At 44.3% G+C, this 71,718-nt stretch overlaps 5 protein-coding genes, 1 long non-coding RNA gene and 1 other non-coding gene across 11 annotated transcripts in view; 4 read left to right on the top strand and 3 right to left on the bottom strand.

The window, feature by feature from the left end:
• LOC111246706 (palmitoyltransferase ZDHHC3-like) overlaps positions 1–7,258 on the bottom strand; it is a 12,557-nt gene extending 5,299 nt beyond the window's left edge. The window contains exons 1-2 of one of the 3 annotated variants that reach the window (XM_022796749.2): positions 4,417–5,059; positions 3,040–3,869 (exon numbers count right to left, since the gene is read on the bottom strand). In XM_022796749.2, coding sequence (XP_022652484.1) covers positions 3,040–3,170 — 131 coding nt within the window. In that variant the 5' untranslated portion in view covers positions 3,171–3,869; positions 4,417–5,059. The other 2 variants (XM_086985505.1, XM_022796750.2) reach the window with 2 other exon arrangements.
• An 8,695-nt stretch (positions 7,259–15,953) lies between these two features.
• LOC111247773 (F-box/LRR-repeat protein 14-like) lies at positions 15,954–19,459 on the top strand. The gene has a single exon (XM_022799107.2). It carries the CDS (start codon positions 16,895–16,897, stop codon positions 18,410–18,412), a length of 1,518 nt encoding a protein of 505 aa, XP_022654842.2. The 5' UTR covers positions 15,954–16,894; the 3' UTR covers positions 18,413–19,459.
• Positions 19,460–33,173: 13,714 nt separating this feature from the next.
• On the top strand, positions 33,174–34,081 carry LOC147756837 (uncharacterized). The gene is made up of 2 exons (XM_086983450.1): positions 33,174–33,468; positions 33,949–34,081. Exons 1-2 carry the CDS (start codon positions 33,174–33,176, stop codon positions 33,975–33,977), a joined length of 324 nt encoding a protein of 107 aa, XP_086839576.1. The 3' UTR covers positions 33,978–34,081.
• LOC111247262 (uncharacterized) lies at positions 33,991–34,478 on the bottom strand. Its single transcript, XM_086983451.1, has 2 exons — positions 34,275–34,478; positions 33,991–34,121 (listed from the first exon to the last, which is right to left on the bottom strand). The coding sequence occupies exons 1-2, from the start codon at positions 34,476–34,478 to the stop codon at positions 34,008–34,010; spliced, it is 318 nt and encodes a 105-aa protein (XP_086839577.1). The 3' UTR covers positions 33,991–34,007.
• A 15,753-nt stretch (positions 34,479–50,231) lies between these two features.
• Positions 50,232–50,304, bottom strand: TRNAK-CUU (transfer RNA lysine (anticodon CUU)). The gene has a single exon. It is a non-coding gene; the product is annotated as a tRNA-Lys (tRNA).
• Positions 50,305–51,933: 1,629 nt separating this feature from the next.
• On the top strand, positions 51,934–68,032 carry LOC147756836 (uncharacterized). 3 transcript variants are annotated; one of them, XM_086983367.1, is made up of 2 exons: positions 51,934–52,680; positions 61,513–68,032. In XM_086983367.1, exons 1-2 carry the CDS (start codon positions 52,650–52,652, stop codon positions 61,818–61,820), a joined length of 339 nt encoding a protein of 112 aa, XP_086839493.1. In that variant the 5' UTR covers positions 51,934–52,649; the 3' UTR covers positions 61,821–68,032. The 3 variants fall into 3 exon arrangements, 1 of the variants encoding a protein (XP_086839493.1); XR_015323506.1 differs by lacking the exon at positions 51,934–52,680 and adding an exon at positions 56,869–57,794; XR_015323507.1 differs by lacking the exon at positions 51,934–52,680 and adding an exon at positions 57,867–60,828.
• A 537-nt stretch (positions 68,033–68,569) lies between these two features.
• LOC147756835 (uncharacterized) lies at positions 68,570–70,249 on the top strand. The gene is made up of 2 exons (XR_015323508.1): positions 68,570–68,871; positions 69,313–70,249. It is a non-coding gene; the product is annotated as an uncharacterized LOC147756835 (long non-coding RNA).
• The last annotated feature ends 1,469 nt before the right edge of the window (positions 70,250–71,718 follow it).

The following is a 71,718-nucleotide window of genomic DNA, read 5'->3' as shown; positions in this document are numbered from 1 at the left end:
AACACAATAGTCCTAATTTAAATCGTAGCGCGAAAACCGTAGCACATGGAATATGAAGAACATTTCAAAGTTAGCAGTTAACAGGCAAAAACTACGTGCTAAACTACCTTGATGCGGGCTCACGGAGATACCCAAAGGAGTGAGCAATGCTTATTGTTGTGTTGGACCTATCTCAATCAATTCAAAAACACTAGTTATGTTGTTCGAACTGATCCGTTTCTTTTCATTCATATTCCTGCTCAGTCGTCAGCTATGATGACGACGACGACTACCAGCGACTATATACGCCCAAGTGCTACGGTCAAACTTTAACACAGTGAGCAATCTCATGCACAATTCCAGAACTGAGCATAATACCAACTGCATCGTTAGAATAGAATATTATACTTTTATGACTAATAACATCTGCTTAGCTAGTTCGTCTACGGCGGCCGTGAGAACGACTGATTGGCTTGAGCAATGGTATCATACAATAAATAAAAACATGACTGCTGTTACTTTAAAGGACAAAGAAATCAACCCGAAAAATCTGCCCGCAAAACTGTTGACTGAAATCTAAATACGTTACGTGACGTAACGCTATACAGTACGTTTGTAACGAGAAAAACAAGTAGCTTGGACAAATGGAAAGCGTTGCTAAACCTTACGGATAGAGAATCGTTAAGAATTTTACCTGCTGCTTCATTCAAGAAACGAATCAGCGTATGCTTTACACTGTATTGCAAAATATAGTTGTATAATTTTCATTATCGTAATAGAACCGCATTTTGATGTTTGACGGATGATCGAGTGAATTTAACTGACCCGGGCTTATTCCTTCTAATGTAGCAAAGGGGTCATACCCAGGTATGACACACCTGACGAGATCGACATTTGCATTTAGAGCGCTACTTCCTCTCGACAGCGATTCCTGCTTGAAAAATATCAGTAGAAGGTAATTTACATCAGCAGCCTTTATGTGCTGTTTGTCAAAACTTGAGTTACCCAACTAATATTACCTTACCCTTACACCCAACACTACCCTTACGAAATTTTAAAGCACTTTGTGATCACAGGCGTACAGCAAATCGCGTGCTCGTTAAACTTGACAGACAGTTGCAACTTTCAACTTACAAATACTGATAGATACATAAATTAATTGCTAAATGCAAAATGCGGATAGGCTCAAGTAATATAAGAGTGAATCAACAGGCACAAGAATACTGAAATTGAGCATAAGAGTACTAAAGATAAACGTATCGAAACTAAAAGCCGTGCATTAGTTCCGTTTGAGAATTGTGTTAAAAGATGTTTTAACGGAATTGAGCCAAGAATCGCCCTAAGATTACACCTGAACAAAACGTTACACTGCAATATACTGCCAGCATCAACTTTTGAACTCGTAAAAACAAGTTTTAATCGTAAAAAACATAATAACAGCGGTTTTTCGAGTATATCGTTTCTAGCCTAACCAGATGGATTGGACGCGTCGCTCCGCTAGTACAGTCGACGGCTTCCTTAATTTTTATTCTGAAGCTGTATAATTTTCCTTGTAGTTAAAATTATAGAAACAATTAGGGTCAGTTGCATCATACCCGAGATCAGTAAGAAAGCGCACAAACAAACAGTTGGTGAAAATGTTTTTTTCCTGGTAAAAAGCGGTCTCATCTTCTAAACGGCTAGCTACAACCGAAACAACAATGGTTGCACTTCCACTAAGCCGTCTGTTTTCAGTCTGTTTTGAGAAACGGCTAAAGCCCATATATATATTTTATACAATAGATAAATTATTTTATACAGACAGCTTTCGGACGGCAAAACAGAAACTGAAAAACCTCCAAAACGTCACAGATGCTATGGAACTGTCACAATTCTTTTGCTATGCTAGTGAGTGAGAACGCTTTAGCCACATTTATAGTAGACGGTTGTGAGGTGAATGACTATTGCAGACTCGTAGCGATGGAATAGAATTACAGATTTAGCTGACGACTATCTCATGACGTTCACATCTTTGTCCCTCGTTTTTTTTTTTTACTAACGATCGTGTTGTATGATTCAGAACGAAGTTTCATCATTTCACCGACAAGAACCAATAGGGAATGCAACCTCATACGCTGTCGTAACCCCATAATAAGATAGGCAGAAACAAGAAAATATTAAGTTGAAAAATTTCCTCGACTTCCTATTATGACAAAATTCCTGTTGATTTAAGATGTTTTCAGTTGAATCAATAATATATCCGCCGCAAATAACGGCTATCAAGTTCACATTCACGATGGCCACTTGAGTTTATGGGCAACAAGACAAAGGTTACACAGTTACCAAAGTATATATACCCGACGGAAAAATGTTCGTAGGTATTTTTTGCACGGGGGCAAGAAGTTACATTTAATGGTTGAAATGCTTTATAATAGCTGGAATTGTTTAGTGAGTTGGACCCTTTATATGGACAAATGGTCCACCCTTCATTGAGAGCTACACCTTGGCCACCCCTCGCTGTTACCTAACTTATCGTGCCAACTGTCGAATGACCTCTGAGATTTGACCATGCTTGTAGGCGTCAAAGAGAGTTCTGAAATGACCAACGCACAAGTAGCAGCTGTTCGTTCGGTCCAACCGATTATTGGGGTTGCATAGTGCCGTGCTGTTCTAACTATTGTTACCAGCTTACTGCATTGACCTTCTAAGTACCCTCAGTGGGACTGTGCTCCTTTCACCGCATTTCGAGGAGGCACCTCAACGGAGAGAGGAAGGGAGAGAAAAAATCAGGTAGGATTAAAGAAGAAACAGAGAATCCAAGAGAATACATTTCGTACCCCTGCAAGCCAATGACTTGGTCATTTGTAAGCTCACATCATACAAACACAAGAAGAGTGTAACAATCGGTGTCCGTTTAATGTTTGTCGCTTATGAATTGCAAAGGATAGACGTTTTTTGTTGATTGAGGATCTAGCTTTGTTCACACTGTACCTGTATACAAATATATGGTTATCGATTTGTTGAGAGAATTAAACTCTACCGAGCAACTACATCGCATATGAGTCGCCTCGACTTGCTCACCTGTCAGCTAGAACCGGTAGAATCATCCAGTAGATTAGCGCGTACTCCGCATACGCCACGCACCCGTATATTACCACTAGACATGATACACCGCAGACGTCAAATTTCGACATGTTTACACTGCGTAACATCAACAGCAGCGACCCACAGCGACAGCAGCCGACAAGAACAACAACATCGACACGATGAGAACCAAGGGCAATTTTAATTATAATATTTCACTGGCCATTGGTGGCCAATTCGTACATCACCGGTTATCGCCCTGAGCTACTGTTAACATCCGCCTATACTGCCGTATCTGCAATTCGTGCCGGCAGTGAACGTCAGGCTCGTCTCTTTGTTTTTCGTCTGGTTTTGCACTCGTCTACTTCGTCGGCATTGTTCCACTGTTGTTTGTCGGTTGATGGACACCGCAGTCATCGACTGCGTCGGTGGGCTCCAGCCCGCTCTGCTCTGGTTTTCTGCAGTACTCCTCTTGCGTTGTCGCTGTTGTTGCGTACAATATTATTTTTACGCCGCGAAGCTTGTTGTGTCTACTAAGCAATGCTCCGATTATTACAAAATGGATACGGCTATTGACGGCGGCAGTGGTGTTGTGCCGTGCCACTGCTAACAGTGGTAATAACAGGATGAAGCAATATTTTCGACCGTAGTAGCGAAAGCCGCCACCGCAGCAGCAGCGCCGCTACCGCAGCAGCAGCGCCACCATCAGTCAACTCCCAGCTGTTCTGTCGACAGATAGTGTCTAGAGAAAGGAAACTTTTATGCTGTTGGCAGCAGTAGGAAGCAACAATAACCGTAGCAGGCCAGGTGCAGTGGCAATGGGACACCTGGAATAGGACAAAATGTCCAACGACAGATAGAATGTACGGAAGCTCTGCGTTACTTCGCTGTAAGTCAGGCAGACTGGTTTGGTAGGCAGACCAAGCCCTGAGGGCATCAACACGGAAAGGCACGACGGGAACCGAGAGGCACGTAATGAGCAGGCGCTGTATTAGTCGGCCTGTTTACTAACTTTTTGTTTTCCGCCTACACTGCCTTTCGTACGCGTTTACGTGACCAGCTCGCCAACCGCTCTCCGCTCTAAATAGTGTTAAAGAATGATAGCATGAAAGGGGCGAGCTATGTCTTCTGACTTGCCTTGTGGCTAAACAGACTATGGCAAGCTATACGATGGGAATGATAACGGCGGATGATCAGTTGACCGCCACTGTTAGGATGTGTAAACTGATCATCAGCGGCGATGTCAGTAGTACTATAGTACCTGATAGTACTAGTACAGTTACGATACGTAACACGTTAACAAAAAAACCTCAATCATAATCAATTTATGTATAAGACAAAAGTAGGGAGTACGTAAGCTTCTAGACTACGAACCTAATGAGGCGGTCGGTGAGTTCAGAGATGCGTTCTAACACATTGTCCAGTCTAATATTCGACACTGCTGTGCTGCTTGTAGACCGCTGACACGTTCTTTTCTTCGGTCAATTATTGCTACCAATCCATCGGTCCCAACCTGCTTGCGCATATTAACTCGACATGTTTCGCTTGCGTAGTTATTAGCGAGCTTGTCTAGGTTTTCGATAATCGCTGCTTCGACTACTCACTCCGTGACGACGGATTTTATATAATATCCAGACATCGAGACACACTCATTGTTCAAATAAGTCGGTGATAGGTGTGGCAAAAAGAATCCAAGCAATAGGCATCCTACCGACGGCTAACTGGGTGACAGCCAAGTGTAGTTCAGTATTTTCGTACTCGCCATACCCAAATCAGTTGAAGTATGAAGGCAAGTATATCTTACTTCTTTAAGTGCAATGTAAATCAACCTACAACGATTCTTCTTTCACCATTGACGATAACCCCATATGCAAACGGGCCAAATCCTATCCTATAACGGGCGAACAAACGATAGCACACAAAGGGCACATTTCATAGAACGAGCACAATTTGAATATCGTGCTAGGATCGAGAATGTTTTACCTAGTCAGAAGTGCCCGATAAGCCAGCTAGCCGAACTTACAATGTTTACGGATGCTGTTGATTTTTGCTTCAGCTTTTGGACTCTTTCCCACCGTTTTTCCTTTTTCGTCTATCCCGTTTCGCTTACCCAACGTCTAAACCGATACAATATTACGGACGACCGAAAAAAGATAGCGGAACGTGGATGGTACGGAGTCGACTGTGTACAGCGAAACGTACCGAAGCGCTCAACAATTAGAACATATTTCGGCGTAGCTAGAGGATCCGCAGAGAGGACACACAGCGTTTTAAATATAGGCATTGTAACTGTCCATCCCGACGGTAATATGCAGAATTTCGACCTACAAAAGTTTTGAATACGATCAAACGTACGTAGAGGACGTAATGAGAAGGAACAAGAATAATACGGTAAACCTGGGCAAAGGTGTCTTTTTTGCATGTTGATAATTTTATTTCACGAGAAACAGAGGCCGACAAAAGTTCGTCAACGGACGGAAAAAGGTAGCTAATAATTTTATGCATTTGTCGCAAAGGTACATTTTTCATGTCTGCTGTCACATTAGAACATAAAGAAAACGGACCTGCGATATATTTATTGAAAGTAAATCATACACTCTTATGCAACAATATGCAGACGCATTTTTTTAAATATTTAACTCCAATTACAACAGGATATTTATGCTATTTTTAGCCTACACATGATCTCATCGCTGGTATTTGGGTCATTTTTGAGAGGAACTGATGATTCATAGAGGCCAATAAACGGTAAAGCAAAGCGTTGTTTTAGTGTCTTTTCCTTGGAGCAAAATAGAACTATATCAAGACATACGAGTACGTTAGCTATTAAATATAAAACATTTAAAAAAAAGCCGAGTACACTAGCTACAGAACTGCAACTGCAGCTAGTGTACTCGGCAAAACCTCAGTAAATTGAAGAAAACATTTCCACGTACGGCTCTTTTTCACTAAAATGATTGAATTTTAATATTTTAATATAGATTGACAATTTGTAAAAGTTTTCTTATAACTTTTACACTTTTCACTGTGGTTGTTTATCCACTTTATAATAGTTAATTCGTTTAGGATAACAGACAGGTCTACTTGATGGATGTAGATTGTTACCCACGCCAACATGCACATATACAGTGTAGCCAGTTTGGATAGATACAATATTATTGCTTTCAGAATCGAGTCTGGGTTTGTAATTGTAGCTGATCTGTACCTCGCCATATGGGGCATCTTTCACGCAAACCTCTCGATTGTTTTCGTCCGTACCATAACACACGGTCACAGTTTGTCTTGAATTTATTGCGTGACCATCCATTTAAGTGTAAGTGACCATTTGTTCTTACAGGCACAAAAGCAAATAAAAATCTGTTCTATTTCAGTTTATCATACCTTAGCTAAGCATTGACCTCTAAATCTAGCTTAAGATGTACTAGCCTTCTATTGCTTAATTGGATACATCGTGAGAGTTATTTAGCTTAGTTGAGAGCTTGCGTACGAAGCTTAATCCTAACTTCCACATATGTGCTATTCCTAGGAGCTAACAAATTGGTTTTAGCGAGAGACGGAGGGTCTTCACTCTCCTCTGCTTTTATTAAGGTACAGTTTATGTTCACCCTTTTGTTGCACGTGTCGACCAGTCGTTGGGTTTTTACATCCTCTACCACAACTACTACTACTACTACTACTACTACTACTGCTGCTACTACAACTACTGTTACTACAAACATCAGACCTCGCAGAGCCAACAGAGCCCGCGCAACAGGGTCAAATAGCACATGATACAGAGACAAGTGCTGGCACGTCAACAGATACATGGACGCGACGAAGCAGCTATCGAACGGACATCAAAGAAGCCGATCATAAGCCCATTCCTCATGAGTCTTCAATCGTCGTCATGGTTTTCCTCCTCTTAGAAGTGCAACATTGTATTCGTAAGCCGCTGCCGAATCTAAAGACTAAAAGAGGAGGCCAAATGGTCCATATTAAGATAGGATAGAAACACAGCCATTATTTGTGAACTCGAACCGAGCTCATAATTCCCAAAACGTCCGCCTTACCGAGAGTCTGCCTTCGCCTGGCTCAACAGCTTCTCGAAGAACCACATCCGCTAAAAACCTTAGCAGGCATAGAATCACAGCGACACAGGTAGTCCAAACACAGCAGGCCTCCAGATGCGCACTGCAAAACCGAACTGAGCTAGCGGCGGCTGTAAAGGTTAGCTAGCAGGTCCAGCATTTCGATCCACACATGCACGCGTCCTATTTAAATCCATTCGCGCCTTCGCTGACGCTGCTGCAGTACAAGGGAAACATAAAGACAGTAACAGTGAAATTCGTTGTCACTGCCGCCCTATCATACAGTTACAGCTATATCGGCAAAAGATGCCGCAAGGGAGTCGCAAACGTAGCTTCAGCTTGTCGTTTCCGCGGCAGTGGCTTTCCACGAATCTGCGGCCTCAACTTTACGCCCTAAAATGAATGAAGACGATATATGCCGAGACAAACCGAACGATAGACCAAACGGCAACCACTGCTCGCATTTTCAAAGAGACGATTTGTTTGTTATCTGCTGACTAACAAACAGACTCCGACTCGCAAGAGAAGGCGGCATTGGCCGTTTTGGCTTGCCGATACGAATAAATTTTGAGGCCGTCAGATACAAGTTCTATAGATATGCATTACACTAGAAACACAGCATTTATACTTGTTAATTTGTTTATTTCACATGTGCAAGTGTTACATATCTGAAAACGGGAAATTATTATGTCAAGAGCGTGTACTCATGCAGCCCTCCTCTGCAGCCCTCCTACTCTTATTCAAACAAGTGAAGATAATGTTAACAAACAAAGTGACTGGCGACCTTAACTGCAACAAAAGCAGAAAGACGATATCGGTGAAACATGATTGCTACAAGCCGAGTTGAACTTGCTTGTTAATATTTCAGTTGACAGAAAGTGCGTTCGCATGAAATTCGTAAACTTTTATCAAGATGAACTTGGAAGAAGTCCATCCGTTCGTAAAGTTAGCCAAACGTCACGCGTATATATATACTACTATGAAAACTTGTTCCAGGTGATTTATGAAAAAAAAACCTTACACTTGTTAAGCTGACGCGAAGTTTCTAAGACGTTATCGCTTACTGGATTTAACGACAGATGAGGGTTTGTTGTGCTAGCCTAATATAGCTTGTTCTGATAGCCCTTCGAGATAAATGTGCGTCATCTCAATTCTAACTAGCTCTACTTTGTGAACTTACGAGTCGAATGCGTCTATTTTTAACCCATTTTTACATACTTATTACCTATTTAAGACAAAGACAGCAGTTTGTCAATGGGGTAATTTAAAGGTCAAATGATATCCTAAAACAGATTCGTATACAGCTCCAGGTTGAAAAGTTGTGTTATACGTCATTTTGACCTACTACGAAATGATATCGCCAACACTACTGGTAACAGCATTTTCTTGATTTTGATAAGAACGCCCTAGCATAAAAAACGATTATTTTTTCCATAGTTTAAGTCATTCCAGAAACTGATTCTGGAATGAGTTGAATTATGCTTAAGGCTCCCTTTAGCGTACTTTGAAAACATTGTCTGGCCAACGACAAAAAAAATTCGGCCAAACCTCAGCTGAGAGTGGCAGCGACAGGTAAAGTCCTGTCGATAACGATGACAGTGGATTCGTTCTAGGTTCGTTAGGGGGGGCATTATTGATGCCTACTTGTATTTTTTTTATCCAGCCTAAATATTACATTGAAAGCAGTATCGTATGTGGAAGATTTTCCACTTATTTTGTTAAGTTGTACACTTCGTGGCAACAGAGCATCTTCGATTTAAAACCAGTAACAGTAGCAGTACAGGCCATTCATGTGATAATATTACGCTATGACGACAGTTTCTAACCGGATCCTTCAGCTAATGTGTCGTATGCGGACGACGAACGTACTTAATTTAGAAGAAAAATGCATTTACGTTTTACGTTTTAAAATGCAAATTACGTCATTTTAATAATATATCGCAATGATCCAAACAACGAAAGATAATAATAATGCAAGAAAATAAGTCAAACAGCAATCTAAAAAAAATGACGATCTGGGAATTGAGAAGTGGTATTGTGTTTGACAGATGAGAAAGACTACCGTCAATGTCCTTTATATTAGGTTACAATAATATAGTTTTCGGTGTACGGCTGCAAGAACGTCAATGGCTAAGCCATCGAAGTTCGACAAGAAGTAATATGATTGCCAGTGTTTTGTGTAGACAGCATAAAGAACTGTCTGCCAGATGAAACATCTATTTAGAATAAAATTTACGAAGTAATTAACACACTTACGGATACCCTGTTAATCGGAGTATACTACGATTTCAGGTTACCGCTAGTGTTTTTTGTACTGATTAGTTGAGTCTGAGGCCGATGCCCACTTTACGTATGTAGCACCATGACAAAACTATTATTTTTCATCAAGTTGATTCACGGCTGACTAGGACAACTAGATGATACAGCAACGAGGCTGAAAAATGTCTAGTTTAAACGCTCTGGACGAACGTCTAATATGAGAATTTTTAGACATATCAACAGTTACGAAAACGATAGTGAATTGAAAAGTTAATTCTTACCCAAGAAGGTGGTATGAACTGTTACATAAATGCTAAAGCACCGATGTGAGAAAATCATTTGGCCTATTTCGATTTGAATGTACCAGCAAGAGCACAACGTATAGCCCAGAAGGTATTGAATCCGTGACGAGTTTTTTGTAGTTTAAGGGTTTAAAAGCGTACAAAAAGCCGTCAATATTTTTTCCTATCTACTTTATCCTATCCCCATGCTCCTGCGGTCGTCCAACTACGTTTAATGGACTCATAAGGACAATCACTACTATATATTTGTTCCTACATGTACACATTGCCCAAGTTAAACTTTTCAGACTGCAGTGCCATGGAGTACCTTGTCGTCGCACAAGCGTCTCATAGCGTTTTTCTATAATATTTTATAACTTACAAGCATACGGGCGGTTTGCCGACTACTCTTTTTTTGTCTCTCATTTAGTGCCCCTACCCAAAAGCTACTGGAAAAGCACTTTCGTTTGATGCCTTTCTTCTTATCGCTGGCTCCATTGTTAGCCTGCGCCGTTGTGAAAAGGATAAAGAATACAAGAGAGACCGGGACTATCGTTAAAAACATATCTCTCCATCTGATGGGTAAGCAGCCGCTGGTTGTTGGCTGCATCAAATTGCAACACGGTTCCAGTGGAATCGACAATTCAATTGCTGGTCATCCTCGTTCCGATATTATTTACTAGGCAAGAACCGCCGTAGGGTCTCGCCGCCTGGGTTTCGTATTGAGCTTTGAAAGCAGCAGCAGCAACAAAACCGAATGGGCAAAGTGGACAACGTCTTCATGGGGTGGAGGAGGTGGCGGCGAGTTTTGTTTATTGGAGGATCTAGAAGATGCGGCTGTTATGTTCTCCACCCAAATAGAACGGGACCGTGATTGGCTTTTCTAGCAGAGTTTGCTAGCATCTCCTCTTAAGAAAAGACTCTCAAGGTCCCGTTGCCGCGGATCGAATCTTTCCAGCTCGGATCTCGTCATCTTCAGCATGCCTCTATCAGAAGTTAACTACAGACGGTGGCTTGAAAATCAGGCAGAATAGTGGACCCGACTGTTGGACACAGTTTGTGCTCGTTTTAGGCCTGCGTCCGGCGGCATCTTCAAGACGTCATCACCGAAAACCTAAAGAACTCGACGCATCCTAGTACCATGTACCAAAAACCAGGATAACAGTCGTTGATTCTACACATATCCCCCTACCACCGTTACTGCAGCTTCGACAAGACGAGCAGCGGGAACTCTACGAGAGATAGAACGTCGTAGACAGACTAACTGGGCTAGCACAGGCGGTATCGGGTGCAATAAAACTGCGAGTTCAGCGAAGTCTACGATGACGAAGCCAACGACAATAAGGAAAGCGAGCGGTTTGAACTTAATGAGGAGTGCATCTTCGTTTTCTTCTTTTTATTATTATCAAATGGAACCAAACGAAAAAGCAGGCTGAAACAAGAAAAGAGCGGGGAGTGCGGTACGGGTCGAAGAGACAGGCAGCGAGCGAAGTTGTGCATACGAAGCTGCACGCCGAAGGCGAGCAGAGTGCCAGGAACAAAGAATAGTTCTTTTGAGAGCTGCCGCTTCGGCCTTCCCACTAGCGAAGGGCAAAGGGTGCCGAACAAAGAGTAAAGTCGTATTGAAAATGCAGCCGGAAAGATGGCGACAGATTGAGCACCGTCGGGGCTGGTTTGCCGCGGCGTTTCGCGGTTCGCCGTAACCATCGTTGTCTGCCGCGGCTTTCGTTTTTCGTGCATTTCACCAACGGACTACCAGGAGACCGCAGAGCCAAAAAGGGACGAGCCGCCTCGTTGCAGTCATCTTCGTCGATAGTGCATGAGCGTTCGTTCGACCTTGCTACGACTCCAACGATGACGACAGTGCCGATAACAATAATAATAATAATAATAAATATAGTAAGGATAATACAGAGAAAATAATATAGAACTAGTTCTGAATACGAGTATTGACAGTTTTGTGCGGGTGGCATACAGATATGGTTCAATCTTGTCCGGTTTTACTTCCCGGAAGCGACTTCACTATACCTCTAAGTAGAATGCTTCATTAGGGGCAACGGTACCTTAAGCTATGTATGTTGTGGTTGTTCTCGCAAGCGGCAACTGATTGGTGCAGTACCGCATTATCCTGTGTGATACAGTCGCCTGTGATGAAGTCAGAATAGAAATGTGTATTGGCAAAAAGTCTTTAATATATATGCTATAATTCAAAGTGCCATATAATCCTAATAAGGTTACGTTCTCTAGTAAGCTGTAGTCTGCTGACCATTTTGAGACAATAGACGCTCCTTGATTATAGACACTGAACAGGTTTGAAGTACGCGATACGTTTCATTACCAATGATACTTACTGGTTTGCTGTGTCGAGAAAAAAAATATTACTAACTAAAGTTTTTGAGGCCTGCCCCTAGTACAGTCATTAAGTATTTTTTCAAACGCTGCTCACTTCTAGACATAGAGAAAAGAGTGACTGTGCCCGGTTCTGAATTTAGAAGCCAGAAAATCTGCATGAACGTCATCGTTTCGTCTGCGCCCCTTGAAAAGACAGTAATTACGTGGCCCGTAAATAAAGTGACTGTTGTTTTGTTTCGTACTTATCATTACGTATTTATAAGTGAAATATTATTCTATAGTAAAGCCTGATTCGAATGGAAGCGTCATAAAGGAGCCAGTTTCAATGTTGGTGTTGGCAGCGAGAAAAACTGACATTTTTCAGCTCGATCCATACACTGGGAGGCTATATTGACTTGTGTTCCTGCATGAACAGCTCGTGTGCTGAATGAGAATTGTCCGTGTGACCCTGAAAGGAGCGCTCATGCAGGGTAGTACAAATAAATATATATATATATATTGAATGGTGATCCACATCTGCATAATGATCAAACTCAGATTCGGATGGAAACAAGAGGTTTATTTATCGCGGGTGGAAACGTTAAGGGCAAAACTTTTCTTTTTATCGGCAGGATTTGACCAGTCGGAGTAACATCTAATTAGTTGCCAATAAAATATCGGTGCCGATTGACACTTGGCATGCTTCCTGCTTAGCTATCCAGCTTCCTACTGTGGTATTATTTGGTAATAGGTTGCAGTACATAGATGCGAGCTGGCTAGACTGTAATGACTAAGGACGTCAGGAGCTTTTCCCAATATACTTTAATACTCTCAAGATGACGATGTTTCCCCTGGCATAAACTTAGATTACATAGAATATGGTAGACGATCATAATGTGAATAGTTCTATAGTTTGAATGGCGACATCTTCAGCAAGATGTGATTTTTATAAGACATATATTTTCCAGCATAGCGTCTTGCTATCAGCTCCAACCAACTAGAGAGAATGATAGAAATCATAAAAGTCTCTTTGAAATTCTCCGCACACATATCGTGACATGCAAACATACTGAGTTCGCTCCGGGTAATGAGATACGTTTAAATTACGGGCTGAATGGTTTGTTACTGTCATCGTAGAGAACGCGGCATAGTTCCTCTAGCATTTAACTTGCGGTAGGTACATCGACAGTATAACTTTCTTTCTATAGGCGATAAGCTGCCAGAAGAAACATGTGCGTCAAGGTAAAATTTTTTTGTCTTTTTCTTTTTGCCGTAGTTGTCTGAGTCGCTAATTGGTCGATTGATATTTCCTGCTTCGATGAAAAGCTCAACTTGTTCTTGGATCGTTCTAATCCGCCAGTAGTAATTTTTTGAAATCGCAGTTACGGAGTATAACCAAATCTCGAAACCAGGACTGACTATGTCTGTATATAAACTGCGTCACAAAGGGAAAAAAGCCACAGAAATACGAGACATTCTGTATTTTGGTTGTAGTCTTGATTTTCGTCAGGCCAATTAGAAAGAGCCTTATAGAGATTTTGTTCCAATGACCGTATCGATTTCGGATTTCACTGTAGAGCACACACTTTGTACGTTAACGTTAACGTTAACGTTAACGGTTTAAAGAGAATAGACAGCAAAATGGTGGCATGTCGAGAAAGCAACCTGTATTTTAGCAGCTGTAGTTGTTGTTGTTTGATTCTGTTTTGAGTGGGATCTTTAGGCGTTTTTTACTATTTTATTAAGTAGTTTATTTACTTATGCTTAATTGTTGTTGAACGATAGTGAGATGGGCAATCCTAAATTTGGAAATATTAATCTGAACTGAGCTGTTCTACCTCAAAAATATATTCTTTTCAAAGAAGAACCACCTCGAATCAAACATTCCGAACATAGCGAATCCTTTTTCCATTTAGGGATTATAAAAAATGTTCAAAACAATATTTATCTAGTAGGATATCGAGATCCAAACAGGTAATAGCACTATTACAATTAATCAATCCTGCGTTTTCGGATAACCCATAACGACATCTGGCACGGATACGGTTATTGTGGGCGCTTTTTTGTTCCAAGAAGTGCTCGATACGTCCCTGGTGGTCAGCCAAACTGAGTACGCTGCTGACCGTCTGATTGAAGGCCAGTTAGAATCCCAAACATATTCACGTATGTGGGGCGTTTCGAGTACAAACTATTCATTGGCTCGGTCAATTCAGCATATTTGGTTCATCCCTTTTGCCAGTGGCGCACATACATTGTTCTTTAAAGAAGCGGTTAAGCTAAATATCCTCCGGAAACTTTTGCTAATGCTTGAATGCATCGAGGGTTCACTGTAGGGGTCGTATAGCAAAATATTATATACATAATGGATAAAATATACATAAAACTGGTGAAATAGACCACTATATGAAAACTACTATACAAATTATATTTCTAAAAGTCAAAGGACGAACGTTTATCACAGGATTTTCCATGTGATCGTTATGCGCATAACCCGATTCTACGAACAAGCTGGAACTATACAAACACACCAGTGAATCGACAAAATTTGATAAATAAAAATGGCGACTTACAGTGAACAGCAGACCTGAGACATTTGAAGCGTCAGGAAAAATCTTTTTGTTTAAAAAAGTCTTCGATTGAACTGTGTAAATACAATAGTTATAAAAGTGAAATAAAGTGGAACAAAGATCACTCTAATGGATGCTATCCGTCATCAGATATATAACGAGCTTTATTCTAACGTTAAAGTTACTTAAATAAGTAAAGCTGAGGAAGTGGGTATATCCGTTGAGCGGAGAATGGCAAAGGGATATTGAAACAGATGTATGACGTACAAAATCCTAAACCTGTTAATTGTGTGACAAGTACTGAAATCCCTATAGGTCGAAAGACTACACTTTTTACAAAGTGGATCTTATTATCGTAGGCGGATAATACATTTTTTATTATCAAGACGGTAGCTTAAACGACCAATCCTGTAGTTGTTAAGCGCCAAAGGCCGCTGCTTCGAGTCCTATCAATGACTCAAAAAAAAAAAGTGGTTTGGATGAATAAAGAAAACTGTATTTCTATATTATTTTATACTGAAAATTCACTGAAGTATCTAAAGTTAGTTAGGCTGATGCCGCAAATTGACTAACTAAATAAACACCATAAGTATTTGACAGAACCGATAATTGGCTAGCTGTAGCGAAATCCATAGATCATACATGGGCTTCTAGCCGTTTCGATGTTTACGTTAATTTCCTGCTTGCATATGTCATAGAGACTAAACTATGAACTAAGTCGTTTCTATTTTCTTGTTTTTTTGGTAAAAATTGATCAATTATGTGAAAACTCTATTTGTTCGAATAAACAAACAAAAGGCAAACTGCTTATAACTCAAATATACTTTTGTATGGATACAACCCAGAACTGGGGCAAATCGTTTCTTAGCTCTTATAATCGCCTGGAAAACGTACAGCACAAAGGCACTCCCCAACCACGATTACTTCCACAACTACAGTTTCTTGGTACTGGTCTACCACTACGGCCCTGCTATCCTTCCACCAACCACCACTGCTACTAGAAGCAGCAGCAGCAGCTGTTGGACGGCTACGCGCGAACTCCCTTTGGTATTCTCTCCTTTCTCGTCGATGGTGCATTTCAAAGGCGGTAAAGCGATCTCCGCTAGGCTACCCACTCGACTATTAAGAGATAGTGCACATTATTAAGGGATAGGAAAATATGTTCGGAAAAATCCTTTAGTTTTCCTATTTGCAAGTTTACAGACAGTGCAATATCGGCAAACTTTTCGGTAAAGTTTGTTCAGACAACTTTCTGTTGCAGCGGTTCGCCGCACTCTTCCTGGGCTGAAATACTTGCAGGAATGTGCCACCGATGGAGCTACTGTTGCGAGCTGACCAATGAGCGACCGACAGGAAAGGGCAATTCGGAAAGGGAGAGTCGTTTTGAAGACGCTTACAGGTCGGGCTGGTGAGCAGATTGTAGAGCAAGCCGCTAGAGTGTGATGACGTTGGTCCTGCGACGCGGCACTCATGCCCGCTAAAGGCTCAGCCACCGAACTCGCAGTCACCTCAGTACAGAAAAGCAGTTGCAACAGAGGCGGCCGCTGGTATTAGAGAGGTACAAGCTACTGATAGGCAACAAAGAAACAGTGGAAGCAGGGAGCCTCCATAAACAAACCGTTCAACTCGATTTAGGTGTGTTTTATTAAAAACGGACTTCTATTTGTGTGCCTCGATAGTGTATATACGACTATACGTTTGTGTGTAGTACCTTCCTATACTGCTCGTATGTGTAGATGTGAACAAATCGTACTGCGCTCAACCGCTTCCTGTTCCGGCCACTCCACACTGCGCACCGATCGAACAACTGTTCTAAAAGCACTGAAATTGTTCGCGCCGCTTTATGTCTTTAATACTATAATTTCATGCACAGTTCTACATGAACGGCGTTTCATAAGGCGTCCGGATCAGCCTAGAAGTTTTGTGTAGAAGAAGATCTATGCCTAGGAGCCTAAACGCAACTCGGTGCTGTGCTACAAGTGGTGATAGCGAAGTTCTTTACAACTCCTAAAAGCATTTGTACTAACGACATATTTATCTGCACATGTAGAACACATTGAGCACGTCACAAAAACATCTTTTACAACGGTATCACTGCATACTGCCTACACATATTACTCCTGTCATTTCGCCTTACCAGTATCGTCGATTAATTAATGTGAGCTGTGTGTAAATATCAACGCAACAGGGCGTTGTTTTTTTGCTGTTGTGAGGCGAGTGTGATAGAGCGTAAGAACACCAAACTCGCCGTGTCTTCACTGCATTATACCGTTAGTTGTGAGAGAATTCCATATCGATCTACAGTAACAATATTATCCTACCTGTGAACTGGAGTACCGAGAATAGTATGCCAATGGTGTTACAGGCCAACTCGCTTGCCTGGGATAGACGGGCTTTGGCCAGCCAGCTGTTCGCTCAGCAGCACCTTCAGCAGCTACAGCAGCAGCAGCAGCAGCAGCAACAACCGCCACCTCAAACTCAAGATGCCTTCGGAATGCAGCTGCTCCAGGTGGCGGGCGGAGGTGTCGGGGGTGGTCCGGATCCTATAAAAGTGGATCCGTGGCCGTTGACGACGCAGCTGCCCGCGCCAGCCGCGATCTTCCACCCGCTTCATTTGAGCACCCCCACGCTCGAGGTACGGTCACGGCTACAGGCCCCTGCCCTACAACCGAGTCAAACCCACGTGTCAGCACTGTACCCAGAAATTTTGGCAATGATCTTTAGCTACCTAGACGTACGTGACAAAGGCCGAGCCGCGCAGGTGTGTACAGCGTGGCGAGATGCCGCTTATCACAAATCGGTGTGGAAGGGGGTCGAGGCTAAATTGCATTTGCGGCGTGCCAATCCATCCCTGTTTCCATCGCTCGTACGGCGTGGGATCAAGCGCGTACAGGTTCTTAGCCTACGGCGATCGCTACGTGATGTCGTACAGGGGGTGCCTAACCTCGAGTCGCTTAACATGATTGGCTGCTATAATTTAACGGACAACTGGGTGAACCAGGCCTTTCCGAGCGATGTCAGCGCTTTGACTACGCTGACTTCACTCAACCTATCGATGTGCAAGCAGATTACAGATTCATCGCTTGGCAAAATCGCTCAACAGCTGCACAATCTTGAGGCACTCGAGCTTGGCGGATGTTCGAACATCACCAACATGGGACTGTTGCTGGTTGCTTGGGGCCTCAAAAAGCTCAAGAACCTGAATCTACGCTCGTGTCGCAATATATCCGACGATGGTCTTGGACATCTAGCTGGCTCGTCAAAAGAACAAACCAATGGTGTCACCTCACTCGAAGTTTTATCGTTGCAGGACTGCCAGAAGCTAACCGACGATGCGCTAGCGCATATCGCTGCCGGATTAACCAATCTCCGCTCGATAAACCTCTCATTTTGCGCCTCGGTGACCGACTCCGGTATGAAGCAGTTGGCGAAGATGCCGCATTTGCGCGAGCTCAACCTCCGTTCATGTGACAATATTTCAGATATGGGTATGGCCTATTTGGCAGAAGGCGGTTCTCAGGTATCCACATTGGACGTGAGCTTCTGTGATAAGATCGGCGATCAAGGCCTCGTACACGTCTCGCACGGCTTGTGCCACCTGCGTAGCCTAAGTTTAAACGCGTGTCCGGTTAGTGACGAGGGTTTGCGTCGGCTGTCCAAGGCGTTAGTGCACCTGCACACGCTCAATATTGGTCAGTGTGTTCGTGTTACTGATGTGGGATTGGCAGCTATCGCTGAAGGCCTTCAGAAACTCGAGTGCATCGATCTGTATGGCTGTACGAAGATCTCTACAGGCGGCCTTCAGAAAGTGATGCAGCTGAAGGGATTGCGCGTTCTCAACTTGGGTCTCTGGCAAAAACGGTGACATGAGGAGGGGGTGGAGAGGTCCACCCCCGCCCCGATCGCCCCAATGGCGCCCATTGCCAAGAGAAGGCGTACACTTGTCGACTCGATCAAGTCTTCCAGGCCCATTGTGCACCATCAGAGTACTGCTACCACAAACTATCTCCTAAGCTAGACTTGAAACTGGTCAGCTTTACCGGATATCTGTTACAGAAAAATACAGTACTGTGTAGAACAATAAGGCGCTCGCATCAAACTTGAACAAAATGACGAAAGAAGAAAATTTAACTGAAAATTTAATATGAGAAGAACAACAATAGCTGAAGGTGCACTGTGCAATACTACCTCCCGGCTGTCACGAGGATTTCCAGTAACTCTTCTGATTAAGACGAAACGATCACAACGCTCCCATTGAAGACGCAGAAAATAGAGGATTAAGGTTAATCAGCGGCAGGACAAGATATGTAAGGAGAGACTACGTATTTGATCGCCTCGATGATAAATGGAAATGGCGTCGGTGGACCGCTACACAGAGTTGCTTAGAGCAGGGTTCAATATTATTTTCTGTACAGAGATCCCCCTGTATATTGTACAGTACTATATGCTTCTATAGGAACATCTTCATTGAACGGCAGGGAGACGGAGAAAATGACACAGAAAGACAATGAAGAAAAACAATAGATTCTACTAGTATAAATTAGGGGGTGCTGCTGGTTCCATAACAGCCTCTAACTAACCGGCATCTAGCCTGCTGAAGGATAGATGGTGGGTCCGGTATGTCTTCGTGGTTAATTGAATAATATTAGGAATCTGTGTGAGAAAAACAACAACGAGCTGAAGGAATGCAGCAGGTGATTTCCAGGAAGCAGCAGGAAATACGGAAACAAGCACACTAAACAAGCTAAGGGCATGTAGCTCATATTCGTTGGTCTTGGTCGCTAGTCAGGACAACAACAAGGGCATTCATTGTAAGTCCTTTTCTGGGAGTAGTGTTTTGGGACTGATTAGAGTTGTAGTGGTTCCCAACAGTCGGGTTGAAACTCTGCGGAAAAGGTATTTTTGCGTGGATTGAGGGCTGGTTTGGTGGGTGGGAATGAATGGGGCACGAGTAGCGTTAGGGCTCCGTAGGCCGCCTCCACTACCTACTTATGGAGTCAGGAGGCCACGGAATCCTGACTATTGTAATCAAGTGAGGTTAATACTGGACTGACTGCGGCATCAGAAATGGTCTGGATGCGAGCATCAGTAGGTACCCTCATCTGAAAACAAGATCTCAATTGTGCAAAGTGTGTAAATATGTTTAAATGTTGAATGAATAACAAATAAATGGAGGATTTTGTTACCCCGATGTAAAAAAACTTGGACGTTGTCATGATTTTCGTAGGTTCCTTAGCTTGGTTAAATTATCACAGATGCGGCGGATTGCTGATAGAATCGAAGGCTACCAAAAATGGTTTGATTTTGCTTAATGTTCGAAAATGGGCCAGTGTCGATGTTTGTTTAATCGGATTTTTCTTAAGATTATCAACGTTATAAGTACATATATAAGATACATAAAGATGGCGTATTCAGTAATAGTCATCTGAACCAAAGCAGAGACACCAGTAACAGTCGCAATGATACGAACTGCAATTTAGCATAATTTATTTAAACAATAGACCGATAGTATAGACGTGTTTCCATCGCGCAGATATATAGGTGTGTCAGTGAACGCTGGTCGAGCATGTGCGAAGCAGGTGGCGATCGGCAACAGGTTCTCGCTACGGGGGCACGCTCGATATGTGCCTATTCGAATAAATGAGGCAACTGCATGGGTCGACAACACAGCAGTTATTTGGAACAGTAGCATCTAATAGGATTTGGATCGGATGCGACATCAGCCACCACGATAGTTGGACATCGTAGCAAGCAGCACTGCCACAATAGACAGGGCTTTACCTGCCGCTTGTTTTAGCAGCGCCAGAGACCAAGGAGTCAACGACTTCAACGAGCTACTAGAAGACGTCAAACGATAAACTCACGATCGACCGAAAGAAAGACTACGGGTGCGCTGAGGTCACAGGTTGCTGACGATGTAGCAGTCGCAGCTGGCAATGGCCTGCCGGATCGATGCCGCCGTCGCGGCGGTAGGCACCATAGTGTTGCAAAACGGTGTTGCTGCTGATGGCGGCTAGGCGGCTTTTTTTGTCCTTAACCCTAAGGACATTCTGATGGGGATGTGTGAAACGAAGCGGCGACAACAGCAGCGTTAGTAACAGTGACCGCCGTATGCGAAATAACGCGAGAGCGCCGAAATAGGCGCATATATATATCGAAAGGAGAGAGCTGATGGATAAGGCATATCTCTACAAGGCGGCCGTGCTGAGTGCAGTCGGAGACAACAGAAATAATAGCTTGTCGGCCATAGCACTGGCCAGCGAGTGATCGGCCACGGAGGATTTGCTGTTGCTACTGCCTAAGCCGTTCCAGCTATTCCTGCTACGACGGAATCCTAACGTGTGTAGTAGAATGAAATACCATAGATAACAGTATAGTTAGACGAAGTTGTACGTTAGGGATAAGTCGCAGAATATACCCTATGATGTAATACAAGTATTGATTTTGATACCTTTTGAGGAAGCGGTAATACCGAGAACAACAAGTGGATAGTCACATAGATATGAATGAGGAGGGTGCGTGTACGACGAACAAGACGACGACCTGTTATAGTATGCCGTTTATAGAAAGCGCAAGCACTTTATGCAGGATTTCTGAGATAATCTTTTACGAAGAATTAACACGTACAAGGCGGAACGGGGAACGGTCATATAGGTGTATATAGTCGGTCGACTAATGGCCATTACCTTAATTCAGGTTTCACGAATTGCTTAGAGGTACGCTGGCTTTAAAAGTTATTATAAAGGACGTTTTTGAACTTACGATAGAGACGATCTCAGCAATGGATATCAACTTAGCTGGTTCCGCTAAATAATTGCGTAGCCCGTTGAACAGTTTATATATATATAGCAACATTTTGTTTTATTATAAAACGAAACACAAAGTTCTAAAATGTTAGGTAACCCTTGAACTAGTTTAGGATTAGAACATACGACACGTCGATACGAAATAATTAATCCAGAAATTAGGTTGATGCGGTTCATTAGTAGACTATTGGCACGGTTGGTCTACGCGATTAAAGACTGACTAGCTAGAAAGTTCAGAAAATGCCTGCCTATGCCCTAAATGAAAATTTGCAAAATTCTTGTTTGAGACTGTAAAAAAAAACGTTTGATTGACATTTAATATTCAACCACACTTTAGAATATTTCCAGCATAAAAAGTCACTTTGTTTATTGATTGACAGAAGCTGACAGGTTTATTGTACTTTTCTTCTTTCTACTTCACAGCCTAATTCTCTTAAAATATAAACTGTTCTTTATAATTATGTTTAATATATCCGAAGGCATTTATCTAGTAGTTGAAATAATCTGCAGTGTATGTTTTCAATTTATGTTAGAGATTCCGTTTTTCTGATCAAGTGCCTGCGAACGAATCTGCACAATCTGGTCGCATTCAATATTTGGTAATGTTACTTACATAAATTACTGCTAGTTACATCAGTAAGGCGTAGAAGTTAGTTTTTAAGTCGGGCTTTGCTCTTTTCGGATCGCTTACCGCCACAGGATAAACATACTTTTCAATACTAAGTTCCGCGACGACTGAAAAAAGATGTTCTCGCCTTTGACAGCTTTAACTTGCAATACGAACAAAGAAACGCTAGATGTCAATACGAAAACAATAATGTTTGCTGGGTCCAGTCGAAGGTAGTACCCGGGTCCGTAGTATGAGTCAGTTATAAAAACTGACCCAGCAAAATCGATACCATTTCAGGGCATTTTCTGTGTGTAGGATGTTATTCAGGTTTTCGTAACGTCAATTACGACAATTCGCTGAAATCAACATGTCGCTTTGTGCCGTATCCAGCAGCAAGCTTTAAACGTTAGCAAGTTCCTATGTAAGCATTTTATCCGAAGTTGCATGTACTTTTTTTTCTTTATACATTCAGTATGTTAATTACTTATCTAACTTAAAATGTCCAGACTAGGTTCGATTTGCTGATGCTACAAACCTAGATCCTTGCCTTATTAGAATGCCGACCAACACGAATCACGCTAGTAACTGCATGTGTGGGCAGATCATGCATCTCCGTTTCCTAACTTTAAAAGTTTTATTTAGGTGAAGTACTGCTCTAGCAGCTGGTGGAGTTAGAAGCCAAGCAGATTAAATTGTTGGCAAATCATGAAATACCCGTGCACTAGTTAGGCTGCTCGTACAGATCGGCTTATGCACCTGACATCGAGCTTTGCTTTCTCCGATCAGACGCAATCAGAGATCACAAAAATTGCTTCGGAGGTGATGGTAGTTGGCTCTAAACGCCTGCGAAAGCTCCTAGCTCTGTGTGTCGATGCTTGAGCCACCACAAAGAAGGGGCTGCTGAACGAAGCAGCCCAGATGAGACTTACGTAGTTCTCAGGTATCTGAGCGTTGATTCAATCAAGAACGGTCTAAACCGAGCGAAAATCAGCTTGCTATCATTGGAGTTACTACGGTAAGGTGAATTCGAGATGAACAAAGTGCTAGACCTTCCCGGTGCTAGTGCTGCCACTTTTTGGATAATCGGTCCCTTCCAGTTTAGTTATGGTACGATACGGACCCCTGATGTGGTCTGACTGCATGTGCCTATATAGCTGAGGTGATTGACACAACGCTGACGATAGTGATGCTGGACAGCGTCGGCAGCAGAAGCAACAGACTGGAGATGCGTGAGAACGGACGAACAACTCAACGCGGTGGCCATGAAAATCACGCTCAGAAGCCGCGGGGGTCCAAGCACAATATATACACTGCTAAGCTGGCCTTGTTGAATGTCTTACCGCGGCCTGTTTCGTTACGATTGATGGATGTTCAGCTTTATGGGGAAGAAGCACGGTACTTTGATTTTTGCCATGGGCGTAGGTATAGTTAAGAAATTTAACAGTGTCAACTGGCACATATGAACTTGATTCCCTCGATTAGCTCGATTTCACTCATAGGCGGAACAACGGAGACAGAAACACGTGTTGAACAATGACTCTATGATATTAATCCAGTGGAATCATATCCCTAATCAGTAAAATTTCTCCGCAACGAATGCTCCATATGCAGACACACTCGTCTCGATCTTCATTTTCATGAATCTGCTCTTAGAAGAGCAGCGCGACGTGCGACAAGCTACCCCATACGATGACTTGCGGATGTATATAAGCAAACAAAAACATGGAGGTCTAGCTGGAGGCAAAGCTCAGTTATGATGACGCACGCCCCCATTTACTTCTATTCGCTCTCAGCGTACGTGCTGGCCGCAACAACAGACATGACTCCGGCTTTGAACTCGTTCCGATTCTAGGTGGCAGACGAACGATTGGACGGGTACGGGGCAAAGTAACGCGACACTTGCTAACCACTTCCACATTGAATGGCGGCTGTCTACATTGCTGATAGCAAAAGATTGCCGATCGTCACTGTGGTCTTAGTCGGGAGACGACGGAGCAACAAGCTGGTTTGTCGCCTGCCGACTCAGGGAATGGTCGTACCTCGAATGCGGTCGTGTCGCGAACACACCGAGGGCCTTATGACGTCGAAGTTTCTTTGTAAAGCTGCATGCGCCCAGAATCTAAATGCAGTTTAATGCAGATTTTGCGATACTATTTCGATTCAGCGAACTTAGATGGTTTTAATAGCTCATGCGAATCGGAAAGAGAAGATGGCTGCTTGTTTATATAACAGTGACAGCCTGTCCCTTCTAAGACTACTGGGTAATCGGAAGTTACTAGATCGATAACTTGAAAGTTACGAACTGCTTTGACTGTAGTTTATGTGCCATTTGTCAACCAACATGTCTCAGGATATCGGGGGTAGCAGTAGTAACAATGTTAATTACGAACCAGAGATCCAAGCTCGTACGCTAACGATTCACATTTGGCTTAGAGCGAGTACTAAAAATTAGAATTATTGAAAACTTCGAACGACCTCGTTTTAATATCCTAAAAACGAATGCCGGATTCAGCGAATTTCCATACATGGTTCAGCTTGATAGTTTTCGAATCATCTTGAAATATGTAGCCATGTATGTGATAATACGCTCTATTCTTAGGTAAAAGACGAAATACGGTAAAGCAATGTGTTGACTATGTAGTAGTCACTGGTCGGAGATTCACCAGCAGCTTTATTCTGGTTCTGGGTCAGATGTGGATTCCGACTGATCAACCGATCGACGGTCGAATGAACAACGGGCAGGCCGGCTGATCCCCACCTGGAGACTCAGCTCGGAGCTAACTACGCCAAGAGTGAGGCACCAGCACTGCCAGCCACGACCCCTCGTCCGCCAAAAACGAAGCGGCCGATCAACCAGCCAGCAAGCAAGTAAGTGAACCAGGATTCATCGTTCGGCGCGGTAGCCTATTTCATAAGCGTCAGAGCACCGATCGCAAGCATTGATTGGTTTTCGTGACGACAACGGCGACAACAAACGGCGATATTCGACGAACTCGTCGCAAAATCCGAGCTTTCCAGCGGTACCGCCTACCCCACAAATAACGCGTGTTTTTAACTGCGAATCACCAACTATGCCATAAACATGTCCACCGTTCTACTTTGCCCTTTTTAAAAGCCTTGGCTTCGAGAATATGGAAATACCTTGTTTATGAAACGATTTTGTGGGTTATCATCGTTATCTTATGCAATCGCAGCGAAACGTGAACTTGCTATTGTTGGTTTCTTTCTCTAAGTATCCCTCAGAAGAATTGCATTGCGTTGCGTTATCTCGTTTCCTATATGCTATGGCTTGTTCTTACTAGCTGCTGCTCATTGCTGTACTTCCTGTCGACTAACCGTTTTTGTCTTGTCTTGCTTACAAGCCTACTGCAACACATATTGGGGGCTGGCGTTTTCAGTACTACGGTCCGACCTATCGCTCAACTATTTGGGGCGGAGCGGCCGGACCGTGTGGGCTACAACGCTGTCAAACTGGTTCTCTGCCATCGGCGTTTGCGCGCGACGAGGCGTGGAATACTTGGCGCAGAACCACTTCCTTCGGCAGCAAAGGTCCTCAGTCGCAGACGCGCAAGTAGTGGTAGCGGCAATAATGCTAGTAAGGGCGCTGCGGGCGCACTTTTTCTCTAATACTCCGTCGTTGCTGGTACAGCTGCTGTTGGTGGTAGCTCTGCTGCTGGTAGAGCTGCTTGGGCCTGGCGATACTGTGTGGATAGACCTGCAGGCGCCGGGCCTGAACAGCCGCTTAGCTGGCTTGCAAGCTAACCACCTATAGACCAGAGTCCAGGTAGGGTCGCTTGTTTCAAGGCGTCTGTCTGCAGAACCAGGAAAGTTGCGCTCACAAATTGCTCACAGCAGTAGGCTAGACTGCGTCGCAAAACAACCGCTAGCGGAGTTCAGCGGTGGCTATCATGGTATGGCCGTTCAGCAGTTGGTGCTCGCTTTTGTGCATAGACGCTGGTAGGAAAAAGATGCCGGCGGTAATATATATATATATATATATGTGTGTGTGTGTGTGTGTGTCAGCAGAATGCTCAGACAGAAGAACTAAACCACCCAATGAGGCGACGGCGCCGTCGCTACTATTGGCATGCTTTTGCTCTGCGGATAGTGGCTGTTATTGGTGGCCCTGCTTGTCTGCTAGTTCTGGGGTGTCGCCACAGGCCCAGCAGAATGTTCAGCCGTACTGGGTCGTCCCGGTAGGTTTCTCTATATTTTACTTGTCGGGCTATCTATCTATCTATCTCTACCTCTTACCTTCTCTCTCTTGTTCGCTTGGCCGGTGTCCCGGTGGCGCATCAATGGCCATTATTGTGCTGTTTGAGGCCTGGGCTGTAGGTTGGAGGTACCTAGAGAAGGCCTGTCTACATCGGAGAAGAGAGGCTTTCTAGGCTGGAGGAAGGGGAATGAGAGGAGACTGAAGGGGGTGTTGGAGGTGTGGGGGAGCTTGGGGTATAGCTTAGAGCCAGAAGAGACAGGTGGGGTGAAGGAGCGGGTGAGCACAGTCTAGTGTAGAGGAATTTGAAGGCAAAGGGACGATGTGAAACAAACACTTCAGTATAGAAGTCCAGTACAGTCTAGGAGTAAACGGCGCAAAGGAACTGGCTTCCCTGAACTGCCGGTTCTGTTTTTCAGAGTTTTATTTTCCCTTTCGTTGCCACTATAGAGGGAAAAGTCGTGCAAGTGAATTTTACTCTCATCGTTCAGTTCTTAGAAAACTTCAACGGAATTTTAAAGTCGATAATGATCCAGGGTTAATACAGGATTACTAAATAAAGAGTTTGTGAAACCTTTTTACTATCATTACATCACCTTTTAGTACTCTGATTTGTTTTATTTGCCGTTATTGTCTAAGCAAATTGCTTAAACAAAATTCAAAATGTAGAGTTAAGGGACTAATGCATCCGTGGAAGTTATTTTAACAAAATGGCGTTGGACTAAAACATTTTTAGTATTTCCCAAATGTACAGGTTACCTTACCTATGTACAGTGTCGATAAATATAAATTTGTTAAAAAATATATATATATATATATATCAGGAATGATGATAGCGGCTCGAATATGTGATGGTATAGCACGTAGCCATTGTGATCCGCTTTATCTACTAGAGTTATATACACAAAACTTTTTAGATATGCTTCCTATATAAATTTATCATTAAAATTCGCACCCACTCTCACAGAAACTCTCTACAATAATTTTACGCAGGCCATGGCCTCAGCGATAACAGCAGCTTTGGCCAATTACCGTATCGAGCGTTTGTCATCGATTTTGCCTGGAGATACAACAGGGAATATAGATTTCAACCTATTTATCAATACTTTGCCATAGACCTAATCTGGAGATCCGACGGCCTGGAAAGCTGGGCAACTCTGCGATGAAAGTTTTACAATCCTACAATCATAGGACGTTCAAAATCGTGCACTCTAGTGAGGGTAAATCTAAGGGTAAGTACGTAGTCACTTTTGTTATTTACTGCTGCCGCCTTGTCCCATCATTTGACATAGATTTTATCAGCGTATCTACCGTTATGTGATCGTTTACAGCTTCCCGCTGCTTTCGGACTTTTCCTTTATGTAGGAAGATCACCATTCTATCCTACTCATGGCGGTATTTCAACACCAGCAGCAGCAGCAGCAGTAGCCCCAGCATCATGAATTACCATTGTTGTTTCTATCTACAGTATCGAATCGGCTTAGTCATCCCGCTTGAAATTCCGTTTGTTGTCAGTTTCGTTCGGTTTAGTTCGTAGATGACGCGTTTTCTTGTCCTTCAGTCGTTGATATAGGCAGCCGTGAATGGAGACAGGGACGGCACTACCTCCACGTTCGGGTGTCGATCTCAAGACAGGAGCCCGAAAGAGGTGCCCCTCTGGGGCGCTTGGTTCGGGGAAACGCCCGCTTGTTCGACCGCCCGCCCGCTCGTCCGTTCGCCCGTCCGTCCATCCGTTGATCTGTCCATGGCTGAACCGAAATTCTCAATGTTGAACTCCGCGACTATGTCCGGTTTTTTCGTTGCTACTTTGAGTAGGTGACGATGGCGGCTCCGGCCAGTGCAGCCGACATGGGTACTTCGGCAACTATGTTCGTGCGATGCTATTGCTGCTGATACAGCACCGGTCACTAGCGCTGCTTTGGCAGTAGACAATTTTCATCGTCTTTTTTTCTTATGATTTTCGTTGTTGTTTTCTGTTCGACCGCTCCTACGGACTGTTTGCTTCTTACCTTTCTTGCTCCGCTCGGTGCCTGCGCCTAAGGCCGCTCCTGCTGTTGCTACTGCTACTGCTGCCCTCTCGTCGGCTGGTGAGCCTTACGCAGTTCTATCTGCCGGCTATGGCCGAGTGCAACGCACGGCTGACCGACAGAGGGAGGGGGCACAGGCCAAGAAAAAGAAGCAAACGCAGCGTTAACTGAACAATGAACGCCTCTGCCCCGTATTCGTGGTCCCGCCGCTTTCTCTCCTCTTATATTAATGCCAGCACAGGCGACAGCAGCAGCAGTGGCGGATTCAACTGAACCAAGCAGTGGCCATGGCATCATTGCCAGCACGGGACCAGCAACAGGATCTAGTGAGAAAAAATCCACAGCTACCAACGCGTGCGTCTGTGATGCTGTTTGTGACGTAAGCAAGACAGCAGCGGAAAGCAACTCCGCTACCTGGCTCGACTGCGTGCTTCGCCTGCCTGCCTGTTTCTCTCTCAGACGGCTATAAGTGTGTTCAGTATATATATATATATATACACATCTATATGTGTCTCTGGATGTGTGTATGAACCTCAACCTGAGGCAACGGCAAGAAAGGAGCGAATAAGCCGGCATCAACTGGCTCGGGTAAATCCAGAACCGGCTGAATCCAGAGCTGGATCCGACATCGTCCCAAACTTCGTCACTGTCGCTAGTGGTGAGCAGGCATAAAGGCAGCAGCCACGCAATCGGCAGGTAGACAGGCAGGCAGCCGCAACGCCCTAGCAACCCACAGTAACTACGACAGTATATTTATATACTACTACAGACAGACATTCAAGTCGAGCATAGCCAAACCACAGCTAGAGGCGGACCCGACGAAGAGGCGATCCGGCGAAGCCGTCGACCGACCGACCAACCGACCGTCGATCGGTGGAGCGACTCAGAGCAGCAGAGAAGAACCTACAAAGAAGCACGAAGACCGAGAAGCGACCAAAAGAAAAAGACCGGAATGGTCGGGTAGAAGAAGATCCCCGTGGATTCAGCAGCGAGTTTGGTTAGCGACAGCAGCGAATGAAAGACTGGGATGACGACGGGGACGAGGAAGAAAACGAAGGAGGACGAGCACGAAGACGGCTGCGTAGCAGAAGCAGAAGCAGCGGCTGCTGCCGCCGATGTTGCTGCTGCTTCTGCTTTAAAAGAGAACGAAAAAGAAAAATGGGGAAGGGGAAGTCGGAGAAAGAACGGCGAAACGCCGAGGGGCCGGGTGGTGTGGCTGTTCTTGCCGCTGTTCAATTTGAGGACTACAGCGGCAGCGATGGAGAACTCGAAAAGGAGCGAAAAATCATGAGAGCAGTCGAACGCGAGCGCACCCGTTGACGGGCCCGACTGCAGAAGCCGATGACTGAGACTGCTTAGGCCTAGAACTCGGGGGAGGGTTACTATTGATAGTAGAACGGTGGCGATCGACAATTACGACGAAGTCAGAAAACCCACTAGCCGATCGGATCGCCAAGGCGACATCAAGCAGCGAGCGGCAACGACATGGTGGCCAGCAGCGGCCGTTCCCGAGATCTGCTACTGCCTCGCCGATCATCCTATATGGGAAAGAAGCGTCCCCTGTGCAAAATGACACAAGGATGACAACGTACGACAGTATTCATGCGGCCAAAATGACGGAAGACTTTATAGCATGTTGTATAAAGAAGCGTAAGCGACGTCAAGAATTGCAGTCTAATTCTCGCGGACGACAGTGTAAAGGAGGTACTTCTTACGTTACATATATCGTTTAAGTTGCGCAATTCGTACACGTTAGAGGGCGCATTACTTGGTAGCCTACAGTATACTTCATGCGAAATTGAATCTGAATACAATTTTTCTTTTTCAGCGAATACGCGTATTCAAGTCCAACTTATTTTTAAAGTGTAACGGAAAAAGCGCTCAAATGCATTTCTGTTCAAACTAACGAGCACCTTTACTTTCTTCGTGGGGGTATCGACCCTCGAAAATTGGATACGTTTGATCGAGTTAATGGTGCATTGGCTTAGAAAATCGTCTGCTAAGCTCATGATTCTGAGACTCTCAACAACTGACATAACCCCTTCAAATTGCTAGTTAGTCAAGAAAGCTGTTTTAACTCTAAAAGGAGTGACTCAATTCCTTTGGCTTCTGGTTATTTCTAAAACGTTTTTCTTTTGACCGACGTGCTTTAAAAGATGGCTCAAAGTATTGTTAGAGTCTAGTAAAAACGGCATTGTAATTAGGCAAAAATGTGCACCTAAATACTATATTTGTATGTATATGCATGTATAATGATACGACGCATCGGTTAGCTGAACGCTTTTTGAACCTTGCCTAAAATGTATTGTTTTCATGAGTACTAGGGCCTCCTTTGATACGTTCCGTGGGTTTGAAGACCGCTGATATTCTGTTACATCTCTTCGTGTGAGAAAAACCCTCTATCACTGCTGAGATGTGAATCGCACATTGTGGAATATTTGGTGACATGTACCCAGTCGATCCATTTAGTTTGACTAAAAACAATCATAAAGCAATATATTGATTACTTATTTAAAACTTGCTCAAGCCAATTGTACCGCCTGTTCGTAAACAATCATATGATAATTAAGTGCGTTTTCAAAATGGCCAGAAGTGTGATACGTACGGGTAATTTAATTAGCTATTTGTTCGATGCACCTGTTTCATGACAACACCGGTGCACTCCATACGACACAAAAACTACAGCGACCTAGAATAACTAAGAAACGTACATTCTACTCATATATGCGTTAACCGATGTTGCATTTTCTACGGATCGTGTTATGACGCAATTTTCATCGTCAAGACCTAGCGTAGCAGCAAGAACCGTATCGGAATAACAGCGGTTATGCGTAATATAAGGTCTACCCCTAAACCCCCTGACTTAGTACTATTTCCTCTCCGGGGATTCACATCACGCCGTTGATCCATTTTAGCCTCACGCAAGGTTTAGTGATGATCCTACCAAGTGCACATATTTGAGTTCGGCTTTGTTGAAGAAGGCTGTGTTGTCATCAGTGGTGGACTATTTCCTTTTTTTATATCCTAACTACAAATTTCGGAACCTTCTTGCCCTGCCCTGCCAGCGCAGCCCTATTTGTAGCATCACTGAACTTTATGTGATACTTGTATATATAACCCGCTGGTGCAAGCACCGAAACAGTTAATGAGATTTTTAAAGTAAAAAGCGCTACGGGAACGTTTTCTGCTTTATGTGTAAGGCTTTGTTTGTAGCCGTTTGCTGTTCCCCCATCGTTTGCAATATTTCCCGTTGCTCATTCACACACAGTGTATGTATTATTACACGCAGCATTTAAATACATCGTGTTCTGCTGCTTCACAATCAGCAGCGTTACTGTGACCCAACCTTCGGACCTCGGCGCTCAGCCTGACTGAAGTATAACAGCGAGCGGTTTCTCTCTGTCCTTAACAGACGAATCAGTGGACAGACGGGAAGGCAAGTGTTCGCCAGTTTCTTTTGGCCAAACGTGCGGGGCACTAACAGAAAGAAGAAAAAAGACAGAAGGCCCTATACAATATTTATAGGGCTGACTGCCCTACGACCGTCTGCCGTCGCAGCAGCAGTTCTGAGCTACCGCTAACAGCAGTAGCATCACCGCAGACATCATCACTGCCGCCGCGTCTACCGCCGCCCTTACTGTCGCTGCTGCCGCTGCTGCTATAATATTAATGATATCATCATAACGGGGCTTGTAGTAACGGCGCAGTCGGAGGTTACCAAGTATGGAAACAGGAGTATCAACTACACAGAGCTACTACGGACATTGCGGCCACTGAAACGATACCAGCAGCCACTGTGATACAACGACAACTGCTACGATTAAGTCAGCCGTCGGTTGTACGTGGTATCGCCGCTGCTGCATTTCGGCGTCGGTCGGCCGGTCGGTCGCTTAGCCGTTACCGTCTGGTTCCCCAGGCCCCGTTTTTTCCGGCCTGCCTAGACATCTATGCTTGCTTGCTGCTGCTGCTGCTGCTGCTACTACTAGAACCGCCTAGCTTGATGAGTCATTGGGTACGAAAATTTTTATTGAATTTTTAATTAGATCTTATTCATCGTCGAAATATCCGCCCAACGGACTCGGACTCTATCTATCCCGCCCGACAGCTCGGCGGGGATGAGAATGAATATAAGAGATCGACACGCGGCGAGGGAGAGATAGAGAGAGAGCGCGCGAAGGAAATTGGTCAGAATGACGAAGTATAAAGAGCGAGAGAAAGTGTGCCGCTGAACAGCATTGTCCAGTTGTATATATTACTAATAACATGGTGATATTAAGCGAGGTACGTACACTGATTTTATGTGAAGTGCTGCAAGTAAGCTAGAAAACTTAATAGATTCACATCAAATACCGCGCCGAGCTCAATTAAGCTTACCGGCTTAACGTAACTTGCAAGTACTATCTTATGGCTGGCTCGCTGCAGGTTGCTGTTTGATAGAATAACGGAAGTTCTTTTTTTTTTTACAATGTGTCTATACCATTCCTGGTGATTCCATTTACATGTGGCTCATACAGTCCTTACCAGCTGTACATTAAATATAACGTTTAATCCTTTCGAAATGACATCGTTTCGCGCTGTTTTGAGCTACAGATTTTCCAATATACAATACAGAGAAAATCGACAATATGATGAGAAAAAATAAAGTAAACTTTATTTTTATCCATACGCTTATCGTGTGTTACTAGAGCGCAATAAGCTACGAACGCCGAGCAAACGCTGCAGCGTAGCAGTTCCCGCTGGCCAAGTGTTTGCCAGGCCATACGACGTGCCGCATCGCTTGGCAAACGACCATCCGTTCCAAAACAGCATCGCGGGCGAGCTGCCATCAGCAATACAGGTCGTCGACGTTAGCAACGCCTCGTCTTGCCTTGCGTGCCGGTGCATTCCTTTGTATAAGTAGGAGTAAAAAAAGAACAGCAGCAGTCGCTCGTCGCTGTAGTGACATCATTCCGTCCCGTTTGCAGGACCAAATGAGTACGACGGGATCATCACCTTTAACCCGCCCTGAGACGAAGGCTACGATGGAAGCGCCATCGACAGCCGCCGAGGCGGCTACACCAGCAACTGCGACGGCGTCGGCAACCCCGAGGTGGTCCATCAGTGCAAAACGCAGTGGTCCAATGCAGCTCGAAGCGTTGTGGAAAAAACAGGAGTCTCTGAAACTCCAACACGTGCGCGTAAAGTCACGAGGGAAAATCAAGCAGGATATCGCGTTCGTGACTCTTGGTTCGGATCGGGCCTTTTGCAGGTTTAAATGTATCCCTGGTAAGCATGTGGCACAGATAAAGCCCTTTTTGCCATAACATAAGACGGCAATAGATCCATATATGTTGAGATATAGTAGTTGATTACGTTTTTGGGGCTCTTCTAGTTTTGCATCATTCAATGTTCAGCGACGGTTTCGTACCCGATCAGGTGTACCCGACCCGCATAAGGATACAGGTTTCATAACCATGATGTAACTTATGTTTAGGGGATACAGAATGGTTTGAGATTTCTAGAAGCTAACGAATTTTGCTGCGAAGAAACATAACCTTTATATAAGCAGAACGGGTACGACAGATAACGACCCCCATCTAATTTAAAATTCGACTAGCGCGAACGCATTGAATTAGGCAGTGAAAAGTTCTCTAGTTTATGTTCGCATGTAGCTACAAGATATACTATTTGTTCATATTTATCTTCCGACCAAAAACACCCTTCATATGCACTACCCGTGTTCTCTGTCAATGGCTGCTGGCGTAGTTGTCACTAAAATCGATGCAGACCGGTAGCGAAGATAGGAGCCTCAACTGATCCCGTCACTATTTCGACAACGGTGACGTTGCGCAAATCGAACTCGAGTCCGTGTTGCCAGGAGCCGTAAGAACGACAGTTGCTGGATAGGAGCGCGGTTGGTAATCCGCGTGCTGCGATTTCTGAAGGAGCACGGACAAGACGGAAGCTAACGATGACAACGGTGAAGGATACAGAGGGAAATGACTCTGCGTATCAGTGTTATGAGATTTATAACAGATTCTCGAACATCGCTAATAATAATGATGCTACTACAATCCATATAGATTAATTACGTGTGATGAGGGGCAGTCGAACGTCGGGAGTCGAACGTGGCAAACGGGGTGCGTTGTAACCTCACAGTTCATTGGGTGCGGTGCCAGCGGTAACAGTGACGATTCGATATCGAATAATTCAGTTATTTGGAAGGAACCGCACGACGACGACGACGACGACGACGACGATGATGATGATGATGATGTGGCTAGCCAATAAACCATGTCCACTATTGAACACAATAGAGGACTCCCTCACAGTCCCTGATGTCCAACGCGAATACCACCTATAAAGTAGGTGGTGTGACTGAGGTCGAAGCAAATACGAGAATCATAACTAAACATAATAGCATTGTATTAATAGATATGTATAGGTTTTAAATAGATGCGAGCGTATTCGTTAGCGTAAAAAAAGTGGTCTGCGTAAGTTTATTACGAGTGAAACATTGCTATAGTTAGCAAATATCCAGAATCCTACACTGGTTCTTAAGATGCACTGGCTGGGAAGCTACGTGGGGCTTGATTCCGAAATCCGCTTTTTAGCCATGTAAGTTCGAATAGTATACAGCGTAGCTTGAGTTTTAGCCAGCTGAAAACGCACTGTTCAGTCCATAACACAATGTGCCTCACAAGGGTAAGTGTAGACTTGTCGTTATTTCAATTGTACGAAGATTCATTGCGCGTGTATAGCTGGACACGATATCTTCAGTTCACCTTATTTGCTATCGTGGCTGTCAGCCTTAACCGCACCGGATTTGTCCTGGGAGCTTTGGCTAACCACCCCTGGCCGGCCAGCACTAGTTATTAAACTCATCGTCATCCCCACACATAAATAAACAAACAGATACCGTCCATCACCGTGCTCTTACCGCAACCGCAACTAGTACAGTTTCTGAAAATCTAGTTCAAGAAAACAACAATAACAACGCACACGGATGGATATCTCCCCAAGTTGCTTTTTTTGCCACGGGAAGGTCCCTAGTGTAAAGACGTAATGGCATCTTAGATATGCGTATATGTAAGGCAAAAAAAATCATTAAATTCATTTTAACTTGTACATATATGGCTACTGGAACCCTTAATCCGTAGATAGGTTGCGTGCAAGACGGTGCTCAATGTACACGATGATATTCCCGTCCAGAAGTACAACAGTGGACGTAAAGATCAGCGATGTCAATAGACGACCATAGTCAAATGTACAACGCACTGTTCTAGCCGCAACGTTACCACCATCTTACTGCTCATTCTCGACTAAGTCGAATGAAACGATTATACTCGCCGACTGATGAAGTCACATAAATCGATGGACCGACAGGCAGATGGATGGATGGATATGAATAAATCTCTAGCTGCATTTTCCTTTTCTGTCTTCTTCTCGCAATACGAACGTCTTCTGCGATTTGACTATCGTCACATCTGTCGTTCGTCACAGTGACGCCATTGTGATTACAATGCTGTTTCGTTGCTGAGCTGCCAGGGCTGCTTCTAACGATGCTTGCGGTGGTCGTCCATCGCTCTGATATTGCTGATTATGGCGCCTGTGACGGTACTTTCACGATGGAGTTGCCAAGGTGTACTGCTGCTGCTGCTGCTGCTGGTGACGCTATGGGCAGCGTATACGCACTAACCTGTACTTATGTAACCTTACTAACCTGTGTAGCAGCGTCAAACGCCCCCAACAAGATTAAAAACAGCGGAAATGGCAACAACAGACCAGTGGTGATGCTGTTCTCTGGCGCGGCAACATCGGTGGTAATCTTTTAGCAATGTTACTAGCGTCCATGTCGCCTCCGTTGCCTAATCTCCTCCATCAACGTCATATCATTTCTTTCCCCTTCCTTTTTTTGCTGGCCAGTTGCTGGAGTTGCTGCTGTCGTCGCCGTTGTTGTTAGTGTAAGCGCTATTCGTTTGCCCGTCGTTCTACAGCGTGAAGAAGTCAACGGAACTCTAACAGCTCTGGCGTGGTAGCTACTAGAACATCTGCGACAGTTATGTCAATGTCTTCGTCGAAGTTCTCGCCGATTTCTCACCATCAATGAAGATTATGGTCGTGCTCGTGGCTGCGATGCCGATGATCTTGATGGCGTTGGGAAGCACAAGGCCGTTGGTGATCACAATGATGTTGATGTCGATGTCGATTATGGCGGCTTGTCTGTCGACTTCGTCTTTCTTTTTTATTCTGAACCGCGAGAGGGATGATACGAGAGGCTGTTTTTATCAATTCGAAAGAAGATAGTGGCGACCGCCTAAACATCAAGCCGACGCACTCGTAGGTCACCACTCTAATTCCGCTTCCGTAATAGCTGCGACGAAGGTTTCAACTCTGTCCACGGCCACTACCGAAAAGTCGTCGCTCATCATCAAATATGGCCGTCAACAGTAAGAGAAATAGTGACAACAAAAATAGATATCAAACGGTAACGCTGTTATCGCAGTACACCCGTCATTACCTGTTCCCAGCAGACATAAGTTGCTCTCATCCAATTTCCTTTACCTTTATTTCGTTTCACAAATTTCTTTCATGTAACAGACTCATTGATATTACAAATAATTTACCATTTCTAATTCGTGCTACGTACCACTATCAAAATCTACTGTTATAGGCGCAAAAAGATAATCCCGCGTTAGCTGATACACCGGCAAACAGCATGGACCTTTCTCTACCGCCGACGACAAACTCAACAATCTACAATGTGCATTCGCTGTACACGGTGGTCATTCTAACAATAACTATTGCTAGAGCCAATAGCACGGTTTCCTCGCAAAACCCCTCAATGCGTTCGAGGAGAGCAACACATGGCCACTGAGCATCCAATAACATCAAGAGTTGCGTTCAGACCGGACGCTGGTTCGAGCTGATTGTCGCACCTTCGTTCGGGTGACTGAATTGCTTAAGGCCTACTATCCTGGTTTTAAAGATGCCGGTGGTGAAGTTCTGCGAGGTTAACTCCGGCTCTGCGACGTATTCTCGCGTTCACATTGCAAGGGGTCGTCGAACACCCCTAAAATATCACAAAGCGCGTATTATGCACTGTGTGATCAATGCGCGAGCCTGTATATCTGTGAGCATGGTTCTGCGCTATATGTATGCGTGTCTAGCGTTATGGCTGGCACAGTTTCAATAGATCCGGCGACCGCGGGGGTGAAAGAAGGGACCAGACCTTATGGATGAATACGAGAAATATGCACATGCGTTCACATTCTTGCATGGAAACTATATGTACGGCTAACCAACGAATAGAAAGCGAATGTCCTGCTACCAAAGAAAGGTCGAAGAATAAAGATCAGACGCGTACACAGAACCTCACTATCAGTCGGTACCGTCGAGTTTCTGGATTAGATGGGGGTCAGTCTGCCGCTTGTGTTGCGAGAACGGCGTACCAGCACAGTAGAAGTGGGTTTAGTTATAAGTCGGACACATTCACATGGGAACTATATATATATATATATATATATATATATATATATATATATATACAGACAAAATGGCAAAATACATGAATTACTCATTCAACGCTGTGCTTCACTCTTATAAGTGTTTAAATACTCTGAAATTATGTTCAGAAGCTTTTTCATTTTCCTGTGTTTAATAAGAGCTATTATTTTACACATGTAACTAAAATTTCGATTTTTCGCGCGTTACAATCTAGAATTATTTTAGTACGTGACTAAATAATAGTATAGTCAATCATACACTTTTTGTGGTGAACTGATAAATAAGGTCCTATAGGATGCGTAATACCATCCAACTAGCAACAACTTTTCCAAGTAAGAAGAAGAAGAAGAACTTTTTCAAATACTTATCTGTTGATGGTTGAATATTTCCGCAAGTTTTATTTTGGGTTTGGGTATCAAAGATAAGCTTGTCAAGTGAATCTGCGACACTGACTTTTCGGTAATGTCAAGAAGCAACCCAGGACATTTTTCCAAGGTACCATGAAGACTTTACAGCTAGGATATAAGAACGTATCTAGTAATCATCTTCTCTGAAAAAGACAGTCCTCGTCAAATCGTCGTACAAATATCGATAAGGTACGTTTTTAGGCCGAAAGTGCCATGTTTGAAAGTAGTAAGTTATTTTTAACAAGTACAATTAACAATAGTTTTTAGCGTATGCGTCTTATCAATTTAGGATTGTTTCGGCAGCTCTGGGACCGTCGCGCATAACGAATAATAACGTAATAATAAAAGTTCTGTTATGCGACCATTTTGTATCTATTTTCAGAGTTCAGACTCAAAAATAAAAGCTTGTTATCTGAACAACACGATAGCATTGGGTATAAACAAAAAAATAACGAAAAAAAAAATGTAAAACAATAATAAATCGCCATTACTCTCCCAGCAACCTACTTTATGTGTACATATTACATATGTGAGCTATAGTGATCTAAGACTGGAGAGATTCAACGCTGAAGACTTCGTGAAACTTAAAAAGCTGCCTACTTATTTAAGTTCCACGCAAAAATTGCTAAAGTGAATTTTCGGAAGACGTCGATTTGGACCATGGAGTTCAACATAGTATTGAATTGTTCATAGTTCAACATAGGTTTGAGATAATAGTTGTATGTTTCTAAAGCATATCGGAACTTTCACTAGGCTCCTTCCGTAAGTACCCTAATATTTGAAAATTAGGGTCTAATTTTAGGATAACGGAAAGGTCTTAAGGAAGTAGTGGAATAATAGTATCCCTATATGACGGGAACCAGAGGTAAAATCAGGTAGGCGTATCGGATATTTGTTTTAGGGTCGCATTTGTTTTAGGGTAGGGGAACACGATAGTAGAAGATCTATATCAGAGAAACTAAGCAGTCGAAACAGTAACCAAAGCAATGCGGTTGAATTGCTAAAATAAACTATTCAACTAATTGAATGATCCACATTCTACAGTGAGTTTACTATACAGAAATGATAGTAAAGATGTCGCGTAACACTGGAACAACAGAAGCTGTTGTAACGGGGCAAGTGAACTAGTCCAGCCAAGTGGGTAGCATACAACGGATCCGACTTCAGAGGTCGGGTCAGAGCTCGTTGCACATTTGGCTGAGAACAGCAACAAAGTAATATTGAGTAGCGTTTAGATCTTGCTTATACGGATCATCTGCGAGAAATAGACAAAGAGGGTTGCAGTACTCGTACGTTTAGAGCGGGCCGATGTTTTGTTCCTCAGCCCCTATATCGTACGTAGCATAAGATATGGTACGCACCATAATACATAGTTCGATATCTATCGTGTCTTCTGATACCTTGTAGGAACACTAGTTTTGTTCCTATGGCACGTTATGTGTGTTTAGCGTGACCAGCACTTTCTACATGACGGCCGTTTCACTCCTAAAAAAAGACCGTTTACAGCCACTTCCGGCACGAGTAGGCGACCACGACGGACGATTGAAGGAAATCAGCGATAGTAAATTAACGGAAGGAGTGAGTTAGAGCTGGTGAAAAAGCAGGAGAGGCAGGGGCAGTGAGTATGGGGGATAGTCTGGGAGAGAGTTAACATGCCCATACGAAAGCGACATATCTAGCAGATTGTATAATGGTTGCCAGTTGCGATCGTGTCACCGGTGGCGACGATGATGCGGCAACGATCTAGCTGGTAGTGCTTCTGCGACGGTATTGGCTCGGTTTCCAGAAGTTCCAATGACGCTTCGTGCACCTACAGCTCGGCAAGAGTTGCGACAACAGTCCACTGCTGTTGCAACTGTTGCCGGTAGTGCAGCGGGGCAATTGCAACAGTAGCTGCTGGGCATACACAACTTCAGCGGCAACGACGTGGCGTTCCTTCTTTACCGCAGCTCATTTCAGTCCAGCACAATGCTCCATCAGTGGTGGAGAGGACGCCATTACTGCTGGCGTCGGCAACAACGGCCGCGACAGCTTTAATAGTAACGTTCGTAGCACCGGTGGTGAAGTTGTGGCACCAGGTGGTGTTGTTGTCAGTACCGTTGAAGCTAGTCGTAATACAGGCAGCTCAATCGTTGCGGGCAGAAACGATACTAATGGAATATAGTAATGGTGGTGATACTAGTAGCTGAATGTGGATGATGCCTGCTAGTGCCATGTGCCTGGCTTTCTGCCTGGGTGTCCTCCCGACCACTTGCTTCCTCGCCTTTCCAAGGTCCACCATAACGGCCACCGTCATCCTGCCAACCAGCGCCACTACGATATCGCTGGGAATAGCAACTGTAGCATAAGCGGGAGAGCCACTTTTACCATTAATTCCTGTGACATGATCGCTAGCCTATAGAGAAATGAAGGATTTTAGTATGGGCTAGCGGTAGCGACAGACAAAACGTCGGCGTCTTCTTCTGTTATCTCCCTTTAGCGCCTTTTGTCACGCTTAGTAGCCACTTTACTATATTATTGTACTACACATATAACACTATTAATATGATTCTAATAAAGTAACATGTATATATAAAGAGTTTTTCGTCTGTTACCGTTGCGACATAATTTTTCGGCAGCGGCAGTGCACCACGGAAATGTTTGTGTTACTTCTGATAGAGCCACGACTTCAAGCAGAATAGCAACTAGAGATCGTCTCACCGCTACCGCAAAGCGTAGTAATAATGTTGAGTAACGTTTCACATGCGACGACAAGAGGTAGTACCTAAGTGATTGACTTACGGCCAACTCATTGGTATCAGTCATTATTTCGAATTGGTTTGGTGTCTTATATTTTCATATTTGTCGCTCACACCAAATTGTCTCTGATGATAACAATACCGGCGACACGAAGCTATGCATGCAAATCGCGCACATCAAAGACCAGTGAGCTTTTCGAGAGACACTTTTCTGCCAACCACGGATAGCACATGTACATAATAGTGAGCAAGCGGGGGTGTGTGTGTGTATGTGCACGATATCCAAGCGGTAATAGGCGGGCTGGGGAAGCGAACAGGACTGCCAAGGACGTGATATAACAACGCACATGTGTTTGTTTATACGGCCGTATTTCGTGCGTGGGCATAAAGGGTTGTCGCCCATTGCTTGCTAGCTGGACCAATGAAATACTGCACTCGCACGATGAATATACCACTACATGAAAAGATAAAGGAAAAGAAAAACAACAGATAGAAAAATGACCGAACCTGTGCCCTGCTTGTTGCACGGAAAATGAGCCCTTGTCCAACAATATTCATTTGTACCGATCGTCTACTGCTAGCGTAGTCTGCCGATGAAAGAAAGAATGGTATTAAGTGTTACGTAAAGCGTTATACGACTTCGAATGGAGTACACTTGGGCAAGTTTGTCGCTTTCGTTCTATTTATATTCTATTGTAGAGGCAACACACGGTGAGCCGATCGTATGCGTTCAGTGATCATCGTACCAAATACTTTCCGGTGTAGAGGTTGGACTAGAAGTTTTGTTATTACGAGAAATGAGTTCACGGTCGATCCTGTAGGGTATGCTATCGAATCGCGTAAACTTTCTGCCTATTTTACGCGTTATCAAATAGGCTATTCTGTACCGCGACAGGCAGTTGACAGCTCTATCGATCCGTATTCATAACTTATCGAAAGCTTATAGGACGTTCCTAGAATAATACCGAACAAGATTGAATGTACAGATGAGCTAACTTAAATACACGCACACATAACTACGCCAATCTAGTCACAATGTGATCTGTGTTAGCAACGTAGAACATACTTATTTGTTTGTAGGTATATGAATGTGTGCTTCCCATATCAACTCCTTGCGGCGTTCTGTTGGCTTAACGAATTGTACGCTATAAACGAGTAGGGATCCTTTTGGAATTTACAGCTTGTGCATAATCAGTAGCACCAGCATTACTTCCCAATAAAGTCCCAACGAAGAAATGCGTGTACGAAAATGAATACATTCCTCTGCTGTGAGCAGAAATAGGGTCTTCCCTAGAAATACGGTCGTATGCATCTATCGCTAGTTGATATTTTCCACTGGCACTTTCGCTACGCCTAACAAAACATTTTAGCTTGTCTAGAAAACGAATTCAACTTTTGTCGTTTCTGTATGCCCCTTTCGTTTGCTTGCTCCCTGGCTCTTTCTCTCGAGTACAAGTTCATCCACGACATGCAGCCGCTTCACGTGTGGAGTGCGCGTGCTAGTGATCGATTCGCTTTGAAAGTGGCGGATCCTATTGGTCGCACTTGGTGGACAACTTGTCAGGAAATTCTTAATTCCCTGTACATTCGTATGAATCTTTCTCGCGATGTTTCTTCCAGCTCAGCCTTCCGACCCGCGCTTCCATCTTCTTTTCCCTCTCTTGTCGTATGTGTTGACTGTTCGTGGACAAAAAATCAACAAATAACAGCGATAGAAAACGCCTATCTAACTCGGGCAAACGTCCGTCCAGACGGCTATTGCTTGCGCTGCCCACCGTTTCAAAAGCGTCGTCCTGTTCTTCGGAGGACGACTCCTGCGCGTTCCTTCCGCTTTAGGGCGGAAAAGAAAACGCTCACGAAACGCCCACCCACTGAGCACCCCGCTTCTTCTGAAAGCAGCAGGCACTGGGCACTACACAGGCAAAGTGGAACGCCGAGTCAGCCGGTTGCTAAACGAACGAACGAACGAAGACTAGGCTAAGTCGAGAAGTAAAAGAAGATCTGCTCAGAAATTCAATTACGAAAAAGCATCTTCTCTCTTTTTCTGATTCCCGTCTGGCTGCAGCTGCGGCGGCGGTAGCAGAGTTTTCGTCGTTGTCGCTGCCGTAGCTGTTGTTGGTGTTGTTGTCACCGTTGTCGGCTTTCCTGTATGAGCTTCGTCACGATGCCAAACTCCACCCCACTTCTCCAGTTAGGGGTTTCCTCTGACCCTAATGCCAGTGAGCCAGCGACCAGTTTCGCCAGCTCTGCTTTTCAATGGGGGCAAAGTCAACCCAATTGCCAGGGAACGGCATGGTCGAGTTCATCGTTCGTAGATCGGCTCCGTTGCGTTTCAAGGCAGAGCGCGACTGGCATCTTTACCGAAGTCTTTCGTCCCCCACGCTCCTGCTTAGCAATCGCCTCCACCCGAATTTTTATCTCTCTTCCCTCGTTTCACCGCCAGCTCGTAAGCGACTAGACTAGACTACGGCTGCCGCCACAGCCACCCCCATCGCTCCTGCAATAGCTGCTGCTAGAAGACCTTTCAACAGAAGCCGTGTGATCTAAAATTCCCCCCTGCTTAGTTCAGTCAGTAAGGCAGGCCGTTCTCCTAGCAGCTGTCCCTTTGCTGTTCTCGAACTTGCCCGTTCCCTGTGGCGCAGGCCGGACAGCTCAGGCGCTTGCACCCCCTACTCACTGCTCCTACGCACAGACACACACGCGCACTAGTCTTCCTGTTCCCTTCTCAACTATCTAGGCGTCTTCATGTCGCCGTTTGGGCTCTTGCAGAGAAGCCACGGGCCCGGCCACTCCCTTCTGCTGGCTGAGTCCTACCATTGAAGAAGAAAAAGAAAAAAGGAAAAGAACGAACAGCGAGCGGCGAAACGATTGAAGGATCGGGGATATGACTCGGGTTGAAGATTTTGTTAATGTTTTGTAGTCAACAGCTGCTTCGCCCGCAGGTCCTGCTAAGATCGTGAAAACAGGGAGAACTGCTGGTTGTAGGGAGATGCCTAAAGGGCCAATAATCAGTTTGTAGAACAGATAGTAAATAAAGTGTTCTCCACGTGAATTTCTAGGATTCATTGGTTTTAACTTTGTGAAGCTACGGTGAGATGATAAATCTTGCTGATACATAAATTTATACGTGCAGAGAAGAGCAGATACAAGTTAACTTGATTTTGCAAGTCCCTAATGGCCTGCTCTAGTAATGGAGGGTTGGAGTTTGGACCAGCCATACAGAACCCACCTGTAGATGGCACGCGTATGCATCTTATTTTTTTTTTTTGCCTACTAACGTTATATATAATTTTCTTTATACTTTAACTGTTCTTTTGTTCCGCTATAGACTGGAACTCCGTAAATAGGGTGTCTGTAGAGGATAGGACAGAGCAAGCATGGCTAGTTTCGATAAATAATTTAAGAGGCCATTGTAATGACACTTTTTAACTTAGGCGCACATATTTAAACTAACAGAAGTATATACCTACTCTATTTCTGGTTGAACTTAATTTATTTTGCGCATGTAACAAAGACTCAAAAAGTTTAAAGTATTACTACTTGATTATTGATAAAAGGGACAATTGGACTACTATATAAGAGTCTTTGGGTTTGCTGTACTCATCAATTGAGTAAGTGGATCTACAGAATGCGGGGATGTATGGTAGAACAAGTGAATTTTTAAAATTCTATTCTGGTTCTAAAGTAGCTGAACGTACTAGGTTTAGAAGGCCTGCAATTCGATAAACGGATTGGAAAATGATATTACGACAAAAGCCATAACCTTTTATTTTTAAAATTTAAGTGGGTTATGTTCACGTATAATTTTTCTCGATCATGTGTAAGTGTATCAGTTTAATGATACAGACACACGCGTGGCCAGCAGTCACAAATACTCACAACTTCGTGCGCCATTATCAGTGGCTTGACCTGTGTTAGCGTATTGCAAGCAGACGCGAAACCTTGAGGTAGTAGAATCTATGTATCAAACACTCCGCTTTATCTTCTACTCCAAAGCCAGCCTCACCTGCTATATGGCGCTGGCAGTGGCATCTGGTGCATTTAGATTCGCGCTTTCCGTTTTCTTCCTTTCTCTCTTCTCGAGAGTCTGCCAGCTTGAAGCCATTTCTAACTTGCCCTCACACTGGCAACATGCATTCGGTTCATAGCCCATTTGCCCCTCGGCATGCCTTGAGTTTTAGTGCCTTGGTTTATTTGGCTCCTTACTGCTGTTGCCCCTTTGCTTATTGAGCAGCATACCCTAATGGCGTTGTATCCTCTAAATCCTACCAGCTTGCCATCTTGTCCCCTAAAAAAAAGGGACCAGGTCGAGGAAGCTGTGGAACGCAAGCCAAACCGAGAACTAACGGAGCTCGGTATGGAAGATCATGAGTACCGATGGGCCAAGGTGGCAGCTGCTGCTTGGCTAGCGGCAGATACAGCAGCGGTGCCAATCCGGTGCCAACCGCTTCAAGTGGTGGCTGTGCGGTGGGAACAATAGGACAGGCGGAAACACAAAGAGAGAGCAGCGTTTCAACATTAAATATGCATTCCTGATTCCGTATTAATAGGAGAAAAATGAAAGAAGAAGTTGAGTAAGGTACAACGAAACCTGCCTCTGTACATCAGTTTGTGGATGATGAGCCTAGGCGGAAACCAGGACGTCTGCCATCACCGTCTGGTTGCCTCATTGGATTGGGCTTGGTAACCAGCTCAAACAGGCCGTTTTTCTTCTGAGAAGTACGAAGGAGCGTGGAATTTCCCTCGATATAGCCTTCATTCGCCTTTGGTCTATATCAAAAACAGGATGACGGAGACAAAGTCGTACCAGTACCAATGAGAAACGATTCGTAGTACGGAGTGCTGCTGCCCGAGTAAAACTTAACATGATGAATCGAGCAAGAACCCATCGGAGAAAGGGAATTGATTATCTAACTTCGCTAATATACTTATGCATTATAAAGTATTACAAGACGATTGCTATCTAATGTATTTCACCACGATCGAGGCGTAAGTATGACCCATGTTTGTTTATCACGCACAGGAACACCTAAAGCGATCGTGCATATACAGTTTTCGATGTACATCGGTTACGATAAACAGTTAGCAGGGCCCGCAATCTATGCGCGTAATTGTATAGTAACTTTTGACCTTTTCTCAACAAATACGAGCAAAAATTGTAACAAGTAGTAAACGCTTCCAGAACTCAGTACTCTATAAGCGAGCGGAACTCTTTGATCGATTAGAACAGCGATTCCTCTCGTAAGCTGCAATCTGAGAATCTGTGAGAATTTCAGTGGTTTGTAACAGCATTTCATTTGAAATGGTGCGTGCTCACTGGCCTCCACACTGAGTCATTGAGGTGGCGCTGCTTCTACTGCTCTTCTTGGTGCCATGTTAGTGGGGTTGAAGAATAGGTAACACTGCCAGAGGGGTGCGTTGGCTCTACTGTCATCCGGATTTCCACCGCTGGTCCGTGTCTACGAGGAATGCTCCACAGATAGCCAGCTAGCTCTAAGATGCAAAAGTCTGCAGTCGAATGCGCGTTTTTTCTCCCCTCCATTTTACTTTCTCTAACGCACTCTCCTTCTTTCCCTCTTTCTCAGCTTCGAGGAAGCGGAGAGTGTTGTGGAAAAGTCACGAGCCTCCGTTTAGTCAAAGCGCCATCGTGCCAGGCCTAGGCCTGCCTGCGAACGGCCCGCCGGTTGGTTGGTCCGCAGCAAGCGGCTGGCAGAGCGAGTGGATGGATGTCATTTATCAAAATATATCGTAGCCGCAGAGCTGTTTCCTCGTCGGTTCTTCTTTTCGTGCGGCGGGCAACTGCTAGCGAATGAATGAACCGGAGGAAGAGCGAGTGGCGAGCGGACGGCTGCGATGCCTGTGAGATCTTACAGCCACCCAATTTCTTTCTTACGCTTTACATCTTCCTGGCGTTGGCGGTTTGGCATGGTACAGATAGACACATAGTACTTAGGCAGTTGTCCCTCCTTACCCCTCGTCCCAACCTGCACATAGACCCGTATGTCCCTTGGCAGCATCCCTTCTACTTCAACCACTAAGATTGCTCACCATCGTTCTGCTCCATTCATAGCTCTGGCAGTTCTGAGCATTACCGGCATTGCGCCACTGTATCAGCACCGCCGCGAATCAAGCGCTTTGCTCTATGACCAGCCCTTGCCTTCACTGTACTGTCGGTGAAGGGGGGCAGGAAGGTAGCAGCCATCCGCTTCAAGCTGACAGGGACGAGGTTTTTCGACAGACATCGGCATCGACCGAACCGCAATGACAAAACTGAACTAAACGATCCTAGGGGACGGCGTGGCTCCCGTCGCAGGACCTCAGGACTTCATCCTTTCCCGTAGGAAAAGCTTTTCAACGAAGATACTGGCGGCAGCTGCAGCACCAACGCCTACGAGGACGTTTTCTTCTGCGTTGCTCCTAGTGCAGCAGCTGCCAGCAGCGATCTTCAAGGCCCGGGGTCTCGAAACTTTCCGCAATGAGTGGCATGGCACTACTAGAACCAGTGTTTTGATATTATCATTACATATCATTGTTGATATGGTGAATGTACGTAGAGGGTAACGTTTTCCGGATCCCACATTTCCGCAGCTAGCGCCACTGTCACATGTTAACTCCTCCAGCTCTTAACGTCTGGCCTTGTGCTCAATTCACTTCTAGGTCTTCGTTACATGTGCGTTTGTGTGACTACTCTGACCCCAGTGTGCTCGGCTATACTTAAATGTTTGAACGCAGGCGAACTTGTATCACTACATAGGCTAGTCCTTCTATGTACCTGCGCTGATGATACCTGGTACGTAACATGTTATGCCTTAAAGCCGCTTGCGTGGATTCTACACGAGGCAAAGTTACATTGTTGGCATAGTAATCGCTGGCTGACGAAAAGCGAGGCTCTCTTTATTTGATACCGGAGTTCAATAGGCCTATATTGAACCCGTAGGGTTTCAGTGTTAAGCTTGCCCCAACGTGGCTCTCAGCAAGTTGACGGGACGATGGAGAAACCTGCTTGAGGGTTGGAGGATGGGCATAAGCGAGTTTTCGTGTAGTGGACAAAGAGTACTCGTCCAAGATTGACGTGAAAGGTACTCATGTCAACGACTACGCCGATGGCAGATCTTTAGTAATATTTAACAAAAATAAAGGAAGAACATAGACAAAAAAAGCTGTCAAATAAAGAAGTTATCCAAACGAAATCGTCAATTTATGTGTAATGTAATAGACTCTAAAAAACCAAGACTGGATTACATGCGAACATCTTATATGTCAATAGAACTATAAGAGAATTAACAACGAGAGTATTACAATGTTTGGTAGCTGGCATTTTGATCATTTTTAATTAACAACCGATATGAACAAATAGATTTAACGAGCAAGTATTGTTATTACAGGATAGCAATATACATAAACAAATCCAAAGTGATTTTCAGTTGTCTCTGATGATTATCGATAAGTAGGTAGATACAATTAAGGCCAGAGCAGAACTGTCACTTTGAGCGACTCGTTCGTACTTTTTGGTTTGTTTAAGTATGTTGATCTTAAGAATGCGCAGATATCAGAGAAACTATATAGATTTACGTATAGTTGGGTGGACAAGTTATATCCTAAAGCGGTTATCTAACAGTACCTACACAGTAGTTATTTTATGCTTCGTTTGTCGTATGTGTAGGAAAATCCGTCAACGTTTCTATAGCCCAAGTTTGCACGTTGATCTGTGACCCAGGTTCGAATGCTAACGCATTGGTTTTAATTTTCCGTTAGTTTCTATCGTAGCACGTGCAGTGCAAACAATACCGATATCCCTTATGACGACTGATCGTTGCTTTAGCTCTCTGCAAGACACTATAATAAATATGTGCTTAATAATTATAGCCATAGTGTGGATATGATGTATTGTGTATGTTTTGTGTTAATCTACTGCGATTTAGTACGTTGCAAAATTCGTGGCCATGCTACACCACATACGATGACAAAAGCACGCGGAAAAGTTGTAAAAACAAAAAGAATGCCGGCAAAATCGGAGATGTTGTTCTTTGCTAGTTATTCCGGTAAGCACAGGACTGTCCGACATCGTATCCGTACGAGTCAGTTCCTCAGTGCACATAGTGTAGTGGTAATCAACCGTCATTATTTTCCTTCAGATTGCGTCGTTTGAGGCATTAAGAGCTCGCTTTACTATATTTATCTTATGTAAACCGCCTTTCTATTGATGTAACTCGGTTATCAATCAGCGGTTTTTAACATTTACAGCTGGAGTGTTACTAGCTCCCGCATTTTGATTGACTATATGTCGTTGACGGGAATCGAATCCTAGCTTCTTTTTAGCCAAATTTATTAGAAAAATATAAATATCTACTGACTTTTCTACAGTTGAACACCTGGTTAAACTTTTCAACTGGTTTGCTCGTGTTTATAATTGCTTGTACATGGTAGCCAATGTCGATTTTATATGGTTAGCTGTGTGTAGAAGTGTTATTATGTTTCAAATTGTTTGCGGCGAAATATTCGTTCGCGGTGTCGGACTTGTAATCTTTAAATAACAGATCCCAGCTACCAGCTATAGCGAATCAATGTGAAAAAAGTGTATCATCAAGAGAGATGGCGATAACATAATGTGAGTTTGTTAAAAATTGCGCCATAACGAGCTGTTTGGTTTAATGAACGAGTACCGAATCCAAATGTGATTTGTAACAGAGAACAAAGTCCATAGGGAGAGTGTATTGCTTTCCACGGATTGTTTTGGCTGATCCAATACGCTATGCCAAAATCTCTGACTAGACCAGCGGATCCAAAGCCAGGCTTATGCATCATAAATGGTTAAGTTTATACATAACACTAGACTCGGGTGAGTCGTTGAGTTACTATAAGTTGAAAGGTTCCGGTGTCAAGTGATCTAAATCTAAACTTTAGCCACATGCAAAAATTCCACTCTTTTCACTATGACAATTCGAACGCTACGTGTTTACCAAAAAAAAAAAAAGTGCTCAGATTGTCGAGGTTATTGAAAGGATTAAGCGATATAGATTAGAAAACAACGCCTTCGGCCCACGTAAATGGAAGGCTCTATATTTATTTGTTTGTTCCCCTATTCCCAGATTTTTATTGTGCTTTTGTTCCGATTCGCAGCAAGCTTGTTGCAGGTATCAAGAGAATTCAGGAAATGTACATGACACGTAATCGACTAAAACTGAAAAAAAAAATGGTAAAAGTGACTAAATCCTTTTCGCACGGGAACAGGTGGAAACATAGAAACACTGCCAATCGCTACTGGCACTTAACCTGGCTACATAGATAAGGAACATTCCTAATTCGTTCAAAGAAGCTAATGGCTAAGTAATCGTACTTAACTCGTATAGTGGATATCCTGCACGTACAAGGAAAATAATGCTTTTAGAAAAACTTGCGCCCAACGTGGGGCTCGAACCCACGACCCTGAGATTAAGAGTCTCATGCTCTACCGACTGAGCTAGCCGGGCGGTGATCGCTGGCACAACAAACTTTATCCAAAATAAATGAGTATGCCATTCGTGGTTATTTATTTGGCTCTTTTTATTTTCTTGCTTCTAATATTGATCAGCAAAAAAAAAAAAGATTCATTAGTATTAAGCGGTAATTAATATAAAAAAGAATGAAAAGCTCAAAAATATAGTCTGTTCAGCCATTTCCTTATATTCGTGCCCTAACTCTACCAGACCTCTTTGCGAAACATCTGTATTACATCTGGAAATCTATAATAAAAAACAACAAACAATTTCCTTATTCGCGACCGTATATGTGGCCGGTAGAATAGGGATAACCGTCTAAACAGACACGGCTTGATAGAATCCTGGATAGCGAGCCTTACAGGAAAACAATACTTCGTTATTTATATCTACCCATGCCTTACACTCTATTAAAATAAAACAATTTCGCTTATAGTTGAACAGTTCATTATATACTTAGACAGATTGTTAGAAAGACCAAGATCAAGCATACGACGATACCATCAACAGCACGTAGTCATGCTAAGTTGCCATATGTAACCCATTATACGACACCCATATGCATGTGCGCATCTGTAGTATGATCTGCGTTTGTACAATCTGCAGCACGTAAAAAAAATTTACATGATTGTACCCTCGTGGATTTCTTTTCCTGACAATGGTCGCCTCGACAGGCGTGCAGTCTCCATACACATATCCGTATTACTCACCCGATCTAAAATCCGAAGACAAAAATGTCCTATATCATACACAGACGTACGTTGACATGTGCCGTTCTACGTTTGCTTGAAGAGACTGAACAGCTACGTGATCTTAACCGATCGTGATGAGTTCAAGGAAAGCTGCCGACGACTCTATTTTGGTCGATTCTCCGAAAGACCAACGCTTCGTATGTATTTGAATGTCGTCTAAAATATAATATGACATTACATAGATCATAGAATTTTCCCAAGCAAATCCTACCACCGATAGAGCATCCATTGAGACGCAGAAGCGTACAAACCTGTACTACCTGGCTCGCGTAGTAACATAATCGAATATGCAGGTAAACACATACATATGAACCTATATAATATCAATAACAGGGACATAAGCAGTAAGTTAATTATCTAAGCAGTGAAATTCGGAAATAAGCAGGACAAGGACATCATTATCTTCAAACAACAGGTTTGTGTATGATACGCCAACTCGAAATGAGCCGCGTCGTTTTATACAGTGCAGATAGCTGATTAGTTATTCGTGCGTGATTTACGCACGCAACGGCCAGTCTTCAGTACCTCATATCCATTCAAATATACGCTATCCGCCTACCGCCCTCGCTACCGATATACTACTATGATGTATAAGCTATTGATAGATTTCGTTACGGAGGCATCCCGATAAAACAACCCATTTCTAACACCGCCGCCATAATCACCAGTGTAGCACACCGCTGGTGCCCTCCATCGACAAACAATAGTCATCGTAGCAGATCAGAATAGGCAAGAGTCTACGTGCTTTACGACTCGCTGATGGCGACAGCGGCGCAGGAAGCGGCAGCAGATTTACCAGTCATTTAATCAATACGCGTAATGCAAGTAACTGGTTTAACAATATGGCCAGTCAGTCAAGCTCGCTTATGCCTTGGGTCGTCCGCGAAAGCGTCGTATCGCCTGTCACACCATTGTAGTCTGTACAGGTAGAGCTGTCTATGCTGGTTATCTTTTGTTGGGGGCCGCACTAGAAGCTGGCTGGCGAATGGTGACTGACGACGTTGGCCGCTTATAAACCACGTTTAGACACAGAAAGACGGACCGGTAACAATCATGTGCCACTAAATAATCGAGTCGCCATGTAAACGTGATGATTTGTTTATGAGACTGTTCGTCCGCAGCAGTTTGTTGATATCGAGGTGTTTGTGCCGCGCTGACGATGACGGCGACGGCAGAGACGCGATTGCATTGGTAGAGGCATTCACATTGGTTTTTGGTCACGGCGGGGCTAGTGGTCACCAGATATGTTACCATCATGCACGATATCTTCTGAATGTGGGGCACTAGACGCTGCGTTTGAATTTACGGGTGTTTAGGCATCGCGTCGAATTCGGTGTGGATGGGAGTGGGCGGGGGTTGTGAAGCCGTCATTTTTACTCAATCACGTTTACGAACAACGTGGTAATATGTCGACAATAGGTTTGAAAATTTCTGTTGGTTGACGGCCTAACTAGTGACTGAGCTTCACCAGGCTACCCTGAAGAAGCGATTGACTGGCTTTGTTACCGTTCATCGATCGAGCCACCGACAGAGCGTCACCGTTATTCTGCTCTACCAGGTCCACTGAATTTTTACCGAACAGACGACATGTGTGTATCCAGAGCCTCAGCGAGACAAGGTCAGACGTAGCTGATTAGCGCGAAGATCTAGCTAGCAATTCTTCTAAATTATACTGCGTTACTGTGAAGACGACCAGGATTTCGAAACTCTGACATCGGCTAATCACCGAAACAGGAGCTTGGCCGGTATCAATGTTTGGAAATATTGCGTTGTACGTGTGCTGATGTGCATACCTTATTGTATAATATTATCTTATTAGTTTCGCATACGCTGGTTTAGCTTATGATATTCATTGTTCTTCGAAGCTCGAACTTAATTTACGCTACTGCTTGTTGCTTTACTACCATTCGCGGTCGCGTGATTTGACGCTGGCTACAATGGCTCTGCGTGACAGCTTTCACCAAGTACGTTAATGTACGTCAAACGACCGGTACTCTTAACCGAGCCAGACTGTTTCTGCGGGTCACGTTATTGAAGTTGCTGTTTTTTCACGGTACGTGTTTGGAATGATTTAAGTAGGTTGTGGAAGCAGTAATGCGCTGCCAACAAGTCTTTGGCCTCGAAACTCTATGTACTACTACTATTAATGGATTTCTGTTTATTAGGGATTTGGCAGCGCGCGAATTTGAACTTATTATAGCATATAAACACGGAGGTTGAGCCGGATAGACTGATACTTCTAGCACAGGCAACGACAATGGTCCCCCCACGTCTGGTGACAAAGATTGGCTGGTACAGCTGTATGAGAAGCAAGAGTGATCACCAGTAAAAGCATAATATTTTAACATATGACTATTATCATTTAAAGTTCTGTAGAAGTTTTGCTTTTAATTTACATGCGTTTCTATATGCATATAACTCTGCAGATGGCGCCACCTTCGGGTTCATATTCATTGACTGCCAGACATGCACACACACACAGTGAGAAGGTAGAAAGCATAACTCGAGCTACAATATGGCTGCACCCACGACATAACATGAACGATCTGATCTCATTGTGAGCAAAGCAACAGGAAGTTAAGAAGCCGAGCTTTGGAGTTGCGGTCGAGCCAGAGCAACGGCTTTATTCGCTACGTTTGTATCTGGTCGCTTCAACAAAGTTCACTTTGCGGCGATGACAACAGCAGCTCACGTGTGTTTTCACAGCCATCTACGTCCTCGAAGGGGGCTGGGGGCGCTGTTGCTGCCACTCGTATCTGCAAGACGTTTCTTATACCTTCGCGTGCGACAAACGCCTATACGTGCACAAGAAAAACAGGGAAACGTAGACTACCACCACGTACAGTGAATGAGTAACAAAAACCTGTCTTAAGCTAACGAGTTCCAGCAGCACTTGTGGCTGTGTACATATGCGCGAAGGCCTCGTCGAATAACAGGCCGAGTGACCCCGTTGCGGGTAACGCGCTTCGGATGCTGGTGTTGCGTCAAATGGGTGCGTTTGCCAATGGCAGCGTCTCGACTCGATTGTTATCCCCAGTTCTGTTGTAAGCGTTATCAAACTACACTGGTGCCTGCGACAACAACGAAAACAAGCACACAACTAAGCACAATGACTCATGATTTCTTTTGGTCAATATTAACCCTGGCTTTCCCAGCGCTCAGCCTTTGGTCAGTTGTTCGCCACCCTTCGATGAGCTCAGCACAGAACTATCGTACCTAAGCAGCGTCCACCGTCGCTTATCTTATCGCAGTACCATGTTAAGGGCGAAGCGCTATCTGATCACCGGAAAAGTTGCCTGGGCTTTGTCCCATCTGGTCTGCCCTAGAGTAGAACGAGGGCGCGTGGATAACGAGGTACCAGACGCAAAAGGACGGCCATTATGTTGATGGTACGATGGTATTGTTCATGTTTCGAGTGAAACAACTAAGATAAAGAAAATTCGAAGACTGAAGAAACACGAAAAAAAAACGACGTTAAACAATGATGATCAGAACTCGAGAACGAAAATAAACACAAAGAACCATTGATTAAGACGAAGTCGTATCATCTGAATGAAAAAAAAACCATGAGCAATCTGTTGATTAGATCAATTAACTTGAACGTTCGAATTCGACAGCAGATGAGTCGCAGCGGCAGATTGATAAGGAAAGCTTCGGCTGTGAAAATAAGAAATCAAAACGGAAATGCCATTGCCCACGAGAGAAAATTCACACTCACAGGTTAGTTAACAGGCATGCTTTATTCTCCAGGTTAGGTTGTGGTTGAGGTACGTATCGGACAGTTGCGCACTACCGTGGCCAATTTGAAGCCAGTATCTAGATGATCTCAACAATATTTGATCGCATCGCAGCCTTAGACACTTTACCGCTTCACCCCGTCGCCAACTATGGGCCTGGTTGTATGTCTGGCCTTGCTTTTAATGCTTAGTTAGTGCATGATACCTACTATATTTTGCTCGAGTACAAATACATCTATATTTATACATATGGATTATATGCTGTGTACTATCACCTTCCTTGTTATACCAACGGGAAAAGCCTGTCCAGGGAATCGCCTTCCTTGATGGCGCCAGATAAGCGCCTTGATCCACATTGGAGACTCGTTACGTGTTGTCGTTAATAGAGAAGACCCTTGGAGACGGCCAATTCAGTACTAAAAAAACACTTGCCAATAATATAATCCGACCGAGCGATAAATGCGAAAAAAAAATAGCGAAGATTCAACCAACAGAAGACCTCTTCCCGATCCGCGCGTTGGCTAGTTTTCGTTCGGCAAAGAGAAGATAAATGACAAGTCGTTCGTCTCCCTTGTGCGTCGTTATTAGAAATGGCAACAATCGTCATACATACATACATACATACATATACAGCATATATATTTACTGCTGATACAGCCGGTATCTGTTGCATGTGCGACTGACGCCGATACTGCCCTGTGCACACGTGACTATCGGTCTAATTGAAAACTCTTGAGAGTGTTCATCTACTAGGAAACGTTTCGAGACAGGGATAAATACAAGGAAAAAGACTTTCTTCCAAGATAAGATTCTTTATAAATTACCTTTCCGTCCACAATAAGTGCCTGTGCGCCATTGTATCCGTAGCCATATTTTTTTCAATACCAGCGAGTTTATAACACGATTAGCTGTAAGCGATTGAGCGAAGCGTTGATGGTTTAGGTGGTCGCGGTGTTCACGGTCGCAGCAGACGTACCGTCGAAGGAAAGACTCGTCTTGAACGCAAAAGCTGCGCTAAACGAAAATTTAACTATCATCAGCGTTGGCTGAATTGCTCGCAATGGCCGACATCATACTGTTTGTTGGTATAGTAATTGTTATTGTACTATAGCGACTCGTATGACAAACGTCTATTGACCTTGACTGCTCACCTCTGTCGGCAAAACGATACGAAACAGCAGTTTTTGCTACGTACGTCTTGTCTTGGTCATACAATAGGGCTTGTTGGCCAGTTTCAAGCAATATTGTTGTTGCCGTCACTGGTTAACGGAAAAGTTGAGACGTCCTGGAGGCGTCGGCAATGGAAAGGACTACGTGTACACATAAACGTGCAAAAATATACGCGGCTACATAGAAGTGGCTGTTGCCATCAGCCAACCAATTGAGCTAACTTCCGTGCAAGTTCGGCCTTAGTCACTTTAGATTATGCCCCGTGTGAGTATTTTCACTGCTCACACGAAAGCAGGCTGCCAAACTATTCGAATGGATACCGTCTCAGCCGTATTACTGAACGCCAGCATCAGCAGCAATTGCAACAACAGAGACGATCTCCGCTATTCAAGCGGTAGCGGTACCAACAACAATAACTTTCGAGATAAGTTATGGCTCCGCAACAGGAAAAACGTGTGAGAACGCCATGCGACGCCACGCGCTAATAAGCTAAAGCATTACACGTGCGTGGAATTAAAATCGAAAAATCATCTTTTTTTTTTTCACGATGATGACGCCGGACAATGAAATGGAAAGAAAAGAGGGTAAATGAACAAAATTGGAATGAAATCTCATCGACTCACTGTTTGTCTTTCGTTCAGCCATTATCGCTGTTTTTTTTTTTTTTTTTTATCTAGTCATGGTATTACGACTCACGGACGATCGACCATACAGACTAACTAACAGCTGAAGACTACTCGGCTATATACTATGTTACCCTATTAGAGAAGGAAATAATACGAGGAACCAATCTATGGATAGGAGTGTAGGTAAAATAAGGAAATTAGCGCGATAAGCTTGTACATATAGTTTGTTTTACCTGGATCTAAGCGTAAACTTGCTTAGTTTACGATACTGTTTGGCGAATATATAAGTTATGAATAATACTCACTCTCGTAGAAGATCGTTTGCTTTCTGATTAACAGTCTCTTGAGAGGAAACGGGTGATGACGCTACCACAAATATATATTGCATACCTTATATGCGCCTAGTGTATGTGCGCTATACGTTCGAAACTTTACGTATCTTTACGTAACTGGAGGGTAGCCGGAAAAAATAGCTGGGCGTCACCTGGGTCGTCACAACAAAATTTTAAACTGAGGTGACAGTGTCAACGATTTCCATTGGTAGCAACGTTTCTTTTTACGTTTATCTGTCGTGTTTGAGCGGCGGATGAAAAATGTCGGACCCAGTTACGAAGCCGGTCCAGCTGGCGACCCAGGTTGTCGTTGTTGTTGCTGCTGCTGCTCGGATGTTGCCTTCTGCCGCTGTTCATGGTGATGTTAATTCCTGAAGATAGTGATGCCGATGCTCCTGCTGCTGATTATGATGACGGTGCCGCCGCTAGCGATAACGTTCAAATACGGACGCGTAAGTGACAGCAGTTACGCGGAGTGTTCGGCGGGGAAGAAAGAAGCACACACCAACAACGGCAATCGGACACAACATCACCAAATGCTCGACCGAATCTAGAGCGAGCTGTTTTTTGTTTTAGCTTTTGCTGTTACAGCAGTAGCCGTCGTCGTTATAGTAACAGCGCGGTCGTATCATCATCGGCATCACCATCACCATAAGCGGAATTAGAAATAGTGCCAGTCACAACAGCAATGTGGTCTTTGGTGTTGATGTAGCAGAGTGTGCGTATGTCTGCTTAACCGTCCGACGTCCGGCTAACGTACCGCCATCGTTGCAATAGCGTCACCGCAGTACGCTTACAACAACGGCCCCCAGCGCTAATACGCTCTCTTCGAGGCCGTCCATAGCCCTGCTCGTCTTCTCGCTTATAGTAAGTTATTGTCATAGTTACTTCTTCTTTTTCTATTGCTGCCGCTACCGGTGCCGTTGTTCGTTCGTCGAACGGTTTGTTTGCCTCTGCTCCGGCAGTTTCATTTCGTCACCAAGCGGCCCGTCACAGTTAGTGAGTAGCCACGCCATCATTGCAGCCGTCCCCCTTATTTCGTAGAAAGAGCACGCCGCGGTACAGTGAACAGCTCTCTGGCCTGAACGAACTGGTTGGCGTCTTGCGAACAGGCCAACGCTGACGGCGAGGCGCTTAATAGCGCTTAATTGTGAGCAGCGGAATCAAAGGGCGACTCTTTCCGGACCGATGGTTGCGTCTCTTCTGACCGATTTCTGCATCGCGTCTGCCGCTGCTGTTGTTGCTGCGACTGTTACGCTACTGCCGTACGTGATGCTGCTTTTTGTTGTTACCGCCGTCGTTGCTGTCGGTACTGTTGATGTTGCTCTTTTTCGCTTTGCTTTTGTATAACCGTCAGGTCCGGAGCTGCGGCGGCAGCGACGGCGACGGCCGATACCAGCAGCTGCTTTTGTTGGTGTCATCATTGGCAGCACCGTGTTACATTGGCTGAGCGCTAGACCGGCTAACCTGTGCCCCCAGCCTCCCTGTTTAATCCCTGTTATCATACCATTGTAGTGACTTCAGTAGTTGTGGTCGTAGTACTAAAAAAACTAAACACAAGAACAGACTACAATATGTTAGCGTAAAGCAGCCGAACGACTCTATTTTTGCCATTAGGTTCTTCTGCACTCTCTTCGTGCATAGCTTTTCGTCAGGCTTCATGTAGTATATAATATAATAGCGATAAAGTAGCAACAGCAGTCCAGTGACTGATGCTAGTGGCCATCATGTCCACACTATATCGTAGGTAACCATTGCTATATAGCGCTTAGTAAGTGGTGGGTGTCGAACCTGCAAAAAGGCCGCGTTTCCCATGAGCTCAGGCAACAGCGGACGGTTTCGCACTGCCTTCCATCACCATTATCACCACAAGCAACGGCCGATGCGGGGACTGTTCATTACATACTACTGGGCAACCTGCGGATCTTCTTTTCTTTAAAGGGGTCGTTGAATCTGTAAACCTCGCTCACGAACATTGGGTGCCAGTTTTAGCTGTTTAACGTCGCAATGTGTAGCTCTAATCCGCGTTTTTCAACTTTGATGCTCTCTGCACACCCCCGTTTTCCACTGCGTGTTTCAAAAGCATTTTGATCGATTTAACTTCTGAGCAAACACAGCCCATGCGTGTATATATATATATATATATATATATACTCATAAAGATTTAAGTTTCGCCTCTGCTTAGATGGCTGGTTAGCTTATCGGTGGGTGGACAGGGGCGGTCAATGGTTGGAATTGTGGCAATGCAGCGCTTTATTATCATTAATTGCTTGAAGGAACATGCAAAAGGAGATTCAAGTGTGGCGCTCATACAGTGTCTAAGGCAACTATATCTGGTGCTAACGATTAAGGGCCGACCTGTAGTGGTGACAAGCATCCCCCAGGGGCCAGTATCGATTGGTCCTTTTCTGGTGGACTTTTCGCTGCTATTACTCTATTAGCGGCCTACTTAGTGTCTGCGATGTTGTATCTCATCTCTGATACAGTTATATACCTAGTTATAGCGTGGTGCCATGGAGCACTATCGCCATCAGTTCCACTGCCCGATAACCACAACAATAGTACCAAGAGCTTCCATGGCAACAGTAGCAGATCCAGCCGCTTTAGCTGAGTTGAAATCATAAACAGCAAAAGCGTGACAAACGTGGCAGTCGTAAATGACAACACCATAGGACACCAAAACTTCCGTGCAAAGGCAGACCGCTCCGCAGCCGACTGCTTGGAGCAGTCTGGCGCAAGCTTCAGTAAGTTTCATCAGCACCGTCGCAATAGCAGTTACCACGGCGGCGTTGTTGCTGCTACTATTGTTCAATTAGCAACAAATTATGAGCACCCTTAATAATAAGCGCAGTAACAATCGTAGTCCCTGGAACAGCAACAATTGGCGAGCGTTCCGTGGCGATGGGGGGGTAACAGGCCACGCCGTCGAAAGCGTCGACGTGCGTCAGCGAGACAGACAGATATAAGCGGACGTTTCTAAGCGCTCCAGTCCAGTAGACACGGACACCGGCATGGACATGCACGAACAAAAAGAAGCTTTCGTCGACGACGTCAACAACCGACCATCGTAGCCGCTCAGCTTGCAGCTGTAAATGAACTCGCGCAACTCTATCCAGCATAAGAACCTATGTATAATAAATACACTATCATCATTGGTGGTGCAGTCGTTGCCATGTCGGTGAACAGCACGGGCGCGCGGTTCGAATTCGTAGTTCGTCGGTTCGGTAGAGCGAAGCGTGGCGCTAGCTGACCATGCAGACGTAAACCCAGCTGCGAATAGCTCGAAAGCCGGTATTTAGGAGACGCTGCCACTGTTCATGCTGGTGGAGTTTGCCTGTGATACTGGTGATGGGCAATCACAAAAACAAAAATACAGAAATGAATGAAAAACAATGAATCTCCAACGGCAGTTGAGGGCTCTATGGCTTATCTGTGTGTTCAGGAGCCCTACATGTTCTTTTAGAAGCGGCGGTGGTCGCTATTGGAAGTTGTCGTAGCGACAACATCCCGAGCCTAAACAGTGGCAGAACTAGAAAAGGCGCAATAGCGGATTTGCCAATGGCTGCGCCATTACCATCATCATGCGCATCGGTAGGAACGGTAGCGCTGGACTAATTGTGGTCACTTCGGGTTGTACTGAAACGGTGATGGTAGCCGTTGGCAAATATCGTGCGGGAACGCTGTGACGTCAAAGATGAAGAATGGTAACTACCAGTCAAAGAGCAGAGGAAACAGGCGCTAGAATTGTCCTGACACAAATAGCTGGCAATCTCATTGTTTAATGAGCTCCCCTCTAATACGTACTCACGTGATACTATCTGGTACCGAACAAAGATACTGAATAATGATTACATTGCAAAATCGCAATCTCTTGACTGCCGCGTAGTTTGTGGTGTACAAGGTACGTATCTAAAAAAACAATTGCGATTGTCCTGTCGATGTCAATGTATAATTTATTCAGCGACAAACAAACATATATAAAGCACTCACATGTCCTGATGATCATTTATCTGTGGGTGGTAAGTATTACATTCGAAAAGGTAATGGAGACTTGAAACTTATATGCACGAACGGCAGTTACTAACTTAGCATATGGACAATGTTAGACCGAGCAGCTCAAATCAATTACCGTAGTTTTACATGGACATACACGTTAGGTCATTTCAGAAGCTTTTGTTTCAGTTATGAAGCCGTTGAAAAGTATTGGAAAATATAGTCGAAAGACTAATTTCCAACAGAATACGTTACATCGTTTATACTCGTACTGTGATTACGCTGAACGATTGTTTTATCATCGCACATTGGGGGTGTGGAACTGGGGGGTCTGGCCTCTTGATCGACAGCGTTTTAGGCATAAATCAGTCTGGGCCAGTTGCCTGCCTATAGCAGGCTATTGATGCTGATCATGCTATTGTTATTTGTATCGTTAGTCCTTTCTTTCATATTCTCTTTCTTGCACCTTTATCCCATTTAGAGGAGCCTGTAGTCTTTATCGCCTGGAATCGCATCTCATACATCTACAGATGCCACCAACGTGGTCGACAAAAACTGCCTCGGGGCTGACTCCTTCGCTTATCCATTTCAGGTGTCGAAAACTTAGATCATCGGGAGGTGACCATTCTCTTCCATGTCACTTGCTGCCCGTGCTGTTGGCCCGCATTAGACTGTTCACTAAATCAGTCGTTTGCAGCGGCAGGCAGTAACAGCGGAACCATCATCGGCATTGGCAGCACCACAATCATCGTCGTCATCATCATCAGAAGAAGCAGGGCCTTCCTGCTGCCACAATGGTGCGCCCTGGCACAGTTGCCGTCCGAGGCCGTTGCCGTCGATCCCGTTGGATCGGGAGGCAAACTCACTACGGCAGCAGCAGCAGCAGCAGCAGCAAACTGACACCAGTGAGAGAGCCTCGTTCGGTTGTGCCACCTGCTGCCTTCATCTTTTCCGTTTCTCTACTTCGTCGTTGTCGTCATTTTTTTTCGTCTGTTTCTGCTACGTCTTCGTCGTTGTCTTCCTCGTTGGTTCATTCGTTCGTTCGTTCGTTCGACTTCGCCGCTGCGTTTCGCCATCGCCGTTGCCACTCCTGTCGTGGCCAATTCACGGAAACAGCGGTACGTCAAGCCGCTCCGACGGCGCGTCCGTCCGGCGACTGGCCGCGCATCTATGCCTGCTGCCACTACCGCCTTGTGCCTGGTTATAGCTTGAGCGATAATAGTCTTAACGCTGTTTGTTGTTGGTTGCCTGTCGGCCTGCCTCGAGGCTGCGGCTTTGTTGCCTATTTACCTGCTGCCTGGCTCAGTCATTTATTAGACTCGCGCTTGACTCGTTCGCTCGGTTTACGGCTGCCACGCAGCCCCAGCGCAGCACAAACGCATCGAAGCGCTCGGTGTGACGGAAGCATTAACAACGCCGGCGCTGCCGGTACCGGCGATTGCGGCATCGGCCGCTGCACCAGCACCATACTCTGCCAGCAGGAACAGTGACTAGATCTTCCTTTTCGCTTTCGTCTTCCTCTTCAACTTCTTTTTCTACCGCAACTCTCCTCCGCGTTTCCTCTCCGTTCTCTTCATCTGCGATGTCGTCGTCATCGTCGTTTTTCGCTAGCTTCGTTGTTGTCGTAGTCTCGTCAGTGGCTATGCCAATGGCTGCGGCGGAAGCGACAGAAGACACGTAAGGAGGTGCTGCCTTCCTGCTTCACTTCGCTTCAAGATGAATTCCGAACCGCACAAGGGCACAGCGGCACTACTGAAGCAGCAGTAGCAGCGGCAGAATTTGCAGCGGCAAGGCGCGACGCAGTGCTACGTCCGACCGCCGCTCACAGTGCTGGCCCTGCTGCTCATGATGGCCAGCTAGCAGTACCTATATGCTGGCAACGGCATTTGACGCCGGCCGCCGCTACTATTGCGTTCCTTATAGCAGTCCAAACGCAGAGATGGGACAGAGTTCTGCCTCCGAAGCAGAGATGCAGTGGGGCAGAACTTGAGTGACAGCAGCAACTCCGCCAGTAACGCCACAGACACAATGCCAGGGTAGCTCATTGTCGTCATCATGAAGATCGTCATCGTCGTCATCATCATCGGATGGGAAAAAAGCTAAAGGAAATCATTTCGCCATCTAGAAGAAGCTGCGTGTGCCGCACGACACCCGGTCGCTGTTTCGATAAGGCAATGAATCAACGAAGTAGACAATCAATACGGGGACCATGTGACCCAGGACCAACATGGCCAAGAAACGATGGAGAGAAAAAAGCCATGTCTGGCTGTCTGCGTATGTGCTTATGTGCTGCATGAACGATATCAGCACAGTAGCAGCAGAAACAACAACCTTTTTGCGGAGCTGTAGTCCTTTTGCCACTGGCGTAGTCCAACGTAGAGGAGTCGAGACCAGCAGTTATAATCCTATTGTAAGTAGTTGGCCAGCGACAACCTTCGCTCGCAGTTTTGGTCGATTAGGTCGTGTTTGGTCATTTTTTCGACACGTCTGTCGCGTAGCGGTGTGCCGCAACCGCTCACCTCTAGTTCTGATACCACTGTTGTTGCTGTGGCTGCCGAAGTACGCTATTATCTCCCGGGAGTTACGTGAAAAAAGGTGCTTAATAAGATGTCCCCGCGTTATAGGCCAATGGTCGTCACATCGAACAGGAAACCTGAATAATGGGCCAAGAGGGAATACGAAAAGAGACATCCGAAGACGAGTTTTTGTGCCGCGACTGTCAGAAATGCGTAGACGTTGGTCTACCTACAAAACAACACGCTCTACGTCTCTATACGATTAAGAATGACTGTTCCAGAAGCAGTTTCTCCCATGTTTTCCCCCTCTGATATTGAAATGTGTTGTACTATTTGGTTCGCTTCTCCGCAGATTTCGTTTGCTCGCATAGACGCTCGATTCGTCCATGAATTCGCCTAATCGCTGGGCCACATCGTAAAACGCACCATTAAAGCGAGCGAGAGTTCGACAGAGTGCAGGGGCTAGGAATCCTCAATGACTGACTTGATATGCTTGCTTACATGCCTATCTTAGTATATCTCTGTATCTGCGTGCTTGTACGTAAATGCTGTCTGAAAAAATCAATCGTTGGAAGTTTCTGGAGTATCGCTGCACCATTTGTAATCAAGCAACATGTATGTATATATATATATCATGCTTATAGAATATACATATATATATATATATATATATATATATATATATATATATATGTATATTCTATAAGCATGATATATATATACATACATGTTGCTATTCTATAAAGACAGCCGTTGGATTGACGTCAGCGGTGTCTGTTTGGGCCTGCGACCAGCCACTGCCCAACTCGTGACGATCGAATTGAATGGCGAAAAAAGATGAAGAAGCGAATAGATTAAGCATGCTCAAGCAACTAATATTCACGGAAGAAAGGGAATCACTGGGGAAGGACGTGAGGGCTATTTTTCCCCAAAGACCTTGCGCCATCGATGAGAACACGATGGCCAAGCCGACAAAACATATAGCTCACGAAAAGTGTGTGCTACACACACATATATATATATATATATATATATACATATACATATATGTATATATATCGGGGCCAAATGGAGCAGGACGAAAATGGTCAAGAAGCGATGGAAAAAGAGACCCTTGTCTGGCTGCTTGCGTGTTACTATCTGCTTAAACTGCTATACAATAATTTGTATTTTTACAACAACATATGTAAGAGACGAACAATCAAGAAGCACCGTTCCTTTATTTACTAGCTAGGTCGTATAAATATCTAAATACATCTAAGAGAACTCTGTTCATTTGATAAGGTAATCGGTATCTATCATCCCATGTAGTAATCGCTTTGGTTTTTGCGTTTGGCAAACCTGCAGCATTTCATAGTAGCTAGAGTAGTTCAAAAAAGGGCAAAATCATCTTTCTATACATATAGGAGTATCATATTAGGCGTAGATACCTTTTACATATGATAATACAAACAATAGATGAGGAAACTTTAGTTGCTTATTTGGTTGCACCTACGGTATGATTTGTCCTACTGTAAACAACCTGTAGCATCTGTGTATTAAAGAGGAAGGTGTATTTTTTGTCGCCGCGTTAAACGTCCCATTTTCGTCGCAGATTTACTAAATGCCTCTTGTCGAATCGACATTTTGCTTTTTGTTTCTATCTTACATCTCCAGCCATAAAACAGTTGCTTCTGTTGCGTAGCTAACGTAAAATACTCTATGTATTTTAGGAGCCGCGAAGCTCTGTGTTCAAATTATTGTCTGTCCTGTACTTCTGCCTATGCTGTCCTAATGCTGGATTGCAGTATCGAATAAGCGACGCGATAGACAGAAACTTATCAATCGAACTTCATGGTGCTCATCAACGATTACAGCCTAAGGTAGCTTGTAGCCCTTCGCAATTGACGAGCTGCAGGTGAAGCACATGCATCGATAAACTGCACAGTATAAGCATAGTCGCTGAGCATGTAGAACTTTATCGCATGTAACAGTGTGCTCTGTGTTATTCCCGATTCAAAAATGTCCTACAACTCGGCAACAGTAGTAGCGGAGAGTCAGCCACAAATCAATACAAATAGATATAACATCTTTATATTACTTCCTGTGGGCAGAGTATCGGGGCGGGCGTGGTAGTAGTGATCACAGCAGTGACGACTAAAAGCGGCAGGCGAAACGCTGAGGGCAGCTTCCTCGCGCAGAAGAAAACGACGACGATGATTTTCAAGCGTCGTGTACGTTTGACGATATGCACATGTGTACGCCGTATACCATGCATTTTGTCGGGTGTGGGAGGATACCACAAATATTCAATAGCACCCCGATATAAGGTACGCATGCACATATGGCCTTTAAGGAAGCCTGCTGTCGAGAATATATAATATTATTACAAAATGCAGTACCTTAATTGTAACATCTGTTGACGCACGCGCGTACGTGATTGTCCTTGCTAGTTTGTAGTGATATCATTTAATCTAGTCCTTGCTCTCCTTATTTGTAAAAATATGTTTATTACAGCTGGTAGTGTTTGCTTGTCTACTTTACAATGGCGTCTGTTTTCCATACATGCATTTGTGTCTGACATCGGCCGAAGGCCAATTCGACATACTTACGTCTATTAAACGTCAGCCTATGGCCGGCTTAATCTATAACGTCTAGGAAACAGAATCGGCATGTCAACATGAAGCGTGTTGACTCTTTCCCCGACATGCCGACTTTGATCCCGAGTTACTGTTAGGATAAGTCAGTTTTATCGGTCAGCTCGATTTACGTGCGGCCGAAGGCCAGCGAGGTCGCAGCCAATCTATTCCCAATATTATCTTCGCAGTCGCTAAGCGGTAGCATTTCCGCCGTCGTGTTGTTATTTGAAATGACCATTATTACCGTCGCGGCCATTACCAGCAATGGTAGCTACGTTATTATCACCATTAAAGTGATTGTAAATATCTCTCAAATTTCAAAGAAGCAACCTTGAATAAGGGGCAGCTGTGTGCGGGCGCCTCTATTGCAACAAGTTTGTACCCTGACTGGCCAACGAGCCTTAAGAGCGTCCTGCGACGGTCGTATAGGGATATAGATATTTTATTTAAGTGACATCACTTTTACGGTTTCAGTGTGTTGGTAGTCGCAGCTGCATTAACTGGAACGCCTTTTATTGCCGAACCGATTGCGACGTCTACGCGAAGGCAGGACACGCGTCGTTCGTAGGAACAGCGCTGAATTAGTTGAGGTCGAAATTGGTAATCTGGCATGTTTTGAATAGCTTTCGTTCACTACCTTCCACCCCTGTACCCCGTTCCGCGCCCCCACCGTGCGCCATTTCTGAGATGAACGTCGAGGCGCCGTTTTTTTGTTATCTTGTGCCTCTTATGATTCTATTAGAATATAGCATGATTATGAATTTTCCATTTAACAATCATTTATCTCTCCCGGTAAGTGAGGCGTTTGATCTTCTTCGAGAGCGACACACTTCCACACATATATAACAGCGAATTTACGTTGAAGAAAGAAGGGAGAGCCCTAGTTGTTGTTGTTGTTGTTGATGTGCATCTTGTACACAGCACGCGTTGTTCGATATCGTTTGGCTAGATCTAATCGGTAATCTCTTTCATTCATGCTAGCTACCGGGCTCAATCAAACGGTAAATGAAAGGGAGTTCGAGCGTTGGTTACCCTCCAGTCGTTCGATGAGCACAGAAGATAGCGGATTCATTTTCAGTGTTTGACACGCGTGCGGTTTTATTGGCAAACCGTAGGGCTGTTACGCTGTTGTACTCAGCATTGTTTTGCCTTGTTAGCTTTACGGTGTACTAGGTATGACTCTAGGGCGGCAAGACTGTAAATAGAGTTAACGTATAATTCGTGCCGAATGTCTCATGTTGGAAACGCTTGTACAAGGGCTAGTCTTCCGCCAATTCATACCTTTAAAACGGACGAAAATGGACATCAGAAAAATAGAGCAAATCCATAACTAAGTAGTGGGAGTAGAAGTCTTTATAATGTATACAGTCACTTGTTCATTGACCATAAGCAAAATAAATATTTTTCATCTATTAATACAAGCGTGTGCTGGCCCGCTGCTTCTCGTCTGGTCCCAACTCTATAACACTAATAGATTTCAAAGACAACAAAAGTTTAAGAACGAAAGACAAAGTTCAGTGGTAGCTAAATCAGAGTCTAGTACTCCGAGTGGTTAGTCGGTTCTGAAATTGCCTGCTCTGCTTCACCGTAATACTGAACGGGCACGTAGACCCCTACGAGACGCTGCGGTTTGTGTCATAGTGCTGCTAGGTTTCTTTACACTGCTAGCGGTAGCTAACATAGATACAATGTGCCTTGCTGTGATGATCTTTTTTTCGTGGTAACTTGTCTACTTGAAGGCGCCCTAGATGATCTAGGTTCGTCACGGTGGGGGGCAGTCGTCTAGAGCAACGCTTGACGCCACTATAGAACGTAAAAGGTGTACATCAAGGCGAGCTGATCAACACGTCTCACAGATGTTGTCAACTAGAATCATCATTGACGTGAAGTGAAGAAGACAAGAACTAGAAATTTGCCTACGAATAGTTTGTAAAATAAACGACCAATTACTACACTTCGTCGTGTCAGCAGTCAACTATCAAATCACATTCATTTTCTATGTACTACTTACGTCCTTTTCGAGATTATTCATAGCCATTAGTATCATCTCATCTATCATATCTATAATAATATCACATTCAATTGGCTTTGGTCTATAGTATCTATTCTTTCTCGTTATATGTAAGTTATTGCATTATCGTATCACTACAAAAATTTCTGAAGCTTTAGGATTCCCAAAAAGTAAGTAGTGGTCCTCGCAATCTAGCTGCTCTAGTGCGTCGAAACATTCCGAGGTAGCTCCTGGCTTTAAGCTGCCCGATAGTCATTCAGAAATATACGTATGTACACGTAATATATATAACGAGAGACGAAGGAAAAGAGGCTAGTGGCTTCCAGAAAACTTACGCTTCTAACGACGATAGAAAAGGCCAGTCATCCAGCCTTTTCGTTCTATTTTTCGCCCTCAGTTCCGATGTCTGCTTACGTTCCGGCTTGCGCCTGGCCTTACCAAGGGCGGTTGGCATGCTGTTGCTGTCGTGGTTTTCTCCGATTCAACAACGACAGTGGCCGCAGAAATAGCGATAGTTCTCAGTGAAGCAGTCTCGCCCGGCGGCCTGTATCGCCGTGGCCACTGGCGCGCGGGCAACTGTCGCCATTTTGACGTTGCCTGCCTGCCTGCCTGCCTGCCTGCGTGCCTGCCTGTTTTCTTTCGCTGTCCGTTCACCCGTTCACGAGTGCTGCGCTAAGGGGATTAAGCATGCCCGTGGCAACAGCAGCCACTACAGGCCACCCTGTCGCCGAATAGCGCTCGGTCAAAATGCCTGGAGTCGGTCCGCATGGAGCGAAGCCATAGAGATTCGGCTGACCGTCGACTGCGTGAGTCAGACACGACGGAAAGCGCTCACAATCAGACGGACACACAAGCACACACTTAGACGCCAATACATGTACTTACACGCATTGATCACACGGCTCTGTTCTGGAATCCGGCTGGCCGGAGCAGGCCAGAAAAGCCCTCAGCCTTCAAAAGAAATGTCTGAATTATTATTACTCAGACACAGTAAAAACAACACCAACATATAGTCGAAGTAGGCATACAAACCGGGAGCAGGGATACACACCCGGTCATAGCTGCGGTCACGCTTGTGTTGAGAGAGAGGAAGGCACATGGGGACCGATGGCGACGGGGCAAGCAGTCGACTCTTCAGTGAAACTGTTTCAAAAAATTTGCAATACACCATACACGTATCTAAGAATGTATATCTAAGGAAACGGAAGCAAAGTATTAATGTATTACGTATTATCTTGACTTTTCAGAAATGCACACGAATCCATATAGACCGTAAAGTGTGTGACATAAGGCGTATTGGAAAATCATTCGTTAACGGTAAGATTACCGTCAATTCACCTTTGTGACTAATATAAGTCGAGGATATAGTTGAGCTATTATGGCGAGCTGTATCGCGTGCGGAATTTTATGTTGATACGAAAAAGGACAATTTTCTTGATTATCGTTCGTTGAATAGGACCATAGCATGATTTAAATTTGCAATAAGCCTAACGAAATACGCTTGATTGTCGACGGCGTGGCCTCAACTCGGACACCACGGCGTGAAGTCCTTAATTTTTATAGTTCAATAGAACCCAGTTCGGACGATTGATCTTACCTGTTCTGTGTGCATAGAGTACATAACTTTCTTTCTATAACAGCGCGTATCTCAGACAGAATAACATACTGATAAGAAAGTGAACATCGAGCTAATGAATAGTACTATAGATGTGTACAGACCCAGGGTTGGGTTTTTATACAAATAGCGTTTAACTCGCCTGTACTTCACAGTGGTTCTGCATTTATATCATGAATAGCGTTTCAGGATCGATTCACATATCCTAAATAACGTTACCGTGCTACTCAGTCATCTCTCGTTGGATAGACTCAAACATGTACTAATTGCAACAAGCGTACAGGTGGACAATATGTGCACATATTCAGATTATCTATGAAAGAGAAAAAGAACGAGGCCTTATCTATCTCTGTTTAAATTTCATTAAATAGAGGGTTACTACCAAAGGAACTAGAACGCAATGAGACTAACCGTGTCCTGCTCTAATAACCGAAAACGTGATTTACACCATCAATATTGTGCTTGTTGTTATTTAAAAGTAAAGGCTTCGCACTTGTACCTGATACAATTAATTGTCTGTCATAATGAAAAAGACACGAATAAGAAGATGATAATAATAGCAAGGGTAATTTTTGTTTTTCCAACTTACTCTAAAAGTTTCGATTATGTCAGCGGAATTGTAGAGTTGGCGAGCTCCCTCGACTTTCAGTTCCTGTGTGCCGTCAGACAACTATGTTAATAGTTGGTTCAGGTAAGTTAGGGATTGAGTGGGAGTATGGTTTTGTCCTACATAACACTGAGTGCGTTACTGTGTGAAGTCGTTAGGAATAAACCGCAACCTAAATAGGTTTAAAGTTAAGAAAGACCAAATATTGAGGTACCTGGGTATTTGCTGATACAGGATTAGCTTGAATCTAGCCTTGAAAGTAGAGGAACATTTAGGCAGTCGTTTTCTATTTGATTTGGCGTACTTTTTAAAACAAAAAAATGGGAACAAAACAACGCTACGGGATCAACAATATTATATGCGTCGATTTTTCTATTAAGATACTTAAATTGAAAATAGAAAAGCTTTTTTGCTACTATTATGCTAATGGCTCAGTCTTCTGCTTCGTTTCGCATTACGGGTTGTTGCCGAGGCATATTGCTGAGAAAATGTTCGTTACGTTCTTCATCCCTATCACCAGCGACCTTAAATTACATTGCAGAAGTCTTCGTCTAACAAAAATAGACACCAGAGGATATATATATATATACACACGTGAACATTTACGTTAGTATAACTATCTCTCAAATTAATTTGTTGACAACTATTATTGTTATTATCATTCAATTTATTATTAGTCACTGTTACGACAAATAACCCCGACGGCACCTCCAGTTTCTCGCCAACTCCTGTCATCGCTCCTTCAGCCTCTTTGTCAAGGTCGTCTGCGGCTGGCAAAATGCCTATGTAAACATTGAATATTTCTTTTTCTATTGTCATTCTCGATGCTGGCCAGCGTTAAAAAATGTTTGATAATTTTTTTCGTTATGATTGTCATCACTTTCGACTTCTTTCTGCACGCGCACATTGACACGCCGCTGCCGCCTTCGTATTTGACGACTGGCGCAAGCGGGCTATCTTGTGCAGCTCCTGCAGCCGTAACCGTTTCTGTTCATTCGTGCGTCGGCTGATATTCCAGGCATCACTGGCATGAAATGTTTTCTTCCTTTTCTTGTATTGCTCGGTCTTGTCTCTGGATGTAGTAGTCAACCCTTCCCAGAAACGCAGTTTTACGGAAGGAAAGCAGGAAAAATTACCTTTACAGCTCCATGCGCAACAGCGCATCGTCGTCATTGTCGTCGCTAATGTCCAGATCTGCAAAAATGATCAACATCGTTATCATCGAATTGTCCTCTAAGGTTCGCTGCTTGAAGTGCTTGCTAGGTAGCGGATGCGAATTGGTATGTATGTAAGTTGGCATTACATAAGTTGATCGCCCCATCTGATGGGGCAACCGGTGGCAGACAGCCGCAGGAACTGGCATAGGCTCTTCTACGGCGACAATCTGTAACTGCTGTTACGGGCCACAGCCAGGTTCCCCCACCGAAGTTG

The sequence above is a fragment of the Varroa destructor genome, unplaced genomic scaffold, assembly GCF_002443255.2.
Source record: "Varroa destructor unplaced genomic scaffold, Vdes_3.0 BEIS01000003.1, whole genome shotgun sequence".
In the NCBI taxonomy this organism is placed as follows: Eukaryota; Metazoa; Arthropoda; class Arachnida; order Mesostigmata; family Varroidae; genus Varroa; species Varroa destructor.
This window is presented reverse-complemented; position numbering and strand designations above follow the sequence as displayed.

Excerpts from the sequence above, each read along its gene's own strand:
- LOC147756837 (XM_086983450.1), top strand. The coding sequence starts at position 33,174 with ATGAGTACGACGGGATCATCACCTTTAACCCGCCCTGAGACGAAGGCT. Across the intron at positions 33,469-33,948 it reads CAGGTTTAAATGTATCCCTG|TTGTCACTAAAATCGATGCA; the intron begins GTAAGCATGTGG and ends CTGCTGGCGTAG.
- LOC111247773 (XM_022799107.2), top strand. The coding sequence starts at position 16,895 with ATGCCAATGGTGTTACAGGCCAACTCGCTTGCCTGGGATAGACGGGCT.
- LOC111247262 (XM_086983451.1), bottom strand. The coding sequence starts at position 34,478 with ATGGTTTATTGGCTAGCCACATCATCATCATCATCATCGTCGTCGTCG. Across the intron at positions 34,122-34,274 it reads TCGACTGCCCCTCATCACAC|AAATCGCAGCACGCGGATTA; the intron begins GTAATTAATCTA and ends GTGCTCCTTCAG.
- LOC147756836 (XM_086983367.1), top strand. The coding sequence starts at position 52,650 with ATGTGTGTATCCAGAGCCTCAGCGAGACAAG. Across the intron at positions 52,681-61,512 it reads CAGAGCCTCAGCGAGACAAG|GTGTCGAAAACTTAGATCAT; the intron begins GTCAGACGTAGC and ends TATCCATTTCAG.